The sequence below is a fragment of the Nipponia nippon genome, unplaced genomic scaffold, assembly GCF_047370975.1.
Source record: "Nipponia nippon isolate SJK-2023a ecotype South Korea unplaced genomic scaffold, ASM4737097v1 scaffold_33, whole genome shotgun sequence".
Lineage (NCBI taxonomy): Eukaryota > Metazoa > Chordata > Aves > Pelecaniformes > Threskiornithidae > Nipponia > Nipponia nippon.
Window position 1 is genome coordinate 3,191,676 of NW_028262351.1, and position 72,089 is coordinate 3,263,764.

Below are 72,089 nucleotides of genomic sequence, written 5' to 3' on the forward strand. Positions count from 1 at the left end.
CGAGATTAAGACACGGAACAGGGTCAAATGCCGTACAACCCTTTGACTTTATTTCAGTGAACAAAGGGGTGAGGACCGGGTAGGGAGGCGGTGGAAAGAATGGGGGGGAGAAAAGGGAGAGAGGGAAAAAGAGCAAAAGAGTGGGCAAGAGAAAGAGAAAGAGCGTGCTCAGGCAGGTGAGAAGAGGGCCACGTGGGGGAACTAGCTACCACCACTCTAAGTCTGGCAATGTCCCGTCAATGGACTTTCTATGTCCAGCCTCTGTGTCCAGGCGTCGAAGTGTCTGCAGGAGTGGGTTCCGAGGAGTGCACAGGGTAGGAGGGGAAGCCCCCCAAAAAGCGTGCGTGGTCCTTTTATAGGGCCATGCACACACGCAAAATGTGTCTGCGTACGTGCAGTTCGTGCTTCTGCTTTTCGCGCCCTGGTCTCTGCGCAGGCGTCCTGTGGCAGTTTCGTCGGGGGCTGGATGTCGAAGCCAGAAGATGGCGGTATAACGGCAGTGTCGAGACAGTTCTGGTTCCATAACAGTCCTCCACAGCATGGTCTACACCACAGGCTGCAGGGGAATCTCTGCTCTGGTGCCTGGAGCACCTCCTCCCTTTCCTTCTTCACTGACCTTGGTGTCTGCAGAATTGCTCCTCTCACATATTCTCACTCCTCTCTCTTCCGGCTGCTGTTGCACAGCTTTTTTTTTACCCTTTCTTAAATATGCTATCACAGAGGCGCTACTGACATCACTGGTTGGCTCAGCTTTGGCCAGCAGTGGGTCCATCTTGGAACCGGCTGGAACTGTCTCTGTCCAACATGGGGGCAGCTTCTGGTGTCTTCTCACAGAAGCCACTCCTGTAACCCCCCTGCTACCAGAACCTTGCCACATAAACCTTGCCCAATGCAGAAAGAAAAAAGGAAAGAAATACATAAACTTTGCTCAATACAGAAATAAAGAAGGACAAAAGGCAGGAAGAAAGAGGGAAAGAATTAAGGAAGGAAGGAAGGTAAAAGAAAGGAAGGAGGGAGCAAGGGAGGAAGGAAGGAAAAGAAAGGAGGGAGGGAGGAGAAAAGGGGGAAGAGAGATGGAGTGAAGGGAGGTGTCAGGGAAGGAAGGAAGGAGGAAGTGAAGTAAGGACAGAGGGAACGAGGGAAGAAATTAAGGGATAAAGGAAAGAAGGAAAGTGGGAGGGAATGAGAGAGGGTAGGAAGGATGAAGGGCTGGAAGGAGGGAGGAAAGGATGAAGAGAGGGAAGGAGGGAAAGAGGGAGGGAGGGGAGGAAGGAGGGATAGAGGGAAGTATTGAAGGAACAAGGGAAGGAGGAAGGGAGGGGAGGAGGGGGGAGGGAGGGAGGGAAGGAAGGACGTAGGGAGGAAAGAAGGAAGGAAGGAAGGGAGGGAGGGAAAAAAAGAAATCCTTTCCTGATATAATAATCTGATAACATAATTCTTTGTTTCTAGGATGGGCTATAGTAATGTCTTATTTTAAGGAGTGTCATTTTTGAGCTGTAATAATACCTTGGTGAGTAAATGGTCATTAAAAATCTTATAACTCTGTGCCTAAGATTAGGGCTAGTATTAAACTCCAAGCACTCAGTGTTAAACTTAATTATGGGCTAGTTCATGCTGCAGGATTGTCAGTGTAATTACATTATGAAAAGCTTTTCTTTAGTTTTACAGAATAGCAAGAAGAGTAGCTTCAGGCCTAGGATTAGGGCCTAAGTTCTGGTTTGCCTCTAGCTGTCCCCTCCTTCCCCTAAAGGACAGAAAATAATATAGGGTTAATTATTTATTTTTTGAAAATAATAAACATAGGGCCATTAAAGTGTTTTCTAAACTGTTAGGGAACAATCAAGTAATATTTTCTTGTTTTTCCACAGTCAGTAGTTAAAAATTTCCTGTGTTAAAAAAAAAAAAAAAGATAACTTATCGATTACATGATTTCAGAAAGTATAGGGGGTGAGAAGGAAATAAGTAGGATAAAAAAATTATGGGAAAATCACAGAGTGGGACACCACAGTGAGAGGCACTGTATGCGTTTCCATCAATGCCAGACCCACGTGGGGCTGGCTGGTGCACCCTCAGAGCCACAGGTAGGCCTGTGAAGCAGCAGTGGCATCTTGCCAGGGCTACGGCTGCAATACAGGTAATTCCAGCTGTGCAATGTCAGGGTGGCTGTATGGCGGCTGCTGCTGCAGGGACCAGCATTAGGTTGACACATTTTGAGTCACCCAGACAAGCAGAGGGGACCTTCTCAAGGAGGTGTGAGTGGCGGCCCAGGCCTCTCCGGAGTAGGAGGCAGGCCTGTGTGAGGTGGGTCTGTGTTGAAGCAGTGGCCACAGCTGTGAGGGGTGGGGTGACAGGGAGGCAGGAGCATAGGCCCCAGCAGAAAATGGTTGATCAAGGCTCTGTCCACTGGCAAAGCTGCTTTGCAGGGCTATGCAGGTTGAGCCTGCCTCACTCCCCCCACTTCCACTACCACAGAAGGGTGGCATTGGGCTAGTGGGTAGTAACTTTGGTGTGAGGCTCCGCAGCAGCTAGCAGATCCTGAAGCAGTGCCCACCTTGAGAGCATGTGGCAGCAGGAGGAAGAGGAACAAAGAGCAGTGGTGACTCCTCAGTGTGTCATCTTCTCCCTCTCCTGGGTTTCCCTCTTGTGGGCTGAAGGAAGAGTCTAGGAGGAAAACAGAGCTGTTCCCCAGCAGTGAGTAACATGGCAGTGCCACACTGCCAGTGGGTGCCCCTCTGAACCGCCACTGTTGGCCTTGGTTGGGAGGCACAGCCTTCCTGTGGCAGGCCTACCCAGCAGCCAGGAGCACCCTGGGCAGAAGCTCACCCCATGGAGAGGAGCCTTCCTGGGTGGGTCCTCAAGCAGCTGGGCACAGCAGCTCTGCAGCCAGGGTGGAGGAAGGCCAGTGGGAAGGCAGTGACCAGGCAGGACAGATAGCTCCCACACCAGGGACACGAGCACAGACAGGGCTCCTGGCAGGTGCAGCTTGCTGTACTGGTTTTGGCTGGGATAGAGTTAATTTTCTTCATAGTAGCTGGTACAGTGCTATGTTTTGGATTTGTGCTGAAAACAGTGTTGATAACATAGGGATGTTTTTGTTATTGCTGAGCAGTGCTTACACAGAGTCAAGGCCTTTTCTGCTTCTCACACTGCCCCCACAGCAAGTAGGCTGGGGGTGCCCAAGAAGTTGGGAGGGGACACAGCTGGGACAGCCGACCCCAACTGACCAAAGGGATAGTCCAGACCATATGGCACACTTTTCCTGTGCTCCAGCATAGGTCCTCTCCACAAACTGTAGCCCTTCAGGGACAATCTGCTCCAGCATAAGTTCTCTACTGGCTGCGGCTCCTTCAAGAAACATCCAGCTACTCCAGCAGGGGGTGCCCCACAGGCTGCAGTATGAAGATTAGATTAGATTAGATTAGATTTGGATTGGATTGGATTGGCACCTCTACTCTAACTCCACTGCCTCCCCCTTGGCTGCCAGAAGAAGAGCCCAAACCAACTTACCCATTGGCTACAGCCAGCGTCTGTATAATCCCTCCGCGCACACTGATTTGCTGCCTCCTGGCTGCCCCCGCCTACCCCCGCTCATGCGGAGCTTCAGTGGCCAGAGCTGATATGCGGGCTATGTTCTTACTGGTGTGCTGCAGCCGGTTGCTAGTTCCTGCAGGTCTCTTCCTCCTTCATCCTTCTCTTAGCTGCTGAGGCAGTTATATAATTAGTTGCATTCTTCTGGTGAGGCTTAGCGTAACTCTCCTTGGGCCTTGTTTTCTCTTCTAAAGAGTGTGGCTGGGGAGTTGCAGGTGTTGGTTGGGGTCGTGCCATTACTCGGCACAACCGATTCTTCCGTCGGTCTGGTGTTCAAGCGGCGGCTGTTGGGGAAAGTGTGGGGCCGTGTGCACGCTGCTTGCTGCCCAGCGAGGGAGACGGAGGTGGCCGCGCGCTATCGAACGAGCGTCGGGTGTAGGTACAGATTCTTTTAACCTACCGCTCTTGTGGTGTGCGCGTGCTGGTGAGCTCCCCTTTCCCTTTCTCCTTTCCCCTCCCTCAGTTACCTGCTGGAGGTGGTTGCTCAGAGTGAGGCTCTTTCAGTGGGGCCTTAGCACGGTGGAGATTGTGGGAGCAGCAACGCCGCCGGTTGCGGTTCGTGGATCCGCTTTCAAGTTGTGGAGGCGAGTTGGCTTCTTGGCAGCTCTGACTGTTTATTTCTTTTCTCACCTTTTTATGTGCCCCCTCCCCGCACCTTCTCCATCACAGGACAGGTGAGGGGAGATACCCACCCCCGACAACTGTTGAGCAGGTCCGGGAGGAAAGGCCGGGGTAGGCGCTGAGCCTCGGTGAGGGAGGCGACGATTCAGCTCTCTGACCCTGGAGCGTTCGGGCAGGGTAGGTGGGTTACTAGGTGAGTTGAGGTGATCTCTGCCGATGTCCTGGCTGCGGACCCTCGGAGGCTTGTACCCTGCACCCTGTGGGGGGAGCAGCTCGCCGCTTCTCGCGCCACAGAAAGGGATGAGGGGCTCTCTGCGCCCGGGGAGTCGGGGTGTCGTCCACCGAGGTGCTTTAGAGGGCCTGGGGTACTGTATGCAGTCTGTCCTGGGGCCTCCGTTTCCGTGGTCTGGCTGTGGACGTCTTTGTTTAGGAAACTGGCGCGCTGACTTAAATGCTTGTTAAATTCTGTCTTTTACCAGATTTAAATAGTGGTTCTGGGTGAGTGTCGTTGACTTCCGTGAGGTCCTTTTTAAATACAGACAACTGAAGAGCTCCTTTCAGTTTGTCTAGCCTGATTTAATTTATTTCTTCAGTTTTGGCTATTGATGGTGGGAGTGATGTGTGCCTTAAAATTGCATTAGAATGCATAGTTTAAAAGTATTTGGCCAAAAGGTGACTATAGAAGTATGACTGCAGAAGCTAAAATAGAACTGCTTGAACATAGACTACTTTTAAAAGCATAGCTTTTCATTATTGATACACTGACTGGTGCAGTGAAGCACCAGGCTGATGCCCGTGAAATACAATAAGGGGCTTAAGTGTCTGTCAACGTGCAGATTGTTTTAGCAGGGCAGTTCTGTAGTGCAGTTTTTCCTGGAACATACAAAACATTATGTAATCTAACATAATCCCACACTTGTCTATCTGGGATTTTATGAGGGTTTTTCTTTGGTTTTGGGGAGTTTGTTTGTTTGGGGGGGTAAGTTTTGGGGGGTTTTGGTGGTTGTTTGGGGTTTTTTTTTGTTATTTTTTTTGTGAGAAGGAATGGCTAGATTTTTGCAATCTATTTTCTGTGTTCCCCTTCTACTTTCAAGTGTTCCATTAGGTCTGTTTTGAAATATACAAAGTAACCAGCAAGAGAGTTGGTGGTACAATTAAGAATGTTTTTGTATTACTGTAAAAACAAGTTAGGTTTTTTAATATTGTTAGAATTCGTAAGACTAGTAAAACTAATATATATATATATTCTTTTCTTTTAAAATCTGATTATTCCAAAATGAAATTTTGGTCACATCAGGCTACTCGGTCTTTGTGGGTTGTTTTGCCCTTTGAGACGTACTTGAAAAGTTAAAGTTACTTCACAGTATTTCTGGGTATGTTTGTTGTTTTTGTGTGGTTTTGTTTTTTTTTTTTGTTGTTATTAAATAGACTTCATCTGTATTCTTTTCCAGATCTACTGTGTTCTTTTAAAATTCTTAGTTGAATCCTTTTATATAGTATTTGGTCGGACACTTTTTAAATTTTTGTTTGCTCTACACATTTTGTTTCTTTAACTGTTAAACTAGTTGGAAAATGTTCATACCTTTCTGTTCCATGATAATATAATGCCGATGTTGAAATGAGTACTAGTGTTTCAGTAGTTAACTCAAGCCTTTGTTGAATTGTGCTCAGTGAAAGGGTGAGGGGAAACTGTTACAGTTTCTTACTTCAGTGATATATAATGAAAAATGATTATTCAAAAAAACCCCTCAACAATGTTAATATCTTGCCTGTTGCACAGTTAGAGCAACACCAAAGATTTACAAATTGGCAGCTGTATTTACAAGTTTAACTTTGTTCTAGGTAAGTGTTTGCAAGGGTTAGGCTTTTGAGGCTAAGCTACTAATATGGAGTGGAGTACTCGGTGGCATAAATAACGGGAGCTGCTCTTGTTATGGCTTGCAGAGGAAAGAGGACAGGAATGACTTCATAGATGAAAGAACTACATTTGTGTTATCGTAGGAATCCCAAGATAAATATTTGAGGCGTTTCTGATCAGACAGATTATTTTTTTTCCTCCCTCTTCTATCAGCTTTAATTAAAAGGTTAATTGCTAAAGAGTAGACTAAAACTACTGCATGTAGGCACTTTTAATTTTGTCATTCTGCGTTACTTTTTTATTCATATGAGAGGCATAAGTTTGATAAAGTGATTGCTTTCCTTGTAAAAGCTTATCCTGCTGTACTGGTTTTGGCTGGGATATAGAGTTAATTTTCTTCATAGTAGCTTGTATGGTGCTATGTTTTGGATTTGTGATGAAAAACAGTGTTGATAACACAGGGATGTTTTAGTTATTGCTGAACAGAGCTTATGCAGCATCAAGGCCTTTTTTGCTTCTCAGACTGCCTGACCAGTGAGTAGGCTGGGGGTACCCAAGAAGTTGGGAGGGACACAGCTGGGACGGCTGACCCCAACTAACCAAAGGGATATTCCATACCATATGATGTCATGCTCTGCAATAAAAGCTGGGGGAAGAAGGAAGGGGGGGATGTTCAGAGCTATGGCGTTTGTCTTCCCAAGTAACTGTTACGTGTGATGGAGCCCTGCTTTCCTGGAGATGGCTGAACACCTGCCTGCCGATGGGAAGTAGCGAATGAATTCCTTGTTTTGCTTTAATTATGCACGCAGCTTTTGCTTTACCTTTTAAGCTGTCTTTATCTCAACCCACAAGTTTTTTCACTTTTACCCTTTCAATTCTATCTCCCATCCCGCTGTGGAGGAAATGAGTGAGTGGCAGTGTGGTGCTTAGCTGCCGGTTGGAGTTAAACCACAGCACTCTCAAAGGCTGGGTAATGCCACATAGGCCTGTTTTGTTTCTTTGCCTGTCTTGGTACAATAGTAAGTTTTAAGCATTTAAGTTTCTTCAACAGAATTTTTTTACACACACATATATATAAAAATAATATACGTGTACAAAGTTTTGTATCACTTCTAAAGGTTGTATACGTTTCTTAATGTACTTTTTTATTTTTGCTGCTAGTAACTACCAACTTCCAGAATTGTATTTGCAGAACAGAACTGGCTTGTTGATCAGTACTGAATTAACAAACAGAAGTAGTGACATAAGTATGTTTTTGGGATGTGTTGATCTCTATACCTGAAGATGTTACTGTAGTGAGGGCAGAGATTTGCATTGTAAATGCTGAAAAGGTTTTAGATGATAATGGGAGTCTTTTTCTCTAACATGTTTTGAATAGATGAGTTAAAACTATTCTTCTGTACCTGTGGAACTGTCTCCTTGAGGTAATTTGTGGTGGGTGTTCTTTTCCTCCCAGTTTTAGTAAGAGTTCAGGTAAAGCATTCATGAAGCCTGTTTGTTACTAGACTGATTTATTTTTTTTTTTAACACAAGTTCATTTATGATACTTTGTTCATGTTCCATAAACTATGTTTTAGACTTAATGATATTATTGGCCTTTTTAAGACTGATCTCAAAATAACAATTTTTGAACTGCTTTTGCTAAGGCTGGGCAATGATAAATGAAGGTGTACTTGTGAATTTTTTTTTTGTGTGGCCTGCCCTTCTCCATTGTTTGTTTTTTTTTCTCTTTGTATCTTAATTCTTGGGTAGATGTATCATTGGGAAATCATGTTTTCCTAATGTTAAGAAATACCTTGTTTGTTTTAACATTTAATCCCTTCACTGAAGAATCTGACCTGTATACCTTACAATAAGGTCTGTTTTAATTGAAGCTAAATTATGATAACTTGTGGAGAACTACTAGGTTGAAATGATGATTCAGTTGAACATTTAAACACTGATATAATAATTAGTCTATATACCCTGGGGACTCTCACATCCTAGTTTCATTCCAGATCCAGAGGTTAAGAACCCATTTATGTGAATACAAACCAGTTCCAGTATAATAAAAACATTGTTTGCATTTACTTGAAGGTATCTTTATGCGGGAGTTCAATAGGTATGTCAGTTTTGTTCAGTTAGTGATGCTAGGGATCTACTGTTTGTTTTCTTGCTTTAGGTCAATCAAGTGAAGAAGATAAGAAATATTTGCTTTAAAGAAAGGAGCTGTTGCTAGCTGTGATTTAGATGGAGAACGCTTCTAGGATCAGAATCTTTAGATTCAATAGAGATAGTTTCTATTGGATTAAATGGATGTTACATTAAATCTGCATAGGAGAGAAATAATACTTTAGCTATATTCATCTGCATAGGAAGTTATTTGCCATATGTGGCAAAAACCCCATTTTTAGCACATTTAAGCTGTCTTGGGGCACTGTACCCACTGCAGCTGATTTTAGTTAATAGCTAGTGTTTCTTGAAATGTTCACTGTAGTACTGCCCTGTATGTGAATTCCATAGGCCAGATTCCAGTCTTCTGAAACTATTATGACAAATATTTTTTTTTTTGTGAAATCATATTTGCAGTGTTGTTGGGTTGTTGATAGTTATAGTGAAAATTGTTTTATTTGCTTCTCAATCCACTTGTCAGAAAGAACTAAGAAATTCTGTAGCTATTCTATTGCTGGCATGGAAGGCAGCCTGCTGTTCCTGGGCATAACAGGCTATTTGTACCTCACTTTTTGAGGTGTACCTTTTCTTATGCATAAGACAGTCTAAGCCTTTTGCAAATGCCTGGTCCTCTTCAATAGACCTCTTCCGCTGCAAATTAAGGTCAATTTTAATATCAGATAATCTCACCTGATGGGGAAAAGATGAGCCATTACAAATTTGAGTGACTGCTTATGCGGAGGTTGTTGTTTCTTTAGCTAGCAGAAATATAGTAATTTTTACTCGGGATCTGTCATTCAAGATATAATTTACTCTTTTATGGGAGGTGACTAGTACCCTTTTTTCTGCCATCTCCTCTAAATTGGTAGTGTTGGCTACCCATATCTAAGAATCTGTGGCTTCTCTCTGTTTTGAAGAAAGCTAGAGACCTTGGATGAAAGCACTTGGCTGTAGCAGTCTCAGCAAAAATACTCTGAACTACGAAGAGCAGTAGTATTCTAAAAATCCTCATGTCTATCAGGCTGTCCTGTGTTGCTTGTGTTTACTGCTCTGCAAGTATACTTTATTAATGTGACATTTTATGCAGTATATGTCCATATCCTACCATAGGAAAGAGACTACTCATACATCCAAAATAAAGTTAACTGTTCTGTGATTTGTATTCAACAGTTCCTGCAGCAGTGCCCCATGGAGCTTTAAAAAAAAATAAAAAATTGGAAATGTATGCAGGCATGAAAATTATGCTTCTATACAAGTTAGAGGATTGACTTTGAGATCAGTTCTCAATATTGTCAAGTGTTATAGTGTATTGGGTTTATGTGGCAAAGTTTTGGTAGCGGGGTGGCCTCTGTGAGAAGAGGTAAGGGGCTGCCCCCAGGCTGGACAGAGCCAGTTCTAGACACCTCCAAAACAGACCCACTGCTGATCAGCAAAGCTGGTGGTGCCTCTGTGATAACGTATTTAAGAAAGGGTAAAAAACAAACAAACGAAAAATAAAAAAAAAACCAACCTGCTGTGCAGCAGTTGTGAGGGAAAAGAGTGAGGGGGGGAAAAATGTGAGGAAAACCAATCCTGCAGATACCAAGATCAGTGAAGGAGAGGGAGGAGGTGCTCCAGGTTAACCCACTGCATATAGTTAGAAGTAAGATTGTTGTTGTTGTTGGATTACGTGGGTATTTCTAAAATAGCATGGGACTATGGACATCAGAAGTTAGCTTATTTTGTTCCTGACTGTAAACTTGAATCTATCATTGAAGGTGGTGCATGAAACTATAAGAGTGTTTCTATTTGCATGACCTGGTAAGAACTGAACTTGAGACCTGTGGATAGAGTTGGGATGGAAAAGCTGTTTAAGTTGACATACCTTAGTATCATGAAAGTAGGGTAAATGCTTGTTTTAGCTGCACTGGTGTGGCCAGCATGGCTCTTGGCAGGTTTCATCACCCCTTCTCTCGGGGGGGGGGGGGGGGGAGAAAATATTGTTGACAAAGGATATCCCCCTGCACCCACCTCTCTTGTAAATTAAGAGGATAAAGTGCCTGTTTGTCAAGGCAACTGTATCTTTATCTAGCTTGCCTCAGGTGTATGTGCAGTTATTGTTTTGGTTTTTTTCTTCCCCACTCTATTAACCAATAGTTTGAATAGGTAGTGTGGCTTATACTGATTTGCAGAATATCTGCATTAGAGCATTTGGGTTTGGGATGTTTTTGTTAAAGCATAGTATAAAAATAGTCTTATTAAAATGGATAATATCAACATAATCCCAATTCCTACTTGCAAGACAGAAAACCTTGGTTAATTTCTAGAGGGCTTGAAAACATTGATGTCAGCCAGTGTGGGAAGAGTTTATGTCTGGATTTCAGTGCACTGAAGGCCTATAGTGCTCTATAGGCCAGTAAAGCATCTCATTTTGCTTCTTAAAAGTCTTGACCTTCATGCACCTTTCCTACTGCTGATAGTGCTTGCAGGGGCCCATAACTTATACTTGCCATGCTTTCTCTATAGCTGGGAAACACTGTAGTGATTTTTTTTCTGCAGAGCCTTATTACCCTGCAAACACTATAACATATTCTAATTGTTCTTTGACATGTATATTTGTCAAGGAGGTGAACACTTCTGTTGTTGCCTTGAGGGGAGGGACTTTATTTCCTCAAAAGAAACTCCAAAACTCATACTTGTTATTGTTCTGGGTAAAAATATTTTTGTCTTGGTTAGTGGTGTGGTTTGGTTTTGTGTGGTTGGTTGGTTTGTGTTGTGGGTTTGGTTTTTTTGTTTTGTTTTGTTTTTTTGCTTTAACATGTGGCGGGGCTGTAGTTATTACTGTTTTTTATAGCATGCTCATTTTAAAGCAGTTAATATAAACTATTATATAGAAACTTGCTTATATATTTAAATATGTTTTGTTAAATGTTTCCATGGAAATTGCTTATTTACTGGAGAGATGAAGTTTGTATTTTTCATGAGGCTTTTTAATATGGGATTGTAACTAGAAACTGATACCGTTCTCTCTTCCTATTTCAGACTAGAAGATGAATAATCTTTCCTTTAGTGAACTGTGTTGCCTGTTCTGTTGTCCACCATGCCCAGGGAAAATTGCTTCCAAACTGGCATTCTTACCTCCTGATCCTACGTACATGCTGATTTGTGATGATAGTGGTAGTTGCTGGACTCTACATCTCTTGGAGCGAGCAGACTGGCAGTATTCTTCTAGAGAAAAAGATGCTATCGAGTGTTTCATGACTAGAACAAGTAAAGGTAACAGGATTGCCTGTATGTTTGTGCGTTGCTCGCTTAATGCCAAGTATACTTTGCTCTTCTCACATGGAAATGCTGTTGACCTAGGTCAGATGAGCAGCTTTTATATAGGACTGGGTTCACGGATTAATTGCAACATATTCTCATATGATTATTCTGGATATGGTGCAAGTTCTGGGAAGCCAACAGAGAAGAATCTCTATGCTGACATTGATGCTGCTTGGGTGGCTCTTAGAACAAGGTAAGACATCTGTGGCCATTTTTATTTTTGTGGTAGGTTGACCCTGGCCAGCAGCTAAGCACCTACCAGTGTGAGCTGCTTGCTCACTCCCCTCCCCCAGCAGCATGGGGAAGAGAATTGGAAGAGCAAAAGTAAGGGGAAAAACTCGCAGGTTGAGATAAAAGTTTAATAAGTGAAGGGAGGAGGAAGGCAAGTGATGCAAAGGCAACCACCACCTTCCACAGGCAGACTGATGCCCAGCCAGTCTCCAAGCAACAGCTACCTTGGAAAGACTAACCTCCAGTTTTATTGCTGAGTGTGACGTCATATGCCATGGACTATCTTTTTGGTCAGTTTGGGTCAGCTGTCCTGGTTTTGTCCCCTATCAACCTCTTGTTCATCTTCCAATCTGTTCACTGGGGGGGCGGGCAGGCAGGCAGGTGGTGGCGGCAGCAGCAGCAGCAGAGTGAGAAACTGAGAAGGCCTTGACATTGCATGAGCACTGTTCAGCTATAGCTAAAACATTGGTATGTTATCAGCACTGCTTTAGTCCCAAGTCTAAAACACAGCACCATACAAGCTGCTATGAAGAAAGTTAACTCCATCTCAGCCAGACCCAGTACAATTTTCCAGCATGCTTTTCAAATGGTTGTAACTAATCTGTACTGGCAGTTTAAATAGAAATACTGTATTTTAGGATTAGATTAATGGATTCATATCAAAGCTGGTTGGTGGTGTTTTATACTGAAGGCATTGTCAATATTTAGCAGAATTATTATATAGTGCTGATATACTAGAAAAATTGAAATATACACTAATAAATTTCATTCCATTTCAGTCTTAATTGAATGATTAGAAGATAATCCTTACTTATCGTTTGGGATCTCCTCAGTTGGAAATCTCAGAAGAGAAGAAAAACCTATAATAATTGATTGTCCAGTAACTGAGCCACTGGTTTGATGTGGGTGAGAGAAAAATGCAAATCTGTTCTTCAGATGCATCTATTGCCTACTTTTTTGTAGGGTGGGGTAGTAGAAAGGGGACCCTGGCAAGACTGCCAAAATTTTGTTGTAGTGTTCTGGTCACCTTTGTTTCAGAATTCAGACTAGCAGCTACAGCATCTGGTTTTAGAGAGATTAAATGGTAAGTTAAAAGGCCATAGAGGCATTTTCCAATAAATGTAAGAAGCCCAAGCACCAAATAAATACAGCACTGAACACCCACTTAAATTTGAGAGCATTTTTTTCACCATGGCTTATTCCATTTAAAAACAAAATTCTTCTTGTTCTACAAATGCCCAAACTACAAAAAGATTATTTTTGAAAATACTATGTGACCATAAGAACAGATGTTCACAAAAATTACCATCATATTGCATGTTTAGCAATAGAAAAGCTGTGAAAAACTGAATTTTAATATTGTACAGCTTATTATGGTTGGATCATCACAACTTGAGTATGCTGTTTAATAATATATTATCAGGGATGTGACTTAGTGTAGGGGCATGTGTAGAGATTGTGCAAATCTTGGAGCCTGGTTGTCACGGTGAATTTTGCACTTGTTCCATGTAACTTTAACCATTTCTCTGTTACTTTGGAAGGGATTCTCTGTTTTCTGGGTTTTAAGTACACACACAGTCTTGAATTTTTGTTACATTATAACAAGGGCTTGATGCTTCCTTTTTAAAGCAGCATATATATTAAACCTCATACAACCAGAGGGGGCAGGTATTCAGCCTCAGATATTCTGAAACACTTGTTCTGTGAAGTTAGGCTAGTTTTGGCATTTCTCTTGGTTACAGCAGAAAGCTGGGATATAAGTAGACATCTGCTCTGTAAACAAAGAGCTACAACAGGTGCATTGGTGACTGTGGTCTGTAGTTGACAGGTTATCTGGAAGATAGCTACTTGATGAAAGACCCAGTAACATTGGCTGCAAACAATGTTATGTTTTTGGTCAATGTGGAAAGCAATCACTTGTTTATATATATCAGCAAAACAGAAGCAAAGTAGATTAAGCTTAATTGCTTGTTTACATCAGTTTACAGGCTCTGTTATATGAACTAATTAGTAATTATCGTATTCCCCCCCTGAATAATGTCTGGTTGAAAACATTAAAGGAAATGTGATTGCAAGTTGAATTCTCCCCTCTGTATTTCAATAACCCATAGTATATCTTCCCCAATCAAATAAGAATATTGATCAGAATAATATCACATCTGAATATGCTCTTAATACATTCCATTGGAATATGCCCTTTTCTGAAGAGCCTTTGGGGGGGATGGACTCTAAATACATGTTCCATATATTTGCTTTTCTCTTTCCAGTTCAGGAACGATTTCACCTCAAGCACATCTATTGCCTGCATTTGTTTTTGTGTCAAAAACTTCTTTATAAATATGTAATAGGGTGTATAAAGCTTGGATTGTTCTGCCCAATTTGTGGATTTTGTGAACACAAGCTTAATTTTTTCATTAATTAAAAAGTGGTTGGTGGTACTAGTTTTCCCTGTGCTACTTTTGGCAACTTTCCAACTGGTAGACCTGGTCTTGTCTTTTATCTGAATATTAAATGGAGAGGGGACAAATCTAGCACATGACTTCGGGTATACTGGCTCTTATAGTTTGGTTACCAGTCCATGGTATTCTCTTGAGCCCTGACATACAGTGCTCAGCTGTGTTTAAATACTTGATTAATATGTGGACCACAATACAGCCTTTGAGCATTTGCTGCAATATTCTTTTTTCTAGCATAGCCTGTTTTGTCAGTATTGCAATGATTACATAATCAACATTTATGATGTCAGTGTTCTGCAAAAACAAATCTGTGGATTGTTTGCTGGATCGACATAAATATAGCTGTAACTTCTTTGAAATTCATGGTAATGGGATGAGAGAAGAGAAGGGATCCTAGGCTTTCAAACCATATCTCCCAGGTTATGTGATGGGACAAAGAAAGGAACAGAGAAATTCTTACTGTGGGAGGTTGATCACAGCCAATCACAACTCTATATTCCCTTTTGTGAGAAATGGGATCATAGGACCTAGCATTAAAAGGTGTTTCTGGGGCAATTGAAATGTGGATTTCGTTTTACAGTCAACACAGCTGCTTGTGGTGGAGATGTGTTACTGTTTTATGTGGTATTCTGGAAGAACAATCCTGATGGCTTTTTGTAAATTGGCACAACTTTCCAGTGGGGACTGGAGACCTGAGATGAAATAGTCTGTGAACTAATATTCAGGGGGATGGTGAGGTTAGTACAACACTATTTTCTTAAAAGTGGCTATAGTAACAGTATGCTAATATTGTCATTCACATAGATGTAAGCTAATTTGGTGGCCAAATGCTTCCTGAACATAGAGGCAAAAACATTAATATCTCTTCTTTTCATAACCTTGAGTGCAAGGGGCACGTGAGTATAAATATGCACACACATACACACACCCCCCTACATGCAATTCTTGCAAGTTAAATTGCAGCCCTTGTGCTGGAGGCTGCTTTCATTTGTGAGGCAGCAGACCAGAAAAGGAAAAAAGCAGATGCAGCTTCTGAGTTATCCCCATTTTTCACTTGCTTTGATTATTTTAATAAGGAAGCAGTACTTAGCTATGCTGACTCTGGAAGATGACAAGATAATTCATTGTCATCATGTTTGGGAAAGGTGCACAATGTTCCCATATTCATGGGCGTGGGACTATATAAAAGCTGCAAGTGAGGACACTTTGATTGTCATAGCTATGAAATGTTGAAATGCCAGTAGTCATTCTGGGGTATACCCATCTTCTGCTTGCCAGAGATGCCTTATGACCTAGATCTAACTTTAGGAAGCCAAACAACCTTGTTACTGTTGCTTACTGTGGACCTCACCTGGATCCTGGGCCCTCTTACCTGCTTCACAGGTCTTCTATTTGCCAGATAGTCCAGCTTGATGCTTGCTAGCCAACAGACGCATGCATTCATGCACTTATCTGATGAGCGCTCCACAGTTGCAGATCCCCTTTGTTGTGGTTTAACCCCAGCTGGCAACTAAGTACCACACAGCCACTCACTCACTCCCTCTGCAGTGGGATGGGGGAGAGAATCGGAAGAGTAAAAGTGAGAAAACTCGTGGGTTGAGATAAGAACAGTTTAACAGGGAAAGCAAAAGCTGCGCGCACAAGCAAAGCAAGGAATTCATTCACTATTTCCCATAGGCAAGCAGGTGTTCAGCCATCTTCAGGAAAGCGGGGCTCCATCACACGTAATGGTTACTTGGGGAGACAAACGCCATCACTCCGAACATCCCCCCCTTCCTCCTTCTTCCCCCAGCTTATATACTGAGCATGATGTCATATGGTATGGAAATGCCCTTTGGCCAGTCTGGGTCAGCTGTCCTGACTGTGCTCCCTTCCAGCTTCTTGTGCACCTGGCAGAGCATGGGAAGCTGAAAAGTCCTTGACTTAGTGTAAACACTACTCAGCAAGAACCAAAACATCAGTGTATTGTTATCAACATTATTCTCATCCTAAACCCAAAACACAGCACTATACCAGCTACTAGGAAGAAAACTAACTCTATGCCAGCTGAAACTAGGACACCCTTGAATACCAGCATGGACCCTCTACTTGTCTGATACCCCTACCTGGACCTGGAGCTTACTACTTGCAGGCTAGTCCAGCTTGAGGTTTTCTAGTGAATTGCATATGGGCACCAGGTTGAGGGAAGATGCAATCACTTCCCCCCTGCCCCCCAAGAGCTGGTGCCCGGGTACATGGGCTTGTGACCCAAAGCTCTGTTCCAGTTGCTAATGCTGAGCCCCATACTGCCTTTATTCACCCTGTTTTCCCTCCCAGTAGTAGCTGGTTCTCAGGACACATGCCATTCCCACCCCAGTGGCTAGTGGCCAAGACTTTTACCCATTCCAGTGGCTGGCACTGAGACTTCTGCTTGCTCCAGTTGCTGATGCTGCAGGCCCAGGGATGCTTACAGCCTTAGTCTGACTCAAGTTCCTGACCCCATATCTGCTCATACTGGTCTCACCAATAGCTGACACTTAGTCCTTGCAGCATACACATGCATGAGATAGTTAAGAAAAGATTTAATAAGAAGATAGGACAGACTGCAGTGATCAGGTGCAGGGCTCAGTCAGACAGGCATACTGACCGGCCCTATTTTACACCCAGCTGGCCCCTCTTATACCCTTTTCTGTCTGTTCCTCCCTGATTCCTTTTCCCTGCACATTCTCTCATCAGTTGGCATAGTTCCACCGCCCCCCCCACCTCAAATATTCCAAATCTTGTTTCCCACTTATCAGTTACAAAATCCATGTGTCCTTCTCCAAAGCTGTGCCTGGAGTTTAATGGCCTGTTAATTAGTAACTGGAGGCTTTTGGTCTTTGGCATTGTCTCCATTGTCCCTTGTCTACCAGGTTTGTATCTCTGTGTTCTTGTTTATGCCTTCCCCCTTTACTTATTTTACCCTTTTGCATTGAAAAGGTCCTTGATTAGATAGCCTCAATGAAGCAGAAGCTCTCACCTTCCACATACCCTTACAAGGAAAAACAGTCTAAATTTATCATGAAGAGAAATTTTGCCAATAAATGTACTGTAACTTTGTAAAGTTTAGAAAAGGCCAAACCAGTGTGAGAAAGGCTGAGGTGCAGTTTGTTGATTAGTACATACGTGGACTATGAACTTGCTTCCCATAAAGCAGTTCCCTTTTTTTTTTTTTTTAGCAGTGTTAATTGCATAGGCCATAGAAGAATGTTGATCTGAGTTGAGGAAGAGGTATATGCTCATAAATTTTATTCATGGCATAGAACGTGTATAGCTAAAGATGTGGAACATGTTCATGCCCTTCATGTTCTGCAATTTGCAGCTGTAATCTCATGTGTTATGTGCATGATGACAAAAGGTCCTGAAACCTGCATTTAAAATTTCCTTAGGATGTGCCCCCTTGTTCCATGTGCCCCAAGTGCTGTATGTTGCAATAGCTTCACCAACAGTAGCCTCTCTAGAGCGTAAGGGTCAGCAAAGTGTGCTGTGGTAATTCCAGCTGGTATCTTCTTGGTTTAAGGTGACTAAAGTCTAAAAAAAAAAAACAAAAAAAAAAAAACCAAAAAAAACCCCAAACATTTGTTAGAGCCAGGCATGCATTTGGCAGTTTGCATGTCAGTGATGGTAACAATATATATCTGATCAGTAGGGAGAGGAAAAAAGATGACTGCCACTAAGATAAGTGTTTAGAAAAAATATAGCAAAGGTCTTCTGTTAAAGAGGGAGACGCAAAAATATGAAGGAAATTATAAAGGAATTTCTACTAGAGCATGTTGTGAAGATTGTCATCACAATTATTCTGCTCTCTAGCAATGCTCAGCCCATATTTTGCCTGTTACCTCTCCCAATTACTATTCTTATCTTGAATTCTTTATGCCCCATGTTGGGTGCCAGAAAGGACTGGTGGCCAGGTGCCCACCAAGCTGCTCTCTCACTCCCCCTCCTCAGCGGGACAGGGAGGGGAGAAAATAAGATGAAAAACTCATGGGTTGAGATAAAGGCAGTTTAATGAAGAAAAGCAAAGGCTGCACAAGTGTGAGGAGGAAGGAGTGGTAGAGATGTGTGATGAACTGATCTCAACCCCCATTCCTTGTCCCCCTGTGCCACTCTGCAGAAGGAGGTAGAAAAATCAGGAGTGAAGTTGAGCCTAGGAAGAAGGGAGGGGTGGGGGGAAGGTGTTTTAAGATTTGGTTTTATTTCTCATTACCCTACTCTGATTTGATTGGTGATAAATTAATTTCCCCAAGTTGAGTCTGTTTTGCCTGTGACGGTAATTGGTGAGTGATCTCCCTGTCCTTATCTCTACTCATGAGCCTTTTGTCATATTTTTCTCCCTCTGTCTTGTGTAGGAGGGGGAGTGATAGAGCAGCTTGGTGGGCACCTGGTGCCCAGCCAGGGTCAACCCACCACAGCAGCACTGTTCAGCAGTAGCCAAATCATTGGTGTGTTATTCATACCGTTCTAGCTACAAATACAAAGTGCAGTGCTATGAGGGCTGCTATGGGGAAAGTTAATTCTATCCTAGCCAGACCCAACACACTTTGATTTGATGCTTTTTAATTCTTTGCCAGCAAGTTGGCTGACCTGGTAAGAAGGGCTTTAAACTAGGAACTGTGGGGGAGGCAGAGTTACCAGCAGCCCTGTGTGGGAGTGATGGACAGGATTGACAAGTAAAGAGCTGGAGGTGATGGGAATGAAAGGGAATACATAATCAACAAAACAGGGCTTAAGTGGGATCATCTCCAGCATTTGCATGTAAGCAAGGAAGTGCCTACAAGGCACTGTTATGGGGAACACACCCACTCCCACACATTCTGGGAAATCAGCATGTGTGGTGCCTCTCTGAAGTGCCTATATGCTAATGCTTGCAGCATGGGGAATAAACGCAAGGAATTAGAGCTCTGTGTGCAGTTACCAAGACTACAATCTTGCTGAGATCGCAAAGACATGGCAGGATGGCTGGTATGACTAGAGTGCTGTAATGGAAGGATACAGGCTGTTTAGGAAAGATGGGCTGGGAAGACAAGGAGGTGGAGTTGCCCTTTATGTGAGAGAACAGCTAGAATGTATAGAGCTCTGTCTAGGGATGGATGATGAGCAACCTGAGAGCTTATGGGTAAGGAATAAAGAGCAGACCCATATGGGTGACATTGTAGTGGGTGTCTGCTATAGGCCGTCTGATCAGGAAGAACAAGTGGATCCATCCTTCTACAGACAGCTAGGAACAGCCTCACCTTCACAGGCCCTGATCCTCCTGGGGGACTTCAACCACCTCGATATCTGCTGGAGGGACAAGACAGCAGGGCATAAGCAATCCAGGAGGTTCCTGGAGTTCATCGATGACAACTTCCTGACCCAAGTGATAGAGGAGTGTTGTGGATTAACCCTGGTATCCAGCTAAGCACCACACAACTGCTCCCTCACTCCACCATAAGTGTGGACTTATCCACGTACCACAGTCCCTTAGGGGTGTACCTGCTCCAGCGTGGACGTATTCATGGGCTACAGTCTTTTCAGGGGTATACCTGCTCCAGTGGGGACTTAGTCATGGGCCACAGTCTCTTCAGGGGTATACCTGCTGTGGCCTGGACTTATCCACGGCCACAGATGCTTTGAGGTGTACCTTCTCCTGCATGGACTTATCCAGAGATCATAGTCCCTTCAACTCGAGTTCGCACTGGAGTTCCAGCCTGTCCAGTACAGCAGCACAGAAACAGCAGCAATGCCCTAGCCATCTGCCAGCCCAGGTGCATGGCCATTGCTGTTATCAAAATGTTCCCTGGCACAGCAGAGTAAGATGATAAGCATTACAGCAAACAGCAGCCACTAACAAGCACTAGACTAATATACAGTAAGGTAAGGAAGCTCCATGGCAAGTACAAGAGCCTGCCAATTAATACCTAAACAGCTATAAATTCAGTCTAGCACACTCCAATGAAATCTGTTGTTATCTCAAACCCTTTGAGACCCATGTTGGGTGCCAAAAAGGACCATTGTGGTTTAACTCCAGCTGGCAACTAAGCACCACACAGATGCTCACTCACTTCCCCCATAATGGAATAGGGGAGAGAATCAGAATAGTAAAGGTGTGAAGTTGTGAGTTGAGATAAAGACAGTTTAATAGGTAAAGCGAAAGCTATGTGCATAAGCAAAGCAAAATAAGGAATTCATTTGCTACTTCCCATGGGCAGGCAGATGTTTAGCCATTTCCAGGAAAGCAGGGCTTCATCACATGTAATGGTTACTTGGGAAGACATGCTGTAACTCCAAACATCCTCCCTTCCTCCTTCTTTCCCCCAGCATTTATTGCTGAGCATAACATCATATGGTATGGAATATCCCTTTGGTCATTTGGGGTCAGCTGTCCCAGCCGTGTCCTCTCCCAGCTTCTTGAGCACCCCATCCTACTCACTGGCAGGGCAGTGTGAGAAGCAAAAAAGGCCTTGACTCTGTGTAAGCACTGCTCAGCAGTAACTAAAACATCAGTGTATTAACAATGCTTCCAGCACAAATCCAAAACATAGCACCATACAAGCTACTGTGAAGACATTTAACTATCCTAGCCAAAACCAATACAAAGAGCCAACAAGGAGAGGTGCTCTGCTGAACCTCCTGCTCACCAACAAGGAGGGGTTCATTGAGGATGTGAAGGTTGAAGGCAGCCTTGGCTGCGGTGCCCATGAGATGGTGGAGTTCAAGATTCTGAGGGGAGGGAGCAGGGCAAAAAGCAAGCTCACAATGCTAGGCTTCAGGAGAGCAGACTTTGGCCTCTTCAGCGATCCGCTTGGAAGAGTCCCATGGAATAAAGCCCTGGAGGGAAGAGGGGTCCAAGAAAGCTGGTTGATATTTGGGGATCACCTCCTCCAAGCTCAGGAGTGGTCTGTCCCACAAGCAGGAAGCCAAGCAAAAATGCTAGGAGGCCTGCATGGATGAACAAGGAGAGCCTGGCAAAACTCAAACACAAAAAGGAAGCATACAAAGGGTGGAAGCAGGGACAGGCAACCTGGGAGGAATACAGGGACATTGCCCAAGCCTGCAGAAAAGCAGTTAGGAATGCCAAAGCCCACGTGGAGTTGAATCTGGGCAGGAATGTCAAAGGCAACAAGAAGGGCTTCTGTAAGTACATAGGTGACAAAAGGAAGACTAGGGAACATGTGGGCCCACTGCTGAAAGGGGCAAGGGCCCTGGTGACACAGGACGTGTATTGAATTTACATGGCAAGGTTTTGGTAGTGAAGGGGGGCTGCAGGGATGGCTTCTGTGAGAAGAGATCAGAGTCTGGCCCCATGCCGGACAGAGCCAGTTCCAGCCGGCTCCAAAACGAACCCACAGCTGGACAAAGCTGAGCCTATCAGCGAAGCTGGTGGCACCTCTGTGATAACATACTTAAGAAAGGGTTAAAAATGGCACCTGTGAGAGGAGTGAGAAAAAAACCGAGAGAAACAACCCCAAAGACACCAAAGTCAGTGAAGAAGGAAGAGGAGGAGGTGCTCAAGGCACCAGAGCAGAGATTCCCCTGCAGCCTGTGGAGAAGACCATGGTGGAGCAGGTTGTCCCCCTGCAGCCCATGAAGGACCCCTGAAGGAAGCTGCAGCCCGAGGAGAGCCCACCCTGAAGCAGGCTCATGGCAGAAACTTTGGCCCATGGAGAGCAGCCTACGCTGGAGCAGTTCTTGAAGAACTACAGCCTGTGGGAAGAACACATGTTGGACAAGTTTGTGAAGGACTGGCTCCCGTGGGAGGGACCCCACGCTGGAGCAGGTGAAAAGTGTGAGGAGGAAGGAGCAACAGAGACGAAGTGTTATGAACTGACCACAGCCACAACCCCATTCCCCATCCCCCCTGCCCCGCCGGCTCATCAGGGGAGGAGGAGGTAAAAGAGTCAGGAATGAAGGAGTGAAGTTGAGCCTGGGAAGAGGGGTGGGATAGAGGGAAGGTGTTCATAGTTTTGTCTTTGTTTCCACTCAATTTTTAATTAGCAATAAATTAATTTTTTTTCTCCCCATTTGAATCTGTTTTGTCTGTGATGATAATTGATAAGTGATATCCCTGTCCTTATCTTGACCCAGGAGCTTTTCCATCTTATTTTCTCCCTCCCACTACTGAGGAGGGGGAGTGCGAGACCATCTGGTTAACCCACCACAACATGTAAAAGGCTGAGGTCCAGAATGCCTTCTTCATATGGGCCTTTACCATTAGGTTGTGTGATAAAGCTCATCTGCACAGCCACAAAGGAGCTCAGAGAGACAATGGCAGGCAGGGGAGCCCAAATAATACCCTGCTGGGCTACTGCCAGGTCAATCACAGGGGCCATCAGCCCATCAAAGGCCCATCTGCACAAGCCCAGAGGAGCATGGGGTGCACAACAGAAGGCAGGAACCCAAATCAAGGACTCCTGAGGAACAAACACCTTGTCAGGGTACCTCCAAGGGCTCTCCTAGCAGAGCCCTCAGCCCCATTGTCCAGATGTGAAACCCATCATGATGAGTCATTGGGAGCAGCTCTCCAGATGACCTTTTGGGCTAGAGGGGGTTGCTGGCTGTAGCGAACACTACACATCAAGGTTATCCCACCAGATCTCCAGCCGACCCAGGCTTTATACCCCCAGCAGTAGGCGTGTCATGTTATAAGGGGCGGAGACAAGGGAGGGTCGACCCTTAACTCTTTCCGTACAGCACATGATCTTCCGGTCGCCAGCCCTTATCTTTACTACATTTCCCCCTCCCTTAGCTCCAGTAGTTCTGGATCTTGCTGGGGAAGCTGCGTGTAAAATAATCGATATATGGTAAGACTTATACAGACACGCATCCGTTACGTTCATAGATTTTGCCCAGTCCAGCCAGTAGTTCGTCGCGGCTCCCTCATTATTCCCCCACACCATCAGGATGCATAGGGAAATGGTAACCTGTCAAGATAAGACTCAATAGATTGATTAATGTCTATACGGTCGAATATTTCGACTTGGTACCCATTCTAGCGTCCCTTTCTCGGTTTGCACACACGCATACCCACGCCCCAGGCAACGGAGGGAATAAGGGCCCCCCCATTCACGGGTTTGCAGGTCCCGTACTTGAACCAAAGGGTAAGGCCCTTCGTTCTCATCGAGCCGGAAATGTGCCTGGGTTGCAGTCTGGGTTTTACAGGTGTTCACTCGAATGGTATGATTTAAGGTAATTAGTGCCGTCGTCAACAGATGCTGTGCCCGAAATAAGGGAGGGTCAAGGGGAGGGGGAACCCCTGTTCCTGGGCTTATCTTTTCCCCCTCCCTAAGTCGGTCGAGTAACTCTTTTAATGTGCGGTGCGCGCGTTCTACAATGCTTTGGCCCGTACTGTTATAGGGAATGCCATGACTCAACCGAATATCCCAGCGCGCGCAAAAGTCCTTTGTCTTCTTGCTGACATATGCCGCTCCATTATCTGTTTTAATTTTTTGTGGGATGCCAAGTTGCGCCATACAGTCCTGCCAATGTAAAATAACTGCGAGAGCATTTTGTTTAGCATGCATAGTGGCTAAAATAACTCCACTGCAGGTATCAACTGTGACATGCAGATACTTACGTGGATTAAAGGGTTCATAAATCGTAACATCAGACTGCCATATTTGGTTGGGCTGCAACCCTCGAGGGTTTACCCCTGCCTCCCAGAGGGGACCTTTGGAACACACAGGACAAGCAGCAATCACAGAGCGAGCATCTTGCAACGTAATGCCAGCGAGCCTAGCTAAAGCGAGCACTCCACAGTGGAGCAGCTCATGCAGGCGGAAAGCTCACCTTAGGTTAGAAGTTTCTTCAACCGCCAGTACGCTCTTTGCTAAGCTGCCCGCTACTTCATTCCCGGCAGAAAGAAAACTTGGTATGGAACTATGACTATTAACATGGATAGGGCAGACAGGAGCGGTTCTCATTTGCAGTGCAGTGAGCAACATTCCGGCAATCTCCGACCTTGCCCCAAGTGCCCATCGGCACTTCTTCAGTAACATACACATAGCAGGAGTCTGTGATTAGATCCAAGGCCTCTTCGGGCCATTGAGTGAGAGCCATCCATACCGCCTTGGCCTCAAGATACTGCACGGATTGCCCTTGATCTTGATAACTAATGTGGGTCCACTGACCATCCTCCTGCCATGTAACAACAGCTTTCCCAGTAAACTGTCTTAGCAACACTGCGGTTTGTGGATTTGCTTGCGTACGTGCACAGTCAAGCAATATCGCCTCCTTAGCCTGCTCAGGAAGTCGAGCAATCTGGAGCGCCGCTTGCAGCCGGTCTAAAAACTTTGTGAAGGGCTCACTTAACGATTGCCGTATTTGCACCCATGGAGGCTCCCTTTTATCAAGGGCCGCGATGATGCGTATCGCTTCCTGGGCAGCTTTCGAAGATGCAGCAAAATCGCGGCCCCGCATTCGCTGAGCCTGTGCCTGAGGAGTTGCAAACTGCCCTTCACCCATCAACTGCTCCAAAGTCACTCCTGCCATGGGATGGTTGGCCTGTTGTGCCTCGATAACAACTTGGGTGCACCGATTCCTCCACTCCTCCCTAAACAATACCATCATCGAGGGGGTCAATACGGCCCGCATCAACTGAATGATATCAAAAGGTGCAAGCGGCGTTGCAAAAACACAGTCTAGTAGGACTTGGGTCTCTGGGGAATTTAATCCATGACTTTTCACCGTTGTGGCCAATTCTTTCACCAACTTCGCATCTAACGGTTGCCATTCATATTCTCCACCTGGGGCTGCTCGGATAGGAAATGCTTGAATCGGAGGGGCCTGGAATCGCACTCCTTCCAAGACACAATTTTTTGCAATCATCCACCAATCCGTCCCGATTGCCCTCTCTTTCGGCATTCCCCCTGGCATAAGACTTTCCGCATTTGCCACCACCCCTCTCAATCGGCTGATCAATGCCTCGAGTTCCCTTGAAACCTCGTTAGTCCGTCTCAGAAGCGGGGGCAGATGAGCAACAATCGAGGATCCGTCGCCGCCCCCTTCGCCCTCACTGCTATCAGAGCTCATGGGGTAATCGTGTACAGGCTCCCTCCACTGTGAGGGAATACCAGTTTGATTTCCCATTGCCCCAGGGATAGGGGTTCCCTCTGGTGGCTCAGGTATCACTAGCAGTGCCGGGGGAGCCCTACCACTCCCCCCCAATGTCCTGCGCTCCGCTCTCTGTGTGTCCAGCACTCGTCGATCACTGGGATACAATGGGGCATCCTCAGGTGTTTTGCCTTCCTTTTCTCCTTCCCACCATCTTCCTTCACGTAGTTCACAATACCGCTGGGATCCCACATCGGCTCCCGGGACCCAATCCAGCAACCTATCAGTTAGCTCCCTCTCCACACATTGTTGCAACTCGCCCCAGGGGTACTGAGGAAGTGGCAGATCCGCCGGTGCAGGAGGTGCCGAAGGTTCCGTGGGTGGCCGCTCTAAACTCCCCACTTGTATCGGGAACACCTTTCCCGACTCCTTTGTTCCCGCTGTACCATAGTCTCCCTGCACCTCCCCTTCCTCCGTTGGCTCAGCCCCCAGTAACAACGGTTCCGTCTGTGTCCCACAGGCCACTCCTTCCCAGCCAGCCTGTGTCCCCTCTGAAACTAAACTTGTTGGCTTTTCGTTCCCAGGAGATTCATGCCCCATCAGCTCACCACGTGCGGCAGGCCGGCGCCGCCTTGCCGCAAACCCCCTCTTGAGCACCCTTGTCGTTACCGACTTCAGTACCTTTATGAGTTCCGCGAGCTCCATCGCTGTTGCCTGATCACGTCGGGGTCACCACTGTGTAGCAAACACTACACATCAAGATTATCCCACCAGATCTCCAGCCGACCCGGGCTTTATACCCCTAGCAGTAGGCGTGTCATGTTATAAGGGGCGGAGACAAGGGAGGGTCGACCCTTAACTCTTTCCGTACAGCACGTGATCTTCCGGTCGCCAGCCCTTATCTTTACTATAGCTGGCTAGGGGTGGGACATATGTGATTCATGGGAAAAGCAGTTTGGGATCACACAAAACTTATTATGGGATGTTTAGGGGAGGAACCAAAGGTAGGACAAGGGAGGGGTTTAGGTGATTCTGGGAGGAACAAGAGTGGGAAAATAGAATCATAGAATGGTTTAGGTAGGAAGGGCCCTTTAAAGATCACCTTTTATGCCCAGGGGTTGCATAAAAAATGGAGGGGTAAGGGGATAAAAATGAGCCAGTTGCATGTAAATAGTTTGCTGGTCAATATGCTTGTCTGGCTATGCCCTGAGCCTGATCAGCATAGTCTGTCCTATTTTCTTATTTAATTCCTTTCTAATTTTTTCCTAGGTGAGGGGTCTTTAATCTGTGTGCATGTGTGTGTATGAGGGTGTGAGTGTGAGCAACTGGAGCCAGGCCATGGGTCGGAGGGCCCCTGTGTCTGTGGTGCCAGTGACTGTAGCGAGTGAAGGTATGCGAGTGAGTGTGTGATTGCTAGCGAAGATCAAGCCAGTCTAGCTGGCAAGTAGGTAAAGTAGCTTGGGAGCAAGGGAGCAAGTGGGTTTCTAAGGGCCAGCTCTGAGTGCGAGAGCACCTGTGTACCTCTAGGGGTGAGGGCACAAGGGGATTGGCTGTGGGACTAGGGGAGTCCTGGCCAGCTCTGTGTGTGTGTGTGTGCGCGCACGCGCACAAGACAGTCTGTACCAGCAATTGGAGTAGGACTGCAGCCTCAGTGGCTTGTATGTCCAGATGCCAGCAAATGGGAAGACTGGGATCCAGGGGCCAGCTACTGGGAAGACTGAACATCTGAGCCCAGCTGCTAGAGGGATCAACATTGTACATATATCTATATATTCTCAGTAGTGGCCTTCCATCCTGTCCAGCCAGAGAGGGGAGCAGTATGAGGCCATTGGTACTATTTATGTTCATGTGGGTGCTCTGAGTGTCTGTAATCTGTGTGGCTGACCATGTATATATGTAGTGTATATGTGTGCCTTGTGTGTGTGTGTGTGTGTGCGCCTGCTGGGAATACATCTTCAGCCTAGCTACTGATTGGACAAGGGGGCGTGGAGCGGCGGCAGCCTCGCCTGTCTTGGGCTGTTATATCCATCATGATATATTGTAGCGTTCGTTACATATCAAGGTTATACCGGCGGATCTCCAGCCGACCCGGGCTGGGGAAGGAACAGTCAGCATACACAGTGTGGGTGTTCAGCTTCAACGTTTATTGCGCAGTAGTTTACCTTTATATTCCCAGCAGTAGGCGTGTCATGTTATAAGGGGCGGAGACAAGGGAGGGTCGACTCTTAACTCTTTCCGTACAGCGCGTGATCTTCCGGTCGCCAGCCCTTATCTTTACTACAATATATTTTCCTCTAACATTTACTAGTAAGACCGGCCTTCAGGAATCCCAGGCCCCAGAGACCAGGGGGAAAGTCTGGAGCAAGGAAGATGTACCCTTGGTGGAAGAGGATCAGGTCAGGGAATACTTAAGCAAACTGGACATACATGGGCCCTGATGGGATGCACCCACAAGTGCTGAGGGAGCTGGCAGATGTCATTGCAAGGCCGCTCTCAATAATCTTTGAATGATCATGACAATTGGGAGAGGTTCCTGAGAACTGGAAGAAATCAAATGTCACTCCTATCTTCAAAAAGTGCAGGAAAGAAGGCCTAGGGAACTACAGGCTGGCTAGCCTCACCTCAACCATGGGAAGGTGATGGAGCAATTAAGCCTGGGAACCATTTCCAGGCACGTGGAGGACAAGAAGGTGAGCAGAAACAAAGGTGATTGTGCAACAAAACTGGGCACAGAGGAGAACAAAGAGATGTAATCCCTCATTCTCTCCACAAGATTACTCACTCAGCAGAGAAATGGCATCAATGCCAGGGCTCTATGCCAGCCCAGGTGCATGGCCATTGCTTTTATCCAAATGTTCCCAGGTACAGTGAAACAGAGATAAGCAGAGAAAATGGAAGGTGAGAAGACTCGTGGATCGAGATAATGGCAGTTAAATAGGGAAAGCAAAAGCTGTGCGCACAAGCAAAGCAAAAGGAGGAATTCATTCAGTACTTCCCATCTGCAGGCAGGTGTCCAGCCACTTCCCAGAAAGCAGGGCCTCAGGGTGCACAACGGTTGCTTGGGAAGACAAATGCCATAACCAGAAATGTCCCCCCCCTTCCTCCTTTCCCTGAGCTTTTATTGCTGAGTACAACAGCATATGGTATGCAATATCCCTTTGCTCAGTACAGGTATGCTGTCCCAGCTCCCAACTTCTTGCCTACTCCCAGCCTACTTGCTGGCAAGGGGCAGGGCAGAGTGGGAAAGAAAGTCTTGATGCTGTGCAAGCACTGTCCAGCAATAGCCAAAACACTGGTGTGTTATCAACTCTGTTTTAGCCACAAATACGAGGCACAGCACCATACTGGCTGCTCTGAAGAAAGTTAGCTCCATCTGTTGAAGATTAACTCAGAAATTTAGAATGGTCTGGGTGTTTTATGCAAGATGTACTTTGCATATACTAAGTTTCTTGTTAAGGCTGTAATCAGGAAAGGACATAGTTAGCATTCTTTGAGGAAGGACAGCCTGGAGCAATTAGGCCTTGAGGAAGCAGTTAATCAAGATACTTGTGTGCATTGCCAACTTGGCAAAAAGACTCAAGGTCTGTGTATCCTTTACTGAACTACCCTCATTATAATACTAAAAATCATGCCCCTAGGCTTGGAGACCCGGGCCCGCTTAGACACCCTTCCCCACTGGGCGTGCGCAGTGATTTATAAGTACACTGTACCTTTAAATGAAAACGGGAGAAGAAGAAACCAATCAGAGGAGGAACAGATTAAAGTATAGCCAATAGGGATGTATGGCTAATAATCTCATGTAAGAAATTGTGTATAAACGTATCTCGTTTTGTGCCTGTCGGTGTGCTTGATTTGTGGGAAACCACCGAGCACACAGCTTTGTGCAAACCTGAAATAAATAAGCAATGTGTCTCCTGAGTGTGTGATTATTGGCCTATTGCACACCGGGCAAAGAATCCACTTTTTGGACAACGCATCCTAGGCAGACCCAGTACAAAGGGAAAGCAAAACATTCACTTACAGGCTTGCTCTCCAGAGAGCTCTGAAAACAAGGAACTGAGATATACCCATTCTTGAAAAATCTACATATAAACAATGAAATAATGGCAGCTTCAAAATGCACCATCTCTTTTATAAAAAACAAAACAGCATCTAATTTTAAGGTAAACAATGGGGGGAAAAAAAACCCAGGAAGCATACATAGTAAAGTACATGGTATGTAACACATGCTCAAGACAGGACACGGTTCTCAGTGTAAGTTTGACATTCTTTATACACTTGAGGCTAAATTCCAGTAGATCAGGAAAATTCATTTTTGCTGACCCCTTAATTTTCCTTCAAGTTCTCTTGCTACCAACCTTTCTGTCTTGCTTTTTGGTTCTGCTCCCTTCCCCCACTGCCTATTGTTTTACTCTTGTAGAAGTAAATTTACTAAGCAAGCCGAATGTACATGTTGGACTGATACCAACATTTTATAATTAAGTCCTACCTCCACAAAGTTCCGTGGAGCAATCAGTGAGCAGCAAAAGGAAAAAAAAAGACTACAGCTGGGAACATACTGTATGTTTGTAGTTAATTAATTAATGCATCTGAAACTCAGACAACAAAGATTTCCTAGACACTGATTTCTCAGTTAAAACTTCAAGCTAAGCATACAGATAGTATAATAACAGCATATATCTGTCAAAGCAATTTTCTCCATTTCTGAATTAGACAGAGCATAGACTTTATGGAGATGAGAAATAGAGGCATAACTCAACCCAAGCCCTGGGAAAAAGAATGCTACAATTAGGGTCTAGAAAAAAAATGCAGAACCACACAACCAACCTGTTAGAGAATCTGAGGTAATGACTGGACAGTAATGTTGAACAGAAAAGGCCTTGCTGACTTTACATATCAGACAGACTGCCTTAAAACTATTTTGGCCAACGTTTTCTATTAAGCATGGTGTTTCCTAGAATACATATGATTTATGTTGTTTACAAGTATAAGGAGTCACAGATGGTGAAATTTATTCCTGTGCTGAACTAATACAATGCTTAGACCGTTCTACATATTCAAACTAAAACTCAAGCGAGAGCTAAGCAATATACAAGCTTCTTGTTGGCTTCTGTTGCAGGGATGAATTTCATGCAGGTTTTGGATAAAGTCCCACCTGGATGTGAAACAGAATCATGCTCTAATCCTGAGGAATGAAGAACAAAGAAGCGAAGAAATGAACTTGTTAAACAAATACTTAAATGTGTATGATGAGAGATACTTATGCTTTCAAAAAGGAGGTGTCCTTGAGCAGGACTCGTCAGAACAAGAAGCCATCTCAAACTGCGTAAAAGTTGGGTCTTCTCCTTGGAGTGATCAATGATCAGAACATAAACTCTTAGAGATCCACAGTCCTGCAAACAAGGAGAGGCAAAGAACAGAATATTGTTCCTTCCCAAAGCTATGGATGCTTTTAGCTCAAATCTTTTCCTGTGCACAAAGGACTGTATAAACAGTCCACAACAATTAAAGACATCATCAGAAAGTCTGCAATTTCAGTTCATTTCACTTATCTAGTGTCAAACACTTTTGACATTGCTGTTTCAACTCATACACCTTTCAGAGACATAAAAAACCCCAAATCAAATTGATGTCGGTAAAGATTAACCTTGCTCATTTTATTTTATTTTTATTGCTGAGTACAACAGGAATGGGCAAGAATGTCAAAGGCAACAAGAAGGGCTTCTGTAAGTACATAGGTGACAAAAGGAAGACTAGGGAACATGTGGGCCCACTGCTGAATGGGGCAAGGGCCCTGGTGACACAGGACATGGAAAAGACTGAGGTACTAAATGCCTTCTTTGCCTCAGTCTTTACAAGTAAGACTGGCCTTCAGGAATCCCAGGCCCAGTGGGAAAGGTTGGAGCAAGGAAGACTTACCCTTGGTGGAAGAGGACCTGATTAGGGAATACTTAAGCAAATTGTACGTGCTTAAGTGCATGAGCCCTGATGGGATGCACGCACGAGTGATGAGGGAGCTGGCAGATGTCATTGCGAGGCCGCTCTTAATAAACTTTGGATGATCATGGTGATTGGGAGAGGTGCCTGAGGACTGGAGGAATGCAAATGTCCCCCCCATCTTCAAGAAGGGCAAGAAGGAGGACCCAGGGAACTACAGGGCGGTCAGCCTCACATTGATCCCTGGGAAGGTGATGGAGCAGCCAGTCCTGGGAACCATTTCCAGGCACGTGAAAGGCAAGAAGGCGATTGGGAGTAGTCATCATGGATTCACCAAAGGGGAGTCATGCTTGACCAACCTGATAACCTTCTATGATGAAATGACTGGCTTGGTAGGCGAGGGGAGAGCAGCGGATATTGTGTACCTAGCCTTCAGGAAGGCTTTCGACACTGTCTCTCCTAAGATCCTCATAGACAAGCCGTTGAAGTATGGGCTGGATGAGCAAAATGGCTGGGCTCAGAAGGTGGTGATCAGTGGCATGAAGTCTAGTTGGAGGCCAGTGTCTAGCGGTGTACCCCAGCAGTCTGTACTGGATCCAGTCCTGTTCAACATCTTCATTAATGATCTGGATGATGGGGCAGAGTGTACCCTCAGCAAGTTTGCTGATGACACAAAACTGGGAGGAGCGGCTGATGTGCCAGAGGGTCGTGCCAGAGGGACCTCGACAGGCTGGAGAAATCGGCTGATAGAAACCTCATGAAGTTCAACAAGGGGAAGTGTAAGGTCCTGCAGCTGGAGGGGAACAACCCCATGCATGAGTATATGCTGCAGGCCACCCAGCTGGAAAGCATATTGGCAGAAAAGGACCTGGGAGTCCTGGTGGACACCAGGTTGAACATGAGCCAGCAATGTGTCCTTGTGGCAAAGGCGGCTAATGGTATCATGGGCTGCATTAGGCAAAGTATTGCCAGCAGGTTGAGGGAGGTGATCCTTCCCCTTTATTCAGTGCTGGTGAGGCCACACCTGGAGTGCTGTGTCCAGTTCTGGGCTCCCCAGTACAAGAGAGACATGGACGTACTGAAGAGAGTCCAACGAAGGGCCACAAAGATGATGAAAGAACTGGAGCATCTCTCCTATGAGGAAAGGCTGAGAGAGCTGGGACTGTTCAGCCTGGAGAAGAGAAGGCTCAGTGGGGATCTTATTAATGTATATAAATATCTGAAGGGAGGGTGTAAAGAAGACAGAGCCAGGCTCTTTTCAGTGGTGTCCAGTGACAGGACAAGAAGCAGTGGGCACAATCTGAAACACAGGAGGTTCCGCCTGAACATCAGGAAACACTTTTTTTTCTGTGAGGGTGACTGAACACTGGCACAGCTTGCCCAGGGAGGTGGTGGAGTCTCCTTCCTTGGAGATATTCAAAAGTCATCTGGACATGGTCTTGGGCAACTGGCTCTAGGTGGCCCTGCTTGAGCGGGGAGTTGGACCAGATGATCTCCAGAGGTCTCTTTCCAACTTCATCCATTCTGTGATTCTATGATTTTTTTAAGCTTCAAAGCATTAATTTACTGTATTTTTGTGTGTTGAAATTTTGAGAAAATCATTATTAATCAGAATGACATTTTAATTGTTTTTTTATGCTCTGAGAACTGTTGTGAGGTGGGAGTTTTGCCTGTAGCTGTAGATTGATAATTGAGCCTTAGTGTTTAAGAAGTCTTAATTTAATTATAATCCTAGAAACTGAAACTGAAAATAGGAAATACTGATAGTAATTGAAAATAGCTATGGTATAGATGGATTCTATGAATATAACTGTGTTGATACGTCTCGACCGCTATCATTCAGGGCATAAGGCAAAAAAAAGTACTGCAAATACAAAGTAAATAATTTTCCTTTTATTTTAAGTCAGAAATGTTATAAACATGTTTGCTTGTTCTACCAGCTTCTGTTTCATAGTTTATCCTCTTCAGGAAATTTTTATCTACAGAGGGGCTTTTTTGTCTAGTTGTGTAGAAATTGATCTGTTTCATTTTAAATGACATTTCTGTTAATGTTTTTAATTTTCTAGGTATGGAATCCGCCCTGAAAATGTTATTATATATGGCCAAAGTATAGGAACAGTACCGTCTGTGGATCTTGCTGCTAGGTATGAAAGTGCTGCTGTAATTCTCCATTCTCCACTGACCTCAGGAATGCGAGTAGCTTTTCCTGATACGAAGAAGACCTACTGCTTTGATGCATTCCTGAAGTGAGTTGTGGGATTTTTTGTGCATGCATTTTTTTCTATTACAGAAGTTGTAGAATAGGGAAACAAGTAATATGGCAAATACTCTGAATTTTCTTTACACAGTTTAAAAACAATAATTGGAGAATAATCAGAGTGAATGAAAAAAACAAGAAACATTTGAGGGAGTTTACAAATCTTTGTAAATCTTTTAGGTTTTTCATATCATGAATCATTTCAGTGAGTATCTGTGTAAAAGTGATTAGTTTTCCTATACATAACCCCTAAATACTAACTTACTCTTGCAATGAATTGTTACTCTGGGTGACTATAAATAGTCTTTTGCATGTATTTCTATAAATAGCTAAGACTGGAAAAAATAAATAGACCTTAATTGAAGTAAATAGAGTCTTGTCATGTATTTCAGAACTATGCCATTAGTTGGCCATTACAAACTGGTACACTTTGCTAGAAGAATTGCTTGCATTTTAAATATCTATCTTCAAGGAGTTTCCCATAGAGGATCAAAAGTTAAGAACCAAAATTCCTCCAGTTCTGACAGGCTCTTTTTCTATTGAGGAAAAACTCTGAAGCAGTATTTTTATCAGTCCAATTACTTTGATTTTTAAAGTGAACATGGTAATGAATAATACCATTTTAAGACTGATTCTTCTGTTATGCAATCCTAGTAGTTTCCACTAGTGTTTTTCCTTTCTGTGTAGTTTTGCATATGCTACTCTAATGGCTTCCAGGGTGTTGATAATATCTAAATTTCTAATCATTTAAGCAATTTTAAAATTTAATTACGCATTTTACTTTTAATTACGCATTGTACTTTTAACCATTACAAAAAATTAAATTAAGACTCTCTGGTCCTTCAGGAAGGTTTAATAAAGCTGACTGTGTTCATGGATATAATCTTTTTCTTACAGCATTGACAAAATCTCTAAAATAACATCTCCTGTGTTAATCATCCATGGGACTGAAGATGAAGTAATTGACTTTTCACATGGCCTAGCATTATTTGAGCGTTGCCAGAGACCTGTAGAACCACTGTGGGTAGAAGGAGCAGGCCATAATGATGTGGAACTCTATGGACAGTACCTTGAAAGATTAAAACAGTTTGTGTCACAGGAACTGGTGAACTTGTAATTTTCTTTGTGTATTTACATGCTTTTTCATTTCACTGCAGAATTGCACACCTTGATAAATACATAACATAAAATCTGCAGGTTGTGTTTTGAAATAATGTTGGTTCCCTTCATTAAATGTACAGGTAATGATTTGTCAACATAATTAATGAAGGTTTTAATGCCAGTATTATAAACTGGAATGACATGATCATGCAGTAAAGCTTGGCAGTTCATATTAATTTGAGGGCTTTTTTTTCTTTTTAGATGTACAAAAAAATCACAAGGAATACTGTATGAAATATTAATTACATAAAATGAAATGCTGTAAAAGTGTTGCCAAATGCTTTAGCATATAAAAAAAAAATTATAAATATTTTTTAAATATCTCAAAATGTACTGTGACTTACTCTGTTGCACAGGTGTAAAGTAAAAAACACACTTTTGAACAGTTGTCCTGTAAAAATGCAATAGCCATTAAATTTGGGCAAATACTCATATATATAATGAGAATAGACAGTCACTGGAAATGACCTATGCCCTGTGATGGAGGGAGGGGCTCAAAATAGATTTCTTTTTCCATATTTTTCATGCCTTTTGTGCTTAGTTTTGCATTAGTTGTTTTGTTTTGTTTTGTTTTGTTTTGTTTTGTTTTGTTTTTTAACCTGAAAGATAAGGGTCAAATTTACCCAATCATCTTCTCAGTGATCCTGGTCTTGCCAAAATAATGTCACAAGTTATCATTTGTATAACATAAATATAATTTACATGATTGCTACTAAGGCCACTAAGTACTTCTTTGAAATCAGTAAGCCTTTTAGAACTTAGAAAAACTTTGTGAGCAACATAGTTTTAAGCATTGTAGACATGCAGTATTTCAATAGAAAGAACCTAGAAGTTTATCCAACTTCGCAATAAACAATTTGCAAGTTTGAAGATGTCTGTTCAGGCTTACTTTTGGCTATTTAGTGTAAGAGCTTGTTTTCTGAGCATTGCATGGAAATTTCACCAGTCACTCCAGGACAGTATGAGGAGGGGACAAGAAGATAACATTGACATTTTTCTGTTGACTCATAGTAAATTAAACTTTGTAAGATGCCTTTGTCTTGAATGCATTTTGCTTGAATAAAACTATGAAAGATAATTATAAGTAGCCTAATTTGTAAACAAAGTAATATTCCAACAGTGCACGCTGTGCTTGTAATTTTAAGGCCTTATGCAGCTTAATTGTTCTGTTTATTTTTGTGATTGTTTGAGAGTATTATATAATTAAATGTCTTATCAAGTATTGTGAAGACTTTGGTTCAGATCTGTTGATTAACAGTAAACAAAATTCCATACACTTGCTGTTCTTTCTTTTTTTCTGAAAAGAAATAGCAACTGTTAATTGTAAATCAAAATAATAAGCAACTCCTCACTTACTCTAGGAAATCAAAGAGCTAATGCAGTAATGAACTGTTAGATATTGGCAGATTTCTATATTGGCATCTATTGCTCTCATTACCCTCCTATCCCCGTGTCTCAATTCATACTTCTTTCTGCACTCAGCTGTTCAATATACAGGTTTTCTGTTGCAGAGTTGCATTATAAACATTCTTTTGTAATGAATTCAAGTTTATCTTTCATTGAAATCATCAATGACTTCTTGTCTTGTGCTTCCTGGGTTGTTATTTAAATATAAAGGAATTTAAGATTGTTCTCAAACAACTAGCTTTTTGTTTGCTTTTTTGATCAAGTACAGATCAATGTGTTCTGAACTTCAGACTAGTATTGAGGCACAATAATATTAGACTCGTAATTTTCATCTTAATCCAAGATTTTGCAATTGGAAACACACTTCAATGGATATGTAACTCAGCTTTATTACATCATACTTTATATATAATTTGATTTCGGTTCCTTACTACCTTTCAGCCACTCTGATTTATATGGAAATCCTGAGCCTTTTTAATGAATTAGATCTGTTTCCAGAACCCTCTTCAGAAATCCACAAATAAAGAGTGTGGAACTGCGATGAAAAGTGATATAGATCGGCTGGTAGTATTGCAAATTGCAGGCAAATGATCAAGTGTTATCACTAGAACTATCTATCTGATTTCTGAATTGTATGCTGGGGAATGCTATAGCACCCTGTAATTGAAATGATAAAAAAGGTGGCATAGCCATTTTGCTGCTCTTGTTTCTGTGTTTTGTTGAGGCAGAACAAAAAAGGCCTAATAGTGTTATGCCTTCAGTAGATGCAGCTGTGCTGGATTACACTGGTGAGTAAAGATTCTGTTCTCTTAGGGACCATTTATGAATGGTTAATTACTACCAGTTTGTTCTGATTCATATTCTACACTTAGATTTTTTTAGATAACTTGTTTACTGAAGGAATTGAAATAGCTTTTATGCATAGCCTTGTATTTTGTATCATATTATGGCAACAAATCTTTTATTGACATAAAGCAACTCTGAGCTATTTCAACTAGAAGGAAAACATTTCACATGGTTGTTGACTTGTCCTTAAACCATCATTTTGGTGAAATCGACAATGGGCTGTTGTTTTATGTTATAAATACAATTGTCTCATGATAAATAAGAGTTGATTCAGCATTCATTAATAAGACAATGTCTGATTTCAGAGAAAGGAGCATTTTGTGAACCATGTAGACTTATTCCTTTTTTTCTTTAACAGCCAAATATTTGACACTAAACTATCTTTTCAGTTTTGGAAAGCTGGCAAATCAGCCTTAAAAACACTTAATTTATGTAAAATGTGAGGTGACTTTCTAAAGGTGTGGTCTTTTGGGTCATGTTTTGGTCCTGTGCTGTCTCATACTCCCAGGTACAGATTTAAAAACAAACAAAAAAGTCACAGCAATCATCTCCCTTCTGTTTACTGTCTGCCTGCAGTGGCCAAGTGATCTAGTGCATAGTCAATTAGCTACTGTAACTGACTGATTTCAAACCTGCTTTCCTTTTCAATCTTTTTTAGTGAAAAAAATGCATGCTTTTACTTTTGAGCTTTTTTAATTAAATGCCATTGTGCAGTGATGTAGTCATTGCCTCCTGTTGTAGAATATTACAGGTGCTGCAGATACAAATTTTCCTCAGTGTACAATAGGCATTGTTAGTGAGTATTTGTCTTGATCAGACAAAAATACAAAAATGAGGAAAAAATTGTTTGAGAAGCAAAGGAGGAAGAGGCATCCTGAATAAGTATGGTATGGAAATCCTTCTTTAAATGGTTGGCAGTAGGAATATTTGTGCACCGTCATTGTACACCAGCTCAAAAGTGGAGGAGACTGTTGAATTACAAAAATTATTGTTATTTAGTGCTCCTTACTATGGATGCGTCATCTTTCAGTAACAGAAAGACAACAAAAAGACTACTATAGAAAAAGCCTGCATCTGGCTCTTAATCCTGAGACCATCAGTGCTTGATGTGCTGGGACTGACTCTAATACCCAAATTTATACCACAGACAGTGTCATAAGAGCTTACATTGGTATCCTACTACAAAAGGAAGATTGAAAAGCTAAATGGAACATAGGCATGCTATCCTAAAAAGAGAAATGCTTGAAAGATATCCTAAACCTTCTCAAAGATGGGAATGTTGCACTTACAACTACTGTTATGTAACATGTGATAGGCTGCTTCTCTTTCACTTAAATAGTTCAGATAACAAAGTCTGACTCTTTTTATTCTTGAAAAAGTTAACATGAAAATTGAGTGTAAGTAGCCCTAGATTGAAATTTCATCATGAAATAGCTTTAGAACTCTTGACAGATTGTATTGGGTGTACATGGCAAGGTTCTGGTAGCAGGAGGGGCTGCAGGGGTGGCCTCTGTGAGAAGAGACCAGGGGTTGCCCTGTGCCAGACACAGCCGGTTCCAGCCGGCTCCACAACGGACCCACTGCAGGCCAAACCTGAGCCAATCAGCAAAAAGTTGGTGGTGCCTCTGTAAAACATACTTAAGAAAGGGCAAAAACGCCACACATCATAAAGGAGGAGAGAAAAAAAAGTGAGAAACAGCAGTGCAAACACCAAGGTCGGAGAAGGAGGTGCTCCAGGTGCCAGAGCAGATATTCCCCTAAAGCCTGTGGAAGAGAAAACACTGGAACAGGTATTCACACAATAGCCCATGGAGGACCCCACACAGGAGCAGATTTCTCCTGAAGGGGCTGCAGACTGTGGAGAGAGCCCACGCTGGATCAGATTTCTCCTGAAGGGCTGCAGCCTGTGGAGAGGGCCCACACTGGAGCAGGGGAAAAATGTGAGGCGGAAGGAGCAGCAGAGAGGAACTGTTAAGTACTGACCATAACGCCCCCCATTCCCCATCCCCATCCCCGCCCACCCCCACCCCCACCCCACCCCCTGTGCCACTACTCGGGGTAGAGGAGTCAGGAGTGAAGGAGTGAATTTGAGCCTGGGAAAGGGGGGGGAAGGAAGTGTTGTTTTAATTTTTGTCTTTGTTTCTCACTATGCAAATCTATTTTAACTGGCAAGAAATTAGTCTTCCCCAGGTCGAGTCTGCTTTGCCTGTGACAGTAATTGGTAACCAATCTCCCTGTCTTTATCTCAACCCATGACCTATCCCATCCTATTTTCTCCCCCTGTCCTGTTGAGGGGGACTGAGTGAGCAGCTGGGTGGATGTCCAGCTGCTGGCCAAGGTTAACCCAACACACAGATACAGAACTTTTTAACCAATTTGCATTGAGCGAATATTAATTGTAAAACAACCATAGAAAGAAAGAGTGTTTTCCTGTGAAGAAATTCTACACCATACCTCCTTTAATTATTTTCTTCTAGCATTTCTCAGGTGTGATCTCTTGTTGTTTCATTTTGTGAAAGTAAGCAAAATTTTAGCATATTTCTGAGAAAGTGCCAAGGAAAACCCTTTAAGAAACAGGATAGTTCTTAAAAAACTTATTTTTCTGCCAGAGAGGAAGGAGTCTTAAAGAATTGTCTAAGCATCCACTTTTCCCTAGAGGCATTAATAAAGTATCTTAACCCAATAATCTATTTCAAAATACTTAGAAAACCTCAAAAGGGTTGTGATTTTTATAATGTGTCCCGTTTCCAAATTTTTCTTGTTTGCAGAGGGCAAATAGTTTTCTAACATCCAACACTAAAGAGAAGACATTGAAGAGAGATTATCCAAGATTAGATCATCAATTTACCTTCCTATTATGATAGAATAGAATAGAATAGAATAGAATAGAATAGAATAGAATAGAATAGAATAGAATAGAAGAGAATAGAATATTTCAGTTGGAAGGGACCTACAACAATCATCTAGTCCAACTGCCTGACCAATTCAGGGCTGACCAAAAGTTAAAGCATGTTATTAAGGGCATTGTCCAAATGCTTCTTAAACACTGACAGGCTTGGGGCATCAACCACCTCTCTGGGAACCACCCTCTTGGTAAAGAAATGTTTCGTAATGTCCAGTCTGAACCTCCCCTGATACAGCTTTGAACCATTCCCACACGTCCTGTCACTGGATACCAGGGAGAAGAGATCAGCACCTCCCTCTCCACTTCCCCTCCTCAGGAAGATGTAGAGAGCAATGAGGTCGCCCCTCAGCCTCCTTTTCTCCAAACTAGACAAACCCAGAGTCCTCAGCCGCTCCCCATAGGACATGCCTTCCAGCCCTTCCACCAGCTTTGTTGCCCTCCTCTGGATGCATTCAAGGACCTTAACATCTGTTTTAAATTGTGGGAGCCAGAAATGCACACAATACTCAAGGTGAGGCCACACCAAAGCTAAATACAATGGGATAATCACCTCTTTTGACCCTCTGGTTATACTGTGTTTGATGCACCCCAGGATGCGGTTTGCCCTCTTGGCTGCCAGGGCACACTGCTGACTCCTATTGAGCCTGCTGTCAACCAGCACCCCCAGATCCCTTTCTGCAGGGCTGCTCTCCAGCCACTCCTCTCCCAATCTATACTTGTGCCCAGCGTTACTCCGTCCCAGGTGCAGAATCTGGCATTTGTTCTTGTTATATTTCACATCATTGATGATTGCCCAATGCTCCAATCTATCCAGATCCCTCTGCAAGGCCGCTCGTCCCTTGAGAGACTCAACAGCACCTCCCAGTTTGGTATCATCAGCAAACTTGCTAATGGTGCATTCAACTCCTGCATCCACATCATTGATCAATATATTGAACAGAAATGGCCCTAGAATTGAGCCCTGAGGAACACCGCTGGTGACTGGTCGCCAGTCAGATGTAGCCCCATTCACTACAACCCTTTGAGTCCTGCCATTCAGCCAGTTCTTCGCCCAGCGCACCATAAACCCCCTCATCCCACAATTGGACAACTTGTCCAGAAGGATGCTGTGAGGGACAGTATCAAAAGCCTTACTAAAATCCAGAAAGACTACATCCACTGCCTTCCCTTCATCCACTAGGCAGGTGACCTTATCGTAGAAGGATATCAAATTAGTTCGACAGGACTTTCCCTTTGTGAACCCATGTTGACTGTGCCTGAGGATTGCACTGTTCTTTAAATGCCTTTCATTAGCACCCAGTATGATCTTCTCCATAATTTTTCCAGGACCTGAGGTCAGACTAACAGGTCTGTAGTTCCCTGGGTTTTCCCTCTTGCCCTTCTTGTAGATTGGAATAACATTGGCTAGCTTCCAGTCAGCAGGGACCTCCCAAGACTGCCAAGACCTTTGGTAGATGATCGAGAGGTGTCCTGCTGTAACATCTGCTAGCTCCTTCAGTGCTCTAGAGTGAATCCCATCAGGCCCCATGGACTTGTGAACATTCAGCTGATACAGCTGGTCCCTTACAATTTCAGTGTCCACAAATGGAAAGTCACTGTTCCCACACTTGTGGTCCTCCAACTCAGAGGACTGGGCAGCCCAAGGTCTATCAGTAATATTAAAGACTGAGGCAAAAATAGCATTGAATGCCTTCGCTTTTTCTTCATCCCTAAGAAGGAGCTATGCATCCTTAGGAGCTTTGCATAACTTAAGTAGGTAGCTGTGCCTATTTTCCTTCTAGAGCATAGGGCATATCTATCTATATGAATGTGGAGCCAATCTCTCATATTGGGACAATTTTTGTGTGGAACACTTTTTTTCTTCCAAAATCACAAAGCCACAAACATTTTTGTCCTAAGTTTTCTTCTGGAATCAGATAAACAGTGAATTCACCATATTGTTCTAAAAAAAGTTATACCAATAATCCAAATTATTTTTAAGTTAAAACAGTGTCATAAGTTGATTACAAATGCAAGGATGGAAATCGTTTGATCAGTAATTGATGTAGTACCTCAAGGACATATAATGGCAGCGCAAATCTTTCTGAAGCATCTTTCTTAAGCATTGAGAAGGTCAAAAAGACAAGTCATCTACTTCTAAAGATCATACACTTTATACATAAAGGGGTTGTAAGACATCCTAGGGAGAGAAGAACGTGGACTCAAAATCACCTGAGGGTATTCCTGAGTTAAAGGCATGTATGATGCACTGTGATTTTGCTCCAATTCTTGATTAAAATAAGTTCTTGAGGTCCATTTGAAAGATGCTGCACAGTTCAGAATAGGAACAAACCTCCTAGTCACTGGCCTGAAATGGTCTCCCAAGATAGCATGATTTTGTTACATTAATAGCAATGTTTCAATGCATTAGAAACATATTTAGAAAAGATTTGGGTAATAAAGCCTAAGTGCTGACAAGAGGCATTGTGGTTTTCAACCAGTTCTGCTATCCAAGATGGCATGTGGTGGTGCTAAATATATAGTTTATTCCTTTATTTAGCAATTGGCCAATTCTTTTGTACCGCACTGCACAGAAGGGGGGCAAGTATTGCATGGCTTATTTACCAGATTTATGTTTATGTTGTAGTGACATTTACAGTTAGCTACAAGTTCGAATAAAAGCCACTACCTGTCAGAGGTTTTGTGGCCATGCTAGTGATGTAACACAGAACGACACCAAGTTGGCCAGGAGTGTTGATCTGCTGGAGGGTAGGAAGGCCCTACAGAGGGACCTGGACAGGCTGGATCGATGGGCCGAGGCCAATTGTATGAGGTTCAACAAGGCTAAGTGCCGGGTCCTGCACTTGGGTCACAACAATCCCAGGCAATGCTACAGGCTTGGGGAAGAGTGGCTGGAAAGCTGCCTGGCGGAAAAGGACCTGGGGTTGTTGGTCGACAGCTGCCTGAACATGAGCCAGCAGTGTGCCCAGGTGGCCAAGAAGGCCAACAGCACCCTGACTTTTATCAGAAATAGTGTGGCCAGCAGGATCAGGGAGGTGATAGTGCCCCTGTACTCGGCACTGGTGAGGCCGCACCTCGAGTACTGTGTTCATTTTTGGGCCCCTCACTACAAGAAGGACATCGAGGTGCTGGAGCATGTCCATAAAAGGGCAACGAAGCTGGTGAAGGGTCTAGAGCACAAGTCTTATGAGGAGTGGCTGAGGGAGCTGGGGTTGTTTAGTTTGGAGAAGAGGAGGCTGAGGGGAGACCTTATTGCTCTCTACAACTACCTGAAAGGAGGTTGTAGCGAGGTGGGTGTTGGTCTCTTCTGCCTAGTAACAAGCAATAGGACGAGAGGAAATGGCCTCAAGTTGCACCAGGGGAGGTTTAGGTTGGATATTAGGAAAAACTTCTTCACTGAAAGGGTAGTCAAGCATTGGAACAGGCTGCCCAGGGAAGTGGTTGAGTCCCCATCCCTGGAGATATTTAAAAGACGGGTAGATGTAGTGCTTAGGGACATGGTTTAGTGGTGGACTTGGCAGTGCTAGGTTAATGGTTGTACTTGATGATCTTAAAGGTCTTTTCCAACCTAAACGATTCTATGATTCTATGATCTGCATAGAGTGATTACAAAAGGATAGATCAAGAATACACTCTAAAAAAAGCATATGAATTTTGTTTCTGCTGTAGTGGTAGAACCCAGCACTCTTTCAGTCTACCCATCATGGTAGGTGTGTAAATTAAATAGATAGCCTGTCATTCTGAATCCTAAACAAGAAGAACTGGAGAAATTCTGAGAGTTAGGATGACATGTATGCTGCATTTTTTGTTTCTCTGTAGTCACAAAGGCTAGAAACTTCTGTTTTAAAGAAAAATTGAGATTCTGATAATAATCACTTGTCTTCAGTAGCTGGAGCTGTGAGAGACATGAGATATCGTAACACATGATAAAAACACGAGAATTGGCAAATCTGAATGTGCAGTCCAGGAGGACTCCAAAATAATCCAGATGATCCTGTAAGGTAAATGTAAAATCCACGCCATGGCCATTTCAGATACTGCTGTTACAATATGTTATTGTCATGCTAAATTTTCACTTAGTAACAGTAAGAAGATGGATTTTATCTAAGACATTGTTCATGAATAGCAAAATCACATTGCAGTTGCCCATGACTGTGATCTGTGATCTTTACGCTTGCTTTCTACAGAAATTTGCACAAAACCAGGTTTGTTTGCACAGATGTTTTGGAAATAGCTACTCTAAAGAACAATCGAATATGAACAAAGATGTTCATGTATGATTTTCTAAGTATGTGAGGACTAGACTACCCATGAAAATATGTGTTTAATAATAACTTGTTCTTCTGTTTAAACTTAGTCACCCACTCTGAACCATAATCAGTTCGGTATGACTTTGATGAACAATTGGATTTTATAAATAACAAGGAATCACTAAGGTGTAGTCTGTGTACAGACTACAAGGTGCAGTGTGTTTATATAAGTATTTGATTAACATTTTCAAATACATTTCCATATATCAGTATCAGTTCACAAAAGACTGTCAGATATATAGCTATGGTGCATGTGTGTGTATATATATGGTATATAGCTGTATAGTTTCATTGGAGTCAGATGATTCCACTTAGATTTTTTTTTAACATAGTTAAAGCAGTAAATCCATGTTTCAGCATATATTTTGAGGACTAATTTAAATATTAATCTTTAATTTGTTAGTGAAGTTATCTGATATGTACTATAATATTTTTCTATGTTATTTTTTGACCAAAGGTGTGGGCATACATAGAAAATACTTGTAGTGACTCTTTCTTTTAGCCCTAGGAATTTTTCTAAGAAAAAGCTATATTAAGTGCCTTAGTATCTAAATTAATATTTTTTGGCTTACACTTCATTGTAACTGGTAATTTCTTATGCCATTGTGTATGTTGAAACACCTAGATCAATGACATTATGAAAATTATAGCAGCAGAGAAGCAACTAAATAAATAAACTTAGACTTCAAATAGTTGTGACTTGGGACCACTAAGTTGCATGTTGCCAATCTGTTTATTATAATGATTGCTGTTGTAACAATACTCTAATTAATGTGCTCTGGCATGTAATTTGCTGTCATTACTCCACCTGTGAACATTGTCTTTCCTTGAGTTTAGATCGTCTTGCTCTACAGCCCACAGATGTATACATACCATTTCTCGTTGCAGATTCTTATCTGCTCCCTTTTTTCACCCTTGTACTCTGTCTAGCTGTCCCTATGCTAGTCTCAGTGCTTCACAAGCCAGTACATACTCACAGGAATCTTCCAATCTGCTGACAGAAGTGGATAAGGCTTCACCAGCTGTATACTGTATTCTGCATTTCAGTTGTGTGGAGGATGTCAGACAGGGACTTGTTGCAGCAAATAGTCAGCTATTCCTGTTTTCATAAGAGGAGATTTGTTGCCAAGACAAAGGGTAGCCAGAAAGCTAGAGGAAACAGAACACCACAAAAGCATGTGTCTGCTCCCAGGTATTTCTCTTCCATCTTGTCATAGAAAAAGAAATTAACAAGAAAGAGTGGATGTGGAAAATATCAAGGTCCCACTGGGGAAAAGAGAAAAAGTTAAGGGGGGGAATAGACAATGGGGATATCCAGAGATGGGTCTGAAAATAAGAAAAAGGGGGCTTGTGGTTAGGTAAAGGAGGGCAAAAAAAGTAGAATGAGAGAAAAAGGGGAGGTGCTTGAGATACAGTTTGGTGTGTTGACCTTGGCTGGCTGCCAGATGCCCACCCAACCACTCTCTCACTCCTCCTCCTCCTCAACAGGACAGGGAGGGAGAAAATAAGATGAGAAAGCTCATGGGTCAATATAAAGACAAGGAGATCACTTACCAAATACCACCACAGGCAAAACAGACTAGACTTGGGGAAAATTAATTTCTTGCCAATTAAAATAGAGTTGGATGGTGAGAAAAAAAGACAAAAACTAAAACACCTTTCCCCCACCCATCTCCCTTTTTCCAGGGCTCAAATTCACTCCTTCATTCCTGACTCCTCTACCTCCCTGCCCCCGAGCAGTGTATGGGGAATGGGGAGTTGTGGTCAGTATATAACAGTTCCTCTCTGCCTTTCCTTCCTCCTCACACTTCTCCCCTGCTCCAGCATGGGTCCTCTCCATGAGCTGCAGTCCTTCAATAAAAAAAGTCTGCTCCAGCATGGGCTCCTCCATGGGCCACAGTTCCTTCAGGAAATATCCAACTGCTTCAGCATGGGGTCCTCCATGGGCTGCAGGGAAATACCTGCGCCACTGTGGTCTCTTCCACAGGCTGCAGGGGAATCTCTGCTCTGGCACCTGGAGCACCTCCTCCCCCTCCTTTACTGACCTTGGTGTCTGCAGAGTTGTTTCTCTCACGTTTTTCTCATTCCTCTCTCTCACAGATGCTTCACAGTATTTTTTACCCTTTCTTAAATATGTTATCACAGAGGTACCACCAGCATCACTGATTAGCTTAGCTGTGGCCTGCAGTGTGTCCCTTGTGGAGCCATCTGGAACCAGCTGTGTCCTGCACAGGGCAATCCCTTATCTCTTCTCACAGAGGCTACCCCTGCAGCCCCCTGCTACCAAAACTTTGCCATATATATCCAATACATATAGAAAGATTATGACAGAACTAGACAAAATGAGAGAAAAAAGACAAAAGATGCTAACAACTTCCGGCTTTTTAAAATAAAATGTTTTTGAAGAAAAATGAAACTAATCCAAATGGGAGTCAAGAAAGCATTAGACAGAGAGGTGGCAGATAAAATTAAAAACAGAGGGTATAAGGCATGAGAAGACTTTGTTAGGGTAACCCAGGATAGTTTTCCTCCCCCATCTGAGTATGAAGAGTCCCAAGCATGCTTTATCTCGTTGTCATGGTAACCCAGGATAGTTTGCTTCTTCCCCCATCTGCGCTGACTTTTGCACAGGTGCCAATGAAGGCACCCAGCTGTGGATCTCAGAATTCGGACAACAGCACCTGCATTACATCAACGAGTTCACTAATGAGCAAAACAGGACATTGCATATGTATCATATGTTAATCAGTGCAAGTTTTATTATCCACCCCTGCGGTGCTTTCCCTTGAGCCTCACTCCCAAGCAGGGTTCCACTGCGCTGGGTCCCCATTTGATTAGCGTCGGTGTCCCAGGGCTCCCACTGTGATAACGCTACGCTTTCAATAAAGCCAAAGCTTTCACTCATTGAGTGTCGTGCCTCGTCCCTGAGGGATCGGCACCTGCTTTTCGCTCATAACAGAGGGGAAGAAGGAAAATGGAAAAATAAAGGGAAGTGGAAATGGGGTGGAGGGAAGTCCTACAAATTTACTTCTTTTTTTCCAGTTCCTATGTGTTGTCATATGTCCTTGGGGAAATAGTTGGTTCTGATAAAAGAGGTTAAGTATAATGATGGCATGTATGTCTTAAAATTTTCCTATGTGAAGACAAGACCTCTATTTTTATTCGTTGATACCACTACTGTACTAGGGCTAAACCATAATGTAATGTGTAAAGCTATGTTATGAGCTCTCTTCAAAGCTATTGTTGACATTTCTGGTGGCCTTGGCCACCAGGTGCAGAGCTGTCTTGCTCTTCGTGGCAGTGGAATCTGAGTGTTTCCAGAACTGCACAGGAACAGATTCTAATACAGATAGTAAATATAGTAGAAAAATAAATATGTGATCATTCAGTCTGACCACACTTGTATTTTCTAGGTTCTTGTCATCTTATTTTTACATGCTAGAAGAACCAAAATTACAGTTTTCCAAAAATATGCACAAGTCCTACTGTAGCTGGTGGCCATCACTTTTAAAGTTACTAGTCCTGCTACAACAACAATTTAAACCAAAAAATGTTGCTAAAGACATTGAGAATTTTATTCTATTTTGTATATTTTATTAGATAGAATTTTATTCTATCTTGTATATTCTAATATTCTGCTCAAAGAAGGATCTGCAAATTAAGGTGTGTTTTATAAGCCCTTTGAAGTAGATCTTTGATCCATGCTTTCAGTTGCACAAATAAGATTAGACTAACTGCTTCAGAGATAACTTACTTCGCATATGATGACCCTTAAATTTTGAATGTGTTTAATGTAGCACATTAACGTGACATTCAAGTCCTTGTCTGTATGGGAGCCCTGGTCCTTATGGAAGATTTCAACTTCCCAGAAATCAATTAGGAATATCATACTGCCTTGACGAGCAGGTCCTGGAAATTCTTGAAGTCTGGAGGAGAGAACTTCTTGTCACAAGTACTCGGTGAGCCAACTAGGAAAGATGCCCTCCTAGACTTCTTGTTTATGACTAGAGAAGGACTCGTGGGAGATGTGATGGTAGGTGGCTGTCTTGGCCACAGTGATCGTGAAATGGTTGAGTTTAAAATTTTCAGTGTAATGAGAGAAAAAAGGACAGCAAAGTTGCTACCCTGGACTTCAGGAGAGCAAAATTCAAGCTACTCAGGGAGATAGTTAGCAGTGTCCCCTGGGAATCTGCTTTTGAGGGCTTAGGAGTCCACAAGTGCTGGTCAGTCTTTAAGAAGCACCTTTTAGAAGCACAGGAGCAGGCAATTCCACTGTGTCAAAAGTCAAGCAAGCGGGGCAGATGACCAGCTTGGCTGAAGAGGGAACTCCTTATGGAGCTCAAGGGGAAAAAGAAATTGTATGATGTCTGGAAGCAAGGTCAGGCTTCACAGGAAGATTACAGAGCTGTGGTTCATATATGCAGGGAGAAGACACAAAAGGCCAAAGCTCAACTAGAGTTGAAACTGGCCAGTGCTGTGTCAGACAACAAGAAGGGCTTTTTTAAAGTATGTTAATAGCAAGAGGAGGTCTAAAGAAAACATTGGACTGATACTCGTTGAAGATGGTCACCTGACTAATAGGGATGAAGAAAAAGCAGTGGCATTCAATGGGTTTTTTTGCCTCAGTCCTTAATACTATTGATAGTCCTTGGGCTGCCCAGTCCCCTGAGTTGGAGGACCACAAGTGTGGGAACAGTGACTTTCCATTTGTGGACACTGAAATTGTAAGGGACCAGCTGTATCAGCTGAATGTTCACAAGTCCATGGGGCCTGATGGGATTCATCCCAGAGTACTGAAGGAGCTAGCAGATGTTACAGCAGGACACCTCTCGATCATCTACCAAAGGTCTTGGGAGTTCCCTGCTGACTGGAAGCTAGCCAATCTACAAGAAGGGCAAGAGGGAAAACCCAGGGAACTACAGACCTGTTAGTCTGACCTCAGGTCCTGGAAAAATTATGGAGAAGATCATACTGGGTGCTAATGAAAGGCATTTAAAGAACAGTGCAATCCTCAGGCACAGTCAACATGGGTTCACAAAGGGAAAGTCCTGTCGAACTAATTTGATATCCTTCTACGATAAGGTCACCTGCCTAGTGGATGAAGGGAAGGCAGTGGATGTAGTCTTTCTGGATTTTAGTAAGGCTTTTGATACTGTCCCTCACAGCATCCTTCTGGACAAGTTGTCCAATTGTGGGATGAGGGGGTTTATGGTGCGCTGGGCGAAGAACTGGCTGAATGGCAGGACTCAAAGGGTTGTAGTGAATGGGGCTACATCTGACTGGCGACCAGTCACCAGCGGTGTTCCTCAGGGCTCAATTCTAGGGCCATTTCTGTTCAATATATTGATCAATGATGTGGATGCAGGAGTTGAATGCACCATTAGCAAGTTTGCTGATGATACCGAACTGGGAGGTCATAGAATAATAGAATCATAGAATAGTTTTGATTGGAAGAGACCTTTAAAGGTCATCTACTCCAACCCCCCTGCACTGGGCAGGGACATCTTCATCAGAGCTGGATGCAGCACTCCAGGTGGGGTCTCACCAGAGCAGAGTAGAGGGGGAGAATCACCTCCCTCCACCTGCTGGCCATGCTTCTTTTGATGCAGCCCAGGATACAGTTGGCTTTCTGGGCTGCAAGCACATTGCCGGCTCATGTCCAGCTTTTCATCCACCAATATCCCCAAGTCCTTCTCTGCAGGGCTGCTCTCAATCCCTTCATCCCCCAGCCTGTCCTGAAATTGGGGGCTGCCCTGACCCAGGTGCAGGACCTTGCACTTGGCCTTGTTGAACCTCATGAAGTTCCCATGGGCCCACTTCTTTTAGCTTTTCCAGGTCCCTCTGAATGGCATCCTGTCCCTCAGGTGTGTCAACCGCACCACTCAGCTTGGTGTCATCTGCAAACTTGCTGAGGGTGCACTCGATCCCGCTATGTCATTGATGAAGATATTGAACAGCACTGGCCCCAGAACGGACCCCTGAGGGACACCACTCGTCACTGATCTCCATCTGGACATCGAGCCATTGACCACTACCCTCTGGATGCGACCATCCAGCCAATTCCTTATCCACCAAACAGTCCACCCATCAAATCCATATCTCTCCAATTTAGGGAGAAGGATATTGTGGGGGACCGTGTCAAAGGCCTTACAGAAGTCCAGATAGATGACAACTGTAGCTCTTCCCTTGTCCACTGATGTAGTCACTCCATCACAGAAGGCCACTAGGTTGGTCAGGCAGGACTTGCCCTTGGTGAAGCCATGCTGGCTGTCTCGAATCACCTCCCTGTCCTCCATGTGCCTTAGCATAGATTCCAGGAGGATCTGTTCCATGATCTTCCCAGGCACAGAGGTGAGGCTGACAGGTCGATAGTTCCCAGGGTCCTCCTTTCTACTCTTTTTAAAAATGGGTGCAATGTTTCCCTTTTTCCAGTCCCCAGGGACTTCATCTGACTGCCATGACTTTTCAAATATCATGGAGAGTGGCTTGGCAACTACATCAGCCAGTTCCCTCAGGACTCTGGGATGCATCTCGTCAGGACCCATAGACTTATGTATATTCAGGTTCCTCAGGTGGTCTCAAATCTGATCTTCTCTTGCAGTGGGAGGGACTTTGTTCCCCCAGTCCCTGCCTTGAGGTCCATCCACTCGAGAGGTGTGGGAAGAGAGGTTGCCAGTGAAGACCGAGGCAAAGAAGTTGTTGAGTACCTCAGCCTTCTTCTCGTCTGTTGTTACCAGTTTGTCAGTCGTGTTCATCGGGGGGGTACACTTTCTTTGACCTTCCTTTTCTGGCTGACATACCTGTAGAAGCGCCTTCTTGTTATTCTTTGCGTCCATTGCCAAGTTCAGCTCCAGCCGAGCCTTGGCCTTCCTGATCCCATCCCTACACAACCGGGCAGTGTCCTTGTACTCTTCCCAGGATACCTGTCCCTGCTTCCACTGCCTGTGCATTTCCTTCTTGCCCTTTAGTTTGACCAGCAGGTCTTGACTCAGCCATGTTGGTCTCTTGCTGTCCTTTCCTGATTTCTTACACCTGTGGATCAAGAGCTCTTGCTCTTTCCAGCAGATGTTGGGGTGGTTGAAGTTCCCCAGCAGGACAAGATCCCGCGAGTGCGATGCCTCCTGGAGCTGGAGTAAGAAGGCTTTCTCAATAGGCTCCCCTTGATCGGGTGGCCTGTAGTAGACACCACAAGGTTCCCTTTGTTGCCTCCGTCTCGAATTCTTACCCATAAGCTTTCAACCTGCTTGTGGCTATTCTTCAGAGACACCTCTTCACAATCTATCCATTTCTTGATGTAGAGGGCAAACCCTCTGCCCCTCCTTCCTCACCTGTCCCTTCTGAACAGATAGCAGCCATTGATAGCCACACTCCAGTCATGGGATTCGTCCCACCAAGTTTCAGTAATGGCAACTAGGTCGTAGCTTTCTAGCAGCACGGTGGTTTCCAGCTCCTCCTGTTTGTTGCCCATGCTGCGTGCATTGGTGTTGAGGCACTTCAGCTGGGCTGTCGGCTGTGTCACCTTCTTGGAACACCCCTTAATTCCTTTGAGGTATTTCCCTGGTGTTTCCCTGTTGGCTCCTATTACCTAAGGAGCCCCTGGCTCATCTCTCTAAGACTTCACGTGTGCTCGAGTGTAGCCAGCATGTCTCAGAGCAACAGGCTGAGGTCCCTCGCTAGCATGCCATCCCTCAGACCTTGGTGTGTTGTCCCATGGCTTGTCACGGATGAGCCTGATATTATCGCCTTTCCCCTTCAAGTCTAGTTTAAAGCTCTGTCAATCATCAACCCTGCTAGCTCGTGATCAAAGACCCTCTTCCCCTTTTGAGAAAGATGAATCCCATCTGATGCCAGCAGGCCTGGTGCCGTGTAGACCATCCCATTATAGAAAATCCCAAAATTCTGGTGGTGACACCAGCTATGGAGCCACATATTACTAGACTGGGTCCGTCTGCTTCTTCCAATGTTGCTGCCCGCAACTGGAAGGATAGAGGAAAATAAAAAAATATAAACTTTTGTGCAGGGGATGAACCTCTCCCTGGGAAAACCACCTACCTGATCATGGTGTCTCCCCTGCCAGGTAAGTATCCTATTTTATTTTTTGGCACAATTTCTGCATTTATCTATCTTTTAAAATTAAGCAATTTTATATAATGGTACAGATTTGTATATAATACATTCTCTTTTCTTCTTGATGTGCTGATGCAGAGGGTAAAGATGAGAGGAAAGCATGACAGCTCACGAAGCATTTACGTTGCACAGCAGCCATGATATAATGTGGTCTCCAGTTCACTCCAATGGTATGTCTCAATCAACTTTAAGTAGTTATTTCCCCATGCCTGTTATAATCTTGCCTTATGGAGTCTACCAAGGGTAACTCAAACCTGAGTAAAACACAATTAGTCTCTCTGTGTCAGTTCTGACTCAGTAGTGAATTGAACACCCACTACTTCAGATTGTACATTTTCTGACATTGGTAATACACAGAGAGCCCTTAGAACGTATTTATGTGCTCATGCAGAATACCGTAACCCTCAAAAATATGTTATTAAGTGAACACATTAAAAAGATGGTGAACTGGATTCTATTACTTTCATTATTTTGATACATTTTTGATAGATAGATAGATAGATAGATAGATATCCAACAGAAGAGAAAGTGATCTTAGGATGGATTTGAGCTTAAAGATTTTACAAGTATGAAAGGCCACTGCAGTACTATCAGGAAGATAGGAGAAATTATCTATTCTGACGTTCCTATTTGTCACTCAGAAATAACTGATGTTCCTTTTTTGAGGGGGAGGCTACAATGCTCTTGTATCAGGTGTACGTGGCAAAGTTTTGGTAATGGGGGCAGGGGCTGCAGGGATGACCTCTGTGAGAAGTCAGGGTCTTCCCTGTGCCAGACAGAGCTGGTTCTAGCCAGCTCCGCAATGGACCCACCACAGTCCAAAGGTGAGCCAATCAGGAAAGTTGGTGGCACCTCTGAGAAAACATATTTAAGAAAGGGCAAAACACCACATGGGCAGAGGAGGAAGAAAACAAAAATGTGAGAAACAGTAGTGCAAACACCACAGTCAGAGAAGAAGGAGGGGGAGGACGTGCTCCATGGTGCCAGAGCAGATGGCACTATAGCCAGTAATGTCCTGCCATCTCTGTTCTGCTCCTTTGTCCCTGAGGGCAGTTTCCCAGGGGGTCCCTGGCCCCTTAAACAACTGAATGTTCACTTTCCTAAGGTTTAGTGTCTTGACTATACTTTTCGCCTGGCCCATATCCCTCAAGATTGTGAATTCCACCAGGGCATGATCACTGCAGCCCAGGCTACAACCAATCTCAACCTCTCCAATAAGTTCCTCTGCATTTGTGAGCAACAGGTCCAGTAATGCTTCTCCTCTGGTTGGACTTTCTATCACCTGGATTAGGAAGTTATCCTCAGTGCACTCCAAGAGTCTCCTAGACTGCTTGCAGCTTGCTGTGCCACTTTTCCAGCAGATGTCAGGGTGATTGAAGTCCCCCAGCAGGATCAGAGATTGCGAGCATAATGCTTCCTGTAGTCGAAGTAAGAACGCTTCATCTACAGGCTCCCGTTGGTCAGGCGGCCTGTAGTAAACACCAACCATGAGGTTTCCTTTGTTGGCTTGGCCCCTAATTTTTATCCATAAGCTTTCAACTTGTTCATTGCTGTCTTTCAAAGACAGCTCTGTGCAATCAATCCATTTTTTTACATAGAGGCCAACCCCCCCCCCCGCCTCTCCTTTCTTGCCTGTCCCTCCTGAACAGTTTATAGCCATCTATTGCAGCACTCCAATCATGTGATTCATTCCACCAAGTTTCAACGATAGCAATGCAATCATAGCTTTCCAGCTGCACAGTGGCTTCCAGCTCCTGTTTGTTACTCATGCTGCGTGCACTGGTATAGAGACACTTCAGTTGGACTGTCAACTGTCTCACCTTTTTGGCAGAACCTTTTTGGAGGGTTGAGGGGCATTCCTCATTACTCTGGTAGGCGCACTCATCCACCCTGTTGCTTGTGAGTACACAAGTGTCACGGCTTTGGGCCCCACCCCCTAAGTTCGTTAGTTTAAAGCACATGCTTGGGTGGCCCTCTGAAATGCCTTTACACTAATGCATGCAGCATGGGGAACAACCAGAAGGAGTTAGAGGCCTGTGTGCAGTTACAGGACTATGACTTCATTGGGATCATGGAGATGTGGTGGGCTAGCTCACATGACTGGATTGTTGCGTTGGAGGGATACAGGCTTTTTTGGAAGGACAGGCTGGGGAGTTGCCCTTTATGTGAGCAGCTGGAATGCATGGAGCTCTGCCATGGGTCAGGAGTCAATCAAGAGTTAGGAGTCAAGATTAGTGGGCAGACCAACTTGGGTGCTGATGTAGTGGTTATCTGCTATAGACCTCCTGATCAGGAAGAATAATTAGATGAGGCCTTCTAACAACTGGAAGAAGCCTCACGTTCACAGGCCCTGGTCCTCATGGGGAACTTTAACCACCCTGATATCTGCTGGAAGGACAATTCAGTAGGGCTCAAGCAATCTAGGAGATTTCTTGAATGAACTGATGACAACTCCCTGGCAAACGGATTGATATTCAAGGATATTCACCTCCTCCAAACTCAAGAACGGTCCATCCCCACAAGTAGGAAATCAAGAAAAGGCAAACCAACATGAATGAGCAGGGAGCTCCTAACTGAACTCAGACATGAAAAGGAAGTGTACAAGAGGTGGAAGCAGGTGCAGGTGAAGCAGAAGGACTACAGAGTTGCTGTCCGATCTTGCAGGGATGAGGTTAGGAAAACCAAGACCAACCTGGAGTTGAATCTGGCAAAGGATGTGAAGAACAATAAAGGATTCTACAAGCATAAAAACAGCAAAAGGAAGGCTAGGAAGAATGTAGGCCCACTGCTGAGTGGGGCAGGACACTTGATGACAAATGACATGGAAAAGGCTGAGATACTCAATGCCTTCTTTGCCTCAGTCTTTACTGGTAAAACTGCCCGTCAGAAAGCACAGGCCCCTGCAACCAGAGGGAAAGTCTGGAACAAGGAAGACTTACTTGTGGTGGAGGATGACCAGGTTAGAGAGCACTTAAACAAACTGGACATACGTAAGTCCATGGGGCCTGATGGGATGCACCCACAAGTGCTGCGGGAGCTGGAGCATGTCATTACGAGGACGCTCTCAATTATCTTTGAAAAGTCATGGTGACTGGGAGAGGTTCCTGAAGACTGGAAGAGAACAAATGACACTCAGCTTCAAGATGAGCAAGAAGGAAGACCCAGGGAACTACAGGCCTGTCAGCCTGTACACCTCGATCCCTGGTAAGGTGATGTATAAACTAATCCTGGAAACCATTTCCAGGCACATGAAGGACAGGAAGGTGATTGGGAGTAGTCAGCATGGATTTACAAAGGGGAAATCAGGCTTGACCAACCTGATAGCCTTCTACAATGAGGTGGCTAGATGGTGGATGAGGGGAGAGCAGTGGATGTTGTTTACCTCGACTTTAGTATGGCTTTTGACACTGTCTCCCACAACATCCTCATAGACAAGCTGACAAAGTATGGATTAGAGAAGTCAACAGTGAGGTGGACTGAAAACTGGCTGAATGGCCAGGCCCAGAGGGTGGTGATCAGCATCACAAAGTCCAGTTGGAGGCCAGTCACTAGTGGTGTACCCCAGGGGTCAATACTGGGGCCAATACTGTTTAACCTCTTAATTAATGACCTGGATGATGGGGCAGAGTGCAACCTCAGCAAGTTCGCAGATGATATAAAACTGGGAGGAGTGGATGATACACCAGATGTCTGTGCTGCCATTCAGAGGCACCTGGACAGGCTGGAGAAGTGGAATCCCATGAAATTCAACAAAGGGAAATGCAAAGGCCTGCACCTGAGGAGGAATAATCCCAGGCACCAGTACATGCAGGGAGACAAACGGCTCAAAAACAGCTCTGCAGGGAAGGACTTGCGGGTCCTGGCGGACAACAAGCTGACCATGAGCCAGCAATGTGCCCTCACAGCAAAGCAAGCCAACAGCATCCTGGGCTCCATTAGGAAGACTGTTGCAGGTTGAGGGAGGTGATCCTCCCCCTCTGCTCAGCACTGGTGAGGTCATGCCTGGACTACTGTGTCCAGTTCTGGGTTCCCCAGTGCAAGACAGATATGGACTTCCTGGAGCAGGCCCAGTGCAGGGCCACAAAGATGATTAAGGGACTGGAGCATCTTTCCTATGAGGAGAGGCTGAGAGAGCTGAGACTGTTCAGTCCAGAGAAGAGAAGGCTCAGGGAAGATCTTATCCATGTGTATAAATAACTGATGGGAGGGAATGGAGAAGAGGGAGCCAGACTCTTCTCAGTAGTGCCCATTGGCAGGACAAGAGGCAATGGGCACAAACGGAAATACATGAAATTCCATCTGAACACAAAAAAATACTTTCTTAATGTGAGGGTGGTCAAACACTGAAACAGGTTACCAGAGGAAGGTTGTGGAGTTTCAATCCTTGAAAGCATTCTAAACCCAACTGGACATAATCCTGGGCAACCTGCTCTAGCTGACCCTGCTTGAGCAGGGGTGTTGGACTAAATGGTCTCAAGAGGTCCCTTCCAACCTAAATGATACTGAAGTTCTGTGGGTTTTCTGATTTTCCTTATAATGCACCCAACCACTTCTCTTCTTCCATGTACTGTATTGGCTGGCTCAGTGCCTAATACCACATTGTTGATTCCCCTCTGGTAGTGTACTGGGTTTGCGTGGCAAGGTTTTAGTAGTGGGGGGGCTACAGGGGTGGCTTCTGTGAGAAGCTGCTAGAAGCTTCCCCTGTGTCTGATAGAGCCAATGCCAGCTGGCTCCAAGACAGACCCACCACTGGCCAAGGCTGAGCCAATCAGCGATGGTGGTAACGCCTCTGTGATAACATATTTAAGAAGGGGAAAAAGTTGCTGCTCAATGGCAATTGCAGCTGGAGAGGAGAGTGAGAATATGTGAGAGAAAGAACTCTGCAGACACCAAGGACAGTGAAGAAGGAGGGGGAGGAGGTGCTCCAGGCACCAGAGCAGAGATTCCCCTGCAGCCTGTGGTGAAGACCATGGTGATGCAGGTTGTCCCCCTGCAGCCCATGGAGGTTAACGGTGGAGCAGATATTCACCTGCAGCCTGTGGAGGACCTCACGCCAGAGCAGGTGGATGCACCCGAAGGAGGCTGTGACCCCGTGGGAAGCCCGTGCTGGAGCAGGCTCCTGGCAGGACCTGTGGACGCGTGGAGAGAGGAGCCCACACTGGAGCAGGTTTTCTGGCAGGACTTGTGACCCTGTGAGGGAACCACGCTGGAGCAGTCTGTTCCTGAAGGACTGCACCCCATGGAAGGGACCCATGCTGGAGCAGTTCATGAAGAACTGCACCCCGTGGGAAGGACTCACGATGGAGAAGTTCGTGGAGGACTGTCTCCCATGGGAGGGACCCCACGCTGGAGCAGGGGAAGGGTGTGAAGAGTCCTCCCCCTGAGGAGGAAGGAGCAGCAGAGACAACATGTGATGAACTGACTGCAACTCCCATTCCCCATCCCCCTGTGCTGCTCGGGGGGAGGAAGTAGAGAAGCCAGGAGTGAAGTTGAGCCTGGGAAGAAGGGAGGGGTGGGGGGAAGGTGTTTTTAGATTTAGGTTTTATTTCTCATTATCCTACTCTGATTTGATTGGTAATAAATTAAACTAATTTCCCCAAGATGAGTCTGTTTTGCCCATCACAGTAATTGGTGAATGATCTCTCCCTGTCCTTATCTCGACCTGCAAACTTTTTGTTATATTTTCTCTCCCCTGTCCAGCTGAGGAGGGGGAGTGATAGAGAGGCTTTGGTGGGAACCTGGAATCCAGTCAGGGTCAACCCACCACAGGTAGCCAAGAGTCTAAAAATTAGGAGGTAGATACCTAATTTGCAGGTGCTGGAAATGAGCATTGGATCTACCCCATAAATTGTATTTAAATCTGTAATGACACACAGTGATAAAAATAACATGACCGAATCCAGCAGTTTTATTTAGCTCCTATGCAGCATGTTTCATCTCTAGATCTAAAGCATTTTCCACAGAAATTGTTACCTTGGTTCTGATTATACATCTATAAAGGAAAGCCTGAGATAGGGAGAAATTTTAGTGAGGTTACAAGAAAAACAAAGGAGCATGCCACTCCCAAGCTTATCTCTAGTGAGCCTGGTTTTATCCCTTTCCTCCTTCAGATCTAGTTTAAAGCTCTTTCAATGAGCCCTGCTAACTCCTGTGCAAAGATCCTTTTCCCCCTTTGAGACAGGTGTACCCTGTCTATCACCGGCAGGCCTGGTGTTTTGTAAACTGACCCATAATTAAAAAAACCAAAATTCTGCTGGTGACACCAGGCATGGAGCCAGGTATTGGTCTACTGGCTCTTCTTGTTTCTTCCCTCATCATTCCCTGCAACTGGAAGGATAGAGGAGAACACTACTTGTGCTGCTGATCCCTTAACCAGTCATCCCAAGGCCCTGAAGACTTTCTTGATTGCCCTCAGATTTCTTGTTGCAATTTCATTGCTGCCTACCTGAAAAAGTCAATAATGGATAATAATCTGAGGCCCGCACCAGGGTAGGAAGCTTTCTCTTCGCATCTTTAACCCAGGCCCCAGGGAGGCAGCAGACTTCCCTAAGAAGTGGTTCCGGTCTGCATATTGGGCCTTTTGTTCCCCTCAGAAGGGAGTCTCCTATGACAATGAGCCCTCTTTTTTTCTTTGTGGAAGTGGTTTTGACGCAGGGCATAGGCTGACTTATCATCAGCGACACCTCCGAGCTAGATGAACCATCGTCCTTGTCATTGTTCAGTTCCACTTGCAGAGCTTCATGCCTGTTATGCAAGGGCACCTGGGAAGGTGGGGCAGTCACACAGGAAATGTGCCTCCTGTGCCGGGCAGGAACTTGTCGCCATTGCCCCATATCCCTTAAGTCACTGTGTTCAGCCAGGTGGAGATAGGATAGGGAATCCATCACAAGAACAGGAGGAGGAAGAGGCAGAACCCATAAATGAGATGGTAACCACCCGATCCCTATCCCTGAGTGAGCTGCGAGATATGCAAAAAGATTTCAGTCATCATCCAGGTGAGCACATCATCACCTGGCTGCTCCAATGCTGGGATAATGGGGCCAGTAGCCTGGAATTAGAGGGTAAGGAAGCCAAGCAGCTGGGATCCCTTTCTAGGGAAGGGGGCATTGACAAAGCAATTGGAAAAGGGCCACAAGCCCTCAGCCTCTGGAGGCGACTCCTGTCAGGTGTGAAGGAAAGGTATCCCTTCAAGGAAGATGTTATATGTCACCCAGGCAAGTGGACCACCATGGAGAGAGGTATCCAGTACCTGAGGGAATTAGCCATGCTGGAGGTGATTTATGATGACCTGGACAACAAGCAGCTATCCAAAGATTCAGATGAAGTCCAATGCACACAACCCATGTGGCGTAAGTTTGTACGGAGCGCACCATCGTCGCATGCAAACTCATTGGAAGTAATGACATGGAAAGACAGAGAGGAACAGACGGTGGATGAATTGGCTGGCCAACTCCGGCAATATAAAGAAAGTCTCTCTTCCTCCCTACAGGTCTGCCTCTCGGCTGTGGAGAAACTGTCCCAGGAGCTCCAACAACTCAAAGAGGATAGATCCTACTCCCCACCTGTACGGACCAGTATCTGGGCCATTAGGAGTAAGTGTCCCTCTGCTCAAGAGAGAGGATATAGTGGATACACACCATGGGCCACCCTATGGTTTTACCTGCATGACCATGCAGAGGACATGAGGAAGTGGGATGGAAAATCTACCTCGACCCTAGAGGCATGGGTACGTGAGTTACAAGGAAAAACAGTCACAAAGGAGGGTTCTTCCAGGACAATCGCTGCTCCAGTTTCCAGTGAGCAGTTCCCCAGACAGAGTAGAAGGGCTGATTTTGCTTCTGATCTTAATAAAGGGACTTTTGATTCACATTTACAGGACGTGAGTAATGAATGCTATGACCAGGACTAGAGGGGCCCTGTCTCCAGCCAGGTGGAGGAAAGGGACAACCGGGTGTACTGGACTGTGTGGATTTGATGGCCTGGCACATCAGACCTACAGGAGTATAAGGCTCTAGTGGACACCGGTGCACAGTGTACCCTCATGCCATCAAGCTATAAAGGAGCAGAACCCATATGTATTTCTGGAGTGACAGGGGGATCCCAACAGCTGACTGTAGTGGAGGCTAAAGTGAGCCTAACTGGGAAGGAGTGGCAAAAGCACCCCATTGTGACTGGCCCAGAGGCCCCATGCATCCTTGGCATAGACTACCTCAGGAGAGGGTATTTCAAGGACCAAAAAGGAGTACCGGTGGGCTTTTGGTATAGCTGCCTTGGAGATGGAGGAAATTAAACAGCTGTCTACCTTGCCTGGTCTCTCAAAGGACCCTTCTATTGTGGGGTTGCTGAAGGTCAAAGAACAGGTACCAATCGCTACCACAACAGTGCACTGGCGGCAATATTGCACCAACAGAGACTCCCTGATTCCCATCCATAAGTTGATTCGTTGACTGGAGAGCCAAGGAATGATCAGCAAGACTTGCTCACCTTTTAACAGTCCCATATGGCCAGTGCGAAAGTGTAATGGAGAGTGGAGACTAACAGTAGACTATCGGGGCCTGAACGAAGCCACGCTGCCACTGAGCGCTGCCGTGCCGGACATGCTAGAACGTCAATACGACCTGGAGTCAAAGGCAGCCAAGTGGTATGCTACAATAGATATCGCTAATGCGTTTTTCTCAATCCCTTTGGCAGCAGAGTGCAGGCCACAGTTTGCTTTCACTTGGAGGGGGGTCCAGTACACCTGGAATCGACTGCCCCAGGGGTGGAAACACAGCCCCACCATTTGCCATGGACTGATCCAGACTGCACTGGAACAGGGTGGGGCTCCGGAACACCTGCAATACATTGATGACATCATTGTGTGGGGCAACACAGCAGCAGAAGTTTTTGAGAAAGGGAAGAAAATAGTCCAAATCCTTCTGGAGGCCGGCTTTGCCATGAAACAAAGTAAGGTCAAGGGACCTGCACAGGAGATCCAGTTTTTAGGAATAAAGTGGCCAGATGGGCATCGACAGATCCCAATGGATGTGATCCACAAAATGACAGGCACGTCTCCACCAACCAGCAAAAAGGAAACACAGGCTTTCTTGGGCGTTGTGGGTTTTGGGAGAATGCATATTCCAAATTACAGTCTGATCGTAAGCCCTCTCTATCGAGTGACCCGGAAGAAGAACGATTTCAGATGGGGCCCTGAGCAACGACAGGCCTTTGAACAAATTAAACAGGAGATAGTCCATGCAGTAGCCCTTGGGCCAGTCCGGGCAGGACAAGATGTAAAAAATGTGCTCTACACCACAGCCGGGTAGAAGGGCCCTACCTGGAGCCTCTGGCAGAAAGCACCAGGGAAGACTCGAGGTCGACCCCTAGGGTTTTGGAGTTGGGGATACAGAGGATCCGAGGCCTGCTGTAGTCCAGCTGAAAAAGAGTTATTGGCAGCATATAGAATCATAGAATCATAGAATCGTCAAGGTTGGAAAAGACCCTTAAGATCATCGAGTCCAACTGTCAACCTATCACTGCCAAGTCCATCTATACCATGTCTTCAAGCACCATATCTATCCGTTCTTTAAATACCTCCAGGGATGGAGACTCAACCACTTCCCTGGGCAGCCTGTTCCAATGCTTGACCACCCTCTCAGTGAAGAAGTTTTTCCTAATATCTAACCTAAACCTCCCCTGGCGCAGCTTGAGGCCGTTTCCTCTAGTCCTATTGCTTGTTACTAGGGAGAAAAGACCGACCTCCACCTCGCTACAACCTCCTTTCAGGTAGTTGTAGAGAGCAATAAGGTCTCCCCTCAGCCTCCTCTTCTCCAGGCTAAACAACCCCAGCTCCCTCAGCCAGTCCTCATAAGACTTCTTCTCTAGACCCTTCACCAACTTCGTTGCCCTCCTCTGGACACGCTCCAGCACCTCGATGTCCTTCTTGTAGTGAGGGGCCCAAAAATGAACACAATACTCGAGGTGCGGCCTCACCAGTGCCGAGTACAGGGGCACTATCAGCTCCCTGGTCCTGCTGGCCACACGATTCTTGATACAGGCCAGGATGCCACTGGCCCTCTTGGCCACCTGGGCACACTGCTAGCTCATGTTCAGGTGGCTGTCAATCAACAGCCCCAGGTCCTTTTCTGCCAGGCAGCTCTCCAGCCACTCCTCCCCCAGCCTGTAGCGTTGCATGGGGTTGTTGTGACCCAAGTGCAGGACCCAGCACTTAGCCTTGTTGAATCTCATGCAGTTGGCCCCGGCCCAACGATCCAGCCTGTCCAGGTCCCTCTGCAGGGCCTTCCTACCCTCCAGCAGATCGACACTTCCATCCAGCTTGGTGTCATCTGCAAACTTACTGAGGGTGCACTCAATCCCTTCATCCGGATCATCAATGAAGATATTGAACAGGACCGGCCCCACTACTGAGCCCTGGGGAACACCACTCGTGACCGGCCGCCAACTGGATTTGACTCCATTCACCACCACTCTCTGGGCTCGGCCCTCCAGCCAGTTTTTAACCTAGCGTAGAGTGCACCCATCCAAGCCATGAGCAGCCATCTTCTCCAGGAGAATGCTGTGGGAGACTGTGTCAAAGGCCTTACTAAAGTCCAAGTAGACAACATCCACAGCCTTCCCCTCATCCACTAAGCGGGTCACCTTGTCACAGAAGGAGACCAGGTTAGTGAAACAGGACCTCTCTTTCATAAACCCATGATGGCTGGGCCTGATCCCTCAGTTGTCCCGCACTTGCTGCATAATCGCACTCAAGATGATGTGCTCCATGACCTTCCCCAGCACCGAGGTCAGGCTGACAGGCCTGTAGTTCGTGGATGCTCCTTCTTGTAGAGGGGCGTCACGTTTGCTAGCTTCCAGTCATCCGGGACCTCCCCGGTTGAGCAGGACTGCTGGTAAATATTGGAGAGTGGCTTGGCCAGCTCCTCTGCCAGCTCCCCTGCCAGCTCCCTCAGTATCCTCGAGTGGATCCCATCTGGGCCCATGGACTTGTGTGCATCCAGGTGGAGGAGCAGGTCAGTGACTGCCACCTCTTCAACAAATGGGACTTCACTCTGCATCCTATCTCCATCTCCCAGCTCAGGGGTCTGAAAAACCTGAGAATGACTAGCTTGACTATTAAAGACTGAGGCAAAGAAGGCATTAAGTACCTCTGCCTTCTCCTCATCCTTCGTGGCAATGTTTTCCTTCACATCCAACAAAGGAGGGAGATTCTCCCTGGCCCTCCTGTTGTCGCTGATATATTTGTAAAAACTTTTTTTGTTGTCTTTAACGGCGGTGGCCAGTTTAAGTTCCATCTGCACCTTCGCCTTTCTGATCTTCTCCCTGCATATCTTCACAACATCCTTGTATTCCCCCTGAGTCACCTGCCCCTTCTTCCAAAGGCGGTAAGCTCTCCTTTTTTTTCTGAGTTCTAGCCAAAGCTGTCTGTCCAGCCAGGCCGGTCTTCTCCCCCGCCTGCTCGACTTGTGGCGCATGGGGGCGGCCTGCTCCTGCGCCTTTAAGATATCCTCCTTGAATAACGTCCAGCCTTCCTGGACTCCTTTGCCCTTCAGGACTGCTTCCCAAGGGAGTTTGTTTACTAGACTCCTGAACAGCCCAAAGTCCGCCCTTCTAAAGTTCAGGGTAGCGGTCTTGCTGACCCCCTTCCTTACCTCTCCTAGAATTGAAAACTCTATCATTTCATGGTCGCTGAGCCCAAGAGAGCCTCCGACCACCACATCGCCCACCAGGCCCTCTCTGTTCGTGAACAGCAGGTCCATATGCACCCATATTTGCGCATTTACGTAATAAAGGAAAATACCTCGACTCTGTGTGTGAATTGGACAACGCACACTGGGTAACGGACCCAAGTTTTTGGGACAACAGTTTTTGGCGACTCTGGTGGGACCACGCTGACAGCCTTGCCCAGTTTGTCTTGCCGCACCTGACGGGAGAATGGAACTGAGTGGATTCCAGCGCGCACCAACCTGTTGATCAGTGACTGCATCAGCTCTTCTTCTACAGTTGGGCGGTAAGTGACACAGTGGTGCAACACTTTTAAAAAGGGGTATTTTCAAATATTGGGGAAAGGGAGAATGGCTGAAATCTCTTGAGAAGCAGTAAGCTGTTGGCAAGCCCTGCATAAGGTGCATCAGAGAGGATACGCAGCATTGGCATCACCCTGCGTAAGGCGCATCAAGAAGGATACGCGGCAGGGGAATAGGTGTTAAATTCTTTTCGGTACCGCAATGGGCTCTGCTGCTTCTCAGGAGGCACCCCTTTGTTCTCCTCTAGGATGCATCCTAAAAGATTGGAATAAATTTGGTGGGGACCCCATGACAAAAGATAAATTGAAAAGATAGTGTAATCAATGGTGGCCACAATATTGTTTGAAAGAATGTGTGCAGTAGCTCAAAAATGGGTACAAATTTGGATCCGGATGATGCTAGTAATCTGAAATTGTTTAATATGTTTTTTATTGGCCAATCGGAGTCAGATATTAGGAAGAAATTGCAAAAAGTGGATAGTGCAGACAGAATGACAATTTCACAATTGATGTCAATCGCATATGAAGTTTATAATAATCAGAATGAAGTGGAAGAGAAAAAAAAAGGAAAAAAAAACCCACAAAACCAAAGCTACAGGCTTCCTTGTTAGCTGCCTTGGCAGAAGAACAAGGGAGAGGTAAAGGAAGAGGCAGAGGAAATTCACTAATTGGATTTAGGGGCCGAGGAGGAGGCCATGGAAATTCAAGGGGGAATCGGTGCAATACCCCTTTAGGATCTAATTAATGTGCTTATTGTAAGCAGGATGGTCACTGTGGGGGGAAAAAAATTGTTAGCATCAGTTGAATATTCAGGAAAAAGGGATGGAGACAGCAGCTGAGGTACTGGCAGAAATAGGATTAGATCGAAGGGGACCGGAGGAATCCATTAAAGTTTCACCAGCCGATCCTCTGGTTCCAGTGAAGCTGGGGAATGAAACAATAGATTTTTTTAATAGATAGTGAAGCAACACATTCCGTACTTACAGACTGTAAGGGACCATTAAGTAAAATCAAAACTAGTGTAATTGGTGCCACTGGGAAAAGGACTCTAAAATCATTTTTGCAACCAATGGAGTGCACAGTTGGAAACACTAAGGTAACTCATTCCTTTCTCTATATGCCGGAGTTTCCCCTGCCACTGTTGGGGCGAGATTTATTGTGTAAATTGAACACGCAAATAACTTTATCTGAAGTTTCTGTACAGTTACATATTCCCCCAGAAAATGCTTGGAAGGCACAGATATGTTTGCTGATTCAAGAGGAAAACGATGAAGATGCAAATATTCTGGAAGAAATATTTAATGCAGTAATACCGTTGGTATGGGCATCTGGAAAACCCGGACGAGCAAAGAATATGACTCCAATCAAAACTGAATTGAAACCTGGAGCACAACCGGTAAGAAAGAAACAATATCCAATAAAATTGGAAGTGAGGAGAAAACTGGAACCACTTATCAACTCCTTCTTAGAATATGGACTGCTAAGGGAATGCCAATCAGAATTCAATACTCCCATCTTACCGGTAAGAAAACCTCATTCTCAAGACTATAGATTAGTGCAAGACTTGCGAGAAATTAACATTCGGAAAGTCGATGTCCACCCTGTGGTACCAAATCCGTATACTCTGCTTGCTTCTGTCCCTGAGAATAACATGTGTTTTACAGTTCTAGACTTGAAAGATGCTTTCTTTTGCATCCTGGTGGATGAGCAGAGTCAACTCATTTTTGCTTTCGAATGGGAAACCCCTACTACCGGAAGGAAAACCCAATTATGTTGGACTGTACTGCCACAAGGATTCAAGAATAGCCCCACGTTATTTGGTAACATATTGGCAAAAGAACTGGAACAATGGCAAGGTGACAATGAACATATAACTTTGTTACAGTACATTGATGATTTATTAATTGGCTCAAATGATTACAGCAAGTGCACAAATAGTAAAAGACAGAGTTCGATATCTGGGATTTGACATCATGCAGGGACAGAGGGAGTTAAGTGCAGAACGAAAAGAAGCAATTTGCAGAATTGCGGTACCCACTTCAAAGAAACAATTAAGAGGGTTCCTGGGTATGGCCGGATGGTGTAGGCTATGGATCCCTAATTTTGGGCTGATTGCTAAACCATTATATGCTGCTATTAAAGGGCCAGAAGGGCTGCTGGAATGGACTGCTGAATGCCGAAAAGGGTTTGATGAAATCAAGAAAAGACTAATGGAGGCTCCTGCATTAGGACTTCCTAATTTGGAGAAACCCTTTCAGCTATATGTACATGAGAGACAACAAGTAGCCCTAGGAGTCCTAACCCAAATGTTGGGGAGTTGGAAGAGACCTGTGGGGTATTTTTCTAAACAGTTGGATGAGGTCAGTAAAGGATGGCCTTCTTGCATTGAAGAGGCCAGGAAACTGACTTTGGGACAACATATCACTGTATTTGTACCCCATGCTGTGATCTCTCTCCTAGAGAATAAAGGACACCACTGGATTTCTCCAAGCAGATAGATTGGGTAAATACCAGGCTGTCTTGCTGGAGCAGGATGATGTTACCCTTTCAATATCTACTATCTTAAATCCTGCCAAGTTCGGAACAAAATAAATTACAGCATGACTGCTTGACAACAATTGAACAAGTTTATTCTAGCAGACCAGATTTGCAAGATACTCCTCTGTCAGATTTTGACTTAGAATTATATACAGATGGGAGCAGTTATATGTCTGCAGGAAAGCGATGTGCTGGATATGCAGTAGTAAGCAGACACCGTACTTTGGAAGCTGAATCTGTACCTCCTAATACTTCAGCCCAGAAAGCTGAACTGATTGCGCTGATTCGAGCTTTAGAAATTAGTACTGGAAAGAAAGTTAATATATATACGGACTCAAAATATGCCTTTGGAGTTGTCCATGCACATGGGGCGATCTGTAAAGAAAGGGGCCTCCTAAACTCACAAGGAACCCCTGTTAAATATGGCGCTGAAATTATGAAATTGTTACAAGTTGTTTTACAGCCAGAAAAAGTTGCAGTAATCCATTGTAAAGCACACCAGAAGGGAAACAACGAAGTAACCAGAGGAAATCGGAGATCAGATGCAGCTGCCAAAGAAGCAGCCCTAAAAAACCTAAAGATAGAAGGAGCTCTAATTCCTGAACATTGCCTAAGCCTGACCCCTCCACAATATACAGAAAGAGAAGATCAACTGGCTGAACAACTAGACTGTACCAAAACTGAACAAGGAAGGTGGATGACACCTTTAAAACAACTCCTAATTCCTGAAAGGACAATGGAATTTGTATTGAAGAAATTACACCAGGAAACACACATGAGCTCTGACGCATTGGTTCTTGTTGCAAAGAAACATGTTATAGGACCAAAAATGCAGAGCCTTGCAGATATAGTGGTAAAGAAATGCCCAGTATGCTGTGCCAATAACCCAAAAATTGAAAAGAGAATACCAGGAGGAAATGTAAAACAAGGAATAGCGCCCGGAGAGTATTTGCAAATAGATTTCTCAGAGTTACCTAGGGGTAATCAATATAAATATCTGCTGGTTTTAGTAGATACTTTCTCTGTTTGGCCTGAAGCTTTCCCCTGTTGCACCAATAAAGCTAGAGAGGTGGTTAAGGTAATGCTAAAAGAAATTATTCTGAGATTTGGTATTCCAGAAGGAATATCTTCGGACAATGGACCCCATTTCATAGCGGAAGTAGTACAGGGAGTGTCTAAATTTCTAAAGGTAAAATGGGATCTCCACACTCCATGGAGACCTCAGTCCAGTGGTAAAGTAGAGCGAATGAATCAGACTCTCAAAAGACAAATTTCAAAATTATGTCAGGAAGCCCATCTTAAATGGGTAGAGGCCCTGCCTCTAGCCCTATTGAGGATCAGGATAACCCCAAGAATTAAAGAAAAAGTAAGTCCCTTTGAGATACTGTATGGAAAACCATATCCTGCTAATACCATTATGATAAGGGGGGATGCATGTTAAAGGACAAGAGACAATCAAAGAGTACTTAATCTCTCTATCGCAGGTTTTATCTTCTTTACATAGATACTTGAACCACAGGACACCACTACCATTGGATACCCCTGTTCATCCCTTTCAGCCAGGAGGCTTAGACTACATATGGACTGGGAAGGATGAACCATTAAAGGAAAAGTGGAAAGGACCATATACTGTGTTGTTAAGAACTTTACACTGCAGTAAAGGTAGAAGGAGTGGATTCTTGGATTCATTATACGAGAGTGAAGAAGGCGCCACTTCCTGAGCAGAAACAGTGGACTTCGGAGCCCACAGGGGTTGAAGATTTCCAGGAAAAATTGATGGTCATCAGGAATTGTTATGTTGAATGAGAAAACATTTAGAGAATACTGTTTATAGTAGTGTGAACTTGAACATGGAGAAATTAAAGATAGCACTAGTAGTACTGGTTTACCAATGCATGATTACTTGTGACAGCAATTTGGTTTTGCAACTAGTCCAATCTTTTGGGAGAATCCATAACATTAGTCAAATTACTGCATGGTTACCATTGTCAAAATCTGCTGCTTCCCCCTTAGATTGGGGAATTCTGACTATTGACCTAAATCGAACTTTTGATACCATTTTAACCAGTGGGATAGGAATACTGCAATTTAACTTAAAGAAAGAGAAAGTATTTGGATTAGGCAGAAGGAAAATTTTGGGAAATGAATCGGAAAATTTATGTTGGCATATTAATGAGACTCATCAGCCAGGACTAATAAAAGTGGCTGAACCTTGTGATTGATTCCATTGGGGAATGCAGTTTCCACCTGTTTGGAAGACCGCTGAAGAGGGAGAGTGGCATTACATGCAATCAACTCCTTGGTGTACTGATTGGATAGGAGACCAATTGAAAGATTAGGAAGTTAATTTTACTTTCAAATTTAACTGAGACTAGAATGGAAGTTCCAAAAGCCTACAACTGGAACTGTACTCGAGTTTTTAATTGTTCAGCTGATATATCAGAGATTCAAAGAACTGGACTGATAGCTAGAGCTTTAAGATTAGGGTGTTTATGCCAAAATTATTCAACATCCCTAAAGGACAATGTGGAAAACGACCCCTAACCCCCGACTTGTAGGGAAGAGTTAAAAGGTCCTATGGGGATCCCTGGCAACACCCATCAACTGGAACGAAAGTAGGGTGGATATTAGAGTCCATATTCAGCCCTCAGATTGCTTCTTTTAGAAATAGGATATGGTTACATAATTTAACCGGGCAAATCGAGGCACTAGCAAATGCCACGAAAATTGGCTTACATGGTCTAAATGTACAGTTACAAACTACCTCAAGAATGACTCTCCAAAATTGTTTAGCCCTAGATTTATTGCTTTTACATGAACACGGTGTCTGTGGATATTTCAAATTGAGCGATGACAAGTGTTGCATCCATATTCTGAATGTGACTGAGGATTTAGAGAAACAACTAGATGTTATTCAACAGGTAGCCAAATCAAGTCGGGACTTAAGAGAGGGCATGGAAACTGGGTGGTTAAATAAAATCTTACATGGTCTAGGATTCTCCGTGACAGGATGGTTGCAAAGCCTGTTGCAAAATTTGATTACTCTTCTGATTATTATGGTAATTGTTTGTATCATGTTTGGTTACTTGAAAACTCTTATTACTAGGCAACTATCCCAATCACATGTATTAGTGGTGCAAAATGAAGGTGAGACTTGTTGAAGATTGGAGCTTCGATAAGTCTCAAAGGGGGAAAAATTTATGCAGGTAAAGATTAACCTTGCTCATTTTTACCCTAACAATACTATGGAATCATGAAACAGAATATATGTCTTATAACAAAGAACCCTAAAGTGAATGATAGTCTGCTTCACTAACGGTCCGTAAAGGACTGCTTAGTGTTGCCAAAGTTAAGTGAACTTAGGGGAAAGGTAATGCCGGCAGGGGGAGATCACGACCACCGACTCAAGGACCACCCACTCAAGAAACCCACCGACCCAAAAGGTTAAGGAAGTAAAGGTCTCGAGAATCGTAGTGAGCATGCGTAGTAATTTACATGGCAGGCGAAGAATTTTAACCAATCATTTAGCAAGGTGACAATGAATATGTATTAGATGATTGTACAAATAATTGTTAGTTTACATCAATGGCATGCTGGTTTGTACCACGCACCCGTATTTGCTCATTTACGTAATAAAGGAAAATACCTTGACTCTGTGTGTGAATTGGGCGACCGGGTAACGGACCCAAGTTTTTGGGTCAACACTATGTGTAAATTGTTTAGTAGCTTCATCTTCGTGGCCTGTTTGAATAAGTACAAAGTCATACAAAACAAAGTAAGAGAAACACTGTTAGGAATCTTTTTTAGTTAAAAAAAGACTAAGTAAACAATTGTTTACTCTTTAAAAGCTATTATTGTTATGAATATCCTCCAAGATAATTTTAATTGAAAGAATTTCAATTCAAGAGTAGAAGGCTTTTCCCTGTTTATTTTGAATTTTTGATAACAGCTTACCTCTAGTCAGCTTCACAATTTCATCTTTCACAGCTAACCAGGGAAAGAAAACACTTTTTCAGAAACAGAAATGTGACTGTTATCAGGGGCCTCAGACAAGAATGCAGATTGTTATCAGGAGCCTCAGACAAGAATGCACCCAAGGACATGACTTTCCAACTGTGACTGGCATATCCTGGGGGAGTGCAGATAAACCCATTGAAACCAAGACAAGGAACCTGAGAAGACAAGACCACATCTGGAAGAAAAGACTCAGAGTTCATGAAAAGAACACTAAGAGACACCTCTTTAATAACCACTAGGAACCACCAGGGACCACCGAAGACCCCCATGGAAGCCCTTGGAGACTCAGGCCACATGTGTAAAGACTATGCAAATATGATAATTAGTTCCAGGAAACAGAACGAATATGTATAGTAATTCTAGGAAATCCAATGCATATGTATGTAACAGGAGGATATAAGCTTTGACTGATGCAACATATGGCATGCACATTAGGTGGAACTATCCCCCGTGCATCCAGCGCTGCAATAAAGAGAATGCTTGCTTCTTAATGGTACATTGGTGTTAAGAGGTTTATTCCCGATTTCAGTGACATGACTATAAATTGACTGAAGGTCAGACAGTACAGAAATCGTTTTAACTTTAAAAACATACCCCTCAAAGCAAAACAATTACTTGAAGCACAGATTGTAAGGGTATGTGGAAGGAGAGTGTCTGCTCCTTTAAGGGTATCTGGTCAAGGACCTTTCTCAGTGCAACAAGGGATAATAAGACAAGGAGGAAGCCATAAACAAGAACATGCAGGGACACAAACCTGACTTAAAAATGATAAGGGAGGCAGTGATGTGAACCAAACCTAGTCAGTCACACTAATTGATGAGGGCATGTGGGAATGTGAATATGTTTATTCCAGCAAGGTTATCTGATCAGGGACCTGATCAACTGGGAAACCAAGGGAAAAGAGGGAAGCCAGAAACCAAAATATACCAAGACACAGACCTGACAGAGCAAACATGGAGACAATGACAACAAACCTCGCCAGTCACACCAGTTGATAGGCTATCAAGAAACCACAGGTGCCACTTCCAGGAAGATTAACCTGGACTTTGCAACTGATAAGACTGTAAACCAAGGGGAGAACCCAGACTGGAGGGGTGCAGGAATCGATAGAGCTGTAAAAACCCATGAGAGGATGTGCAGGTGTTGACCCAAAAACTTGGGTCCGTTACCCAGTGTGCGTCATCCAATTCACACACAGAGTCGAGGTATTTTCCTTTATTACATAAATGCGCAAATATGGGTGTGTGGTACAAACCAGCACACCATTGATGTAAACTAACAATTATTTATACAATCATCTAATAC

The 72,089-nt window shown here is 44.4% G+C and overlaps 2 protein-coding genes across 2 annotated transcripts; both read left to right on the forward strand.

The window, feature by feature from the left end:
* Positions 1 to 3,674: 3,674 nt before the first annotated feature.
* Positions 3,675 to 34,820, forward strand: LOC104019868 (alpha/beta hydrolase domain-containing protein 17B-like). Its single transcript, XM_087770756.1, has 5 exons — positions 3,675 to 3,735; positions 4,258 to 4,386; positions 11,240 to 11,714; positions 33,261 to 33,440; positions 34,349 to 34,820. Exons 3-5 carry the CDS (start codon positions 11,248 to 11,250, stop codon positions 34,566 to 34,568), a joined length of 867 nt encoding a protein of 288 aa, XP_087626882.1. The 5' UTR covers positions 3,675 to 3,735; positions 4,258 to 4,386; positions 11,240 to 11,247; the 3' UTR covers positions 34,569 to 34,820.
* A 34,323-nt stretch (positions 34,821 to 69,143) lies between these two features.
* Positions 69,144 to 69,928, forward strand: LOC148054190 (endogenous retrovirus group PABLB member 1 Env polyprotein-like). The gene is given in 2 exon segments (XM_087770652.1): positions 69,144 to 69,267; positions 69,270 to 69,928. Coding segments are annotated over 2 exon segments (783 nt in total).
* Positions 69,929 to 72,089: the final 2,161 nt, after the last annotated feature.

Bases quoted from the DNA above. Each gene is read 5' to 3' on its own strand.
- LOC104019868 (XM_087770756.1), top strand. From the start codon at position 11,248: ATGAATAATCTTTCCTTTAGTGAACTGTGTTGCCTGTTCTGTTGTCCA. The intron at 11,715-33,260 runs GTAAGACATCTG...TTAATTTTCTAG, and splicing joins TGGGTGGCTCTTAGAACAAG to GTATGGAATCCGCCCTGAAA. The intron at 33,441-34,348 runs GTGAGTTGTGGG...TTTTTCTTACAG, and splicing joins TGCTTTGATGCATTCCTGAA to CATTGACAAAATCTCTAAAA.